The following is a 72,089-nucleotide window of genomic DNA, read 5'->3' on the forward strand; positions in this document are numbered from 1 at the left end:
CTCTGCGGGGAGCCTGCTTCTCCCTCTCCCACTCCCCCTGCTTGTGTTCCCTCTCTCGCTGTCTCTCTCTCTGTCAAAAAATAAATAAAATCTTTAAAAAAAAAAAAAAACAAATTCCAACTATTGTAAGCTCTCTCCCCAGTTATCCAAGCAAATTCTCAAGGTACCGATTATTATTTTTGTTAGTGTTCTGGATATACAGTTACACAGGTTTTGGGTGGTTTGTCCCAACTCCATTTTCTCCATAAGCCCTGTGATATTTGGTACACAGTTTTACAGAATACAGAGTCTTTCAAGAATCCAAGTATCATATTATAACAGAAACACCTGTCAATGTTACCATCTGCAGAGAAACTGAAAGGTATCAGACACTGGTGTTATTTGAATTACATAACTAAGTCTTCTTACTTTGATTTCCTTTGCTTGAAGCAACTTCTGATAATTACAGGTCAGTCGAATGCAAATATCCAATCCACTTGTTATCTTTCTCATGGGAAATTATAAATGTGCATTTTTATCACATATGTCAATCTTTTGTGAATTTGGTTAACATATATCAGCAAACAACAATTTAGTCAAGTTTTAGACACAAATGAGATTAAGTTTCTGAAGACCAGATTCTGAACTCAAAGAAACTAAAGAGAGATTAATACCACCCAGTTAGGTCTTGACCTAACTGTCATCTAGCCTCATTCAAGATTGATACGCCATTCAAGATTGATATTGCTGTGCAATCTTTTTAAATGTCTAATTTCTGTATTGCAACACAAGAGAGACTAATCTTTTTTTCAAGATTCTATTTATTTATTTGAGAAAAACAGAATGAGAGAGAGAGCATGAGGTGGGGAGGGCCAGAGGAAGAAGCAGACTCCCTGCTGAGCAGGGAGCCCGATGCGGGACTCGATCCTGGGACTCCAGGATCATGACCTGAGCCGAAGGCAGTCACTTAACCAACTGAGCCACCCAGGCACCCAAGAGGGACTAATCTTGTTTCAAACTCCCAACTCTAGATAAATCAGTTAACCTATCTAAGCCAAATTTTCTGCATTAAATTATATTTACATACCTATTGCATAGGGTTGCTGTGAATGTTTCATAAGCCTAGCACAGTGCTTGAAATATTGAAGTGCTTGATAAAGTATATGCATTATTGTTATAACTCATGGTAAGTAATACATCCCATTTGTGCTAGTCCTTTCCCACTGTTATGCTTCTAAGTTCAATTTTTACTTTAAAAAGCAAAAGGGGGAGAGAAGGGGAGAAGCAAAGAAGAATGCATTGGGATGCAGAAGTATGTGGTTTTGAGGTCTGGGACCTATCTAGTTCAGCTTTATATTTCCAACCCCTAGCATATAACACACACACACACACACACACACACACAAAGATATTTCTATAGTATTGCTTAAAAAGAAAGCAGTATAAATGTCTATGTGCATTGTAACTTCAGATAGATGCCGTTCTTAGGGGTTCCAAAGCACTTCCTGGGGCTATCTTATTGGTAGAAAGCTTTATAACTATCTCACCCAAAATTGCATTTTCAAGTCAATTAAAGGCCATACATGCTCTATTTTGGGGGTGGGTGGGAATCACTTTTCCTCAAGAATTTACTCTCAGGCTCATACACTTTAGCTAGGAAATTCTTCCTATGTCTTCTCCATATCTAATTTTCATTGCCTACTCAGAGAAAGCAAATCTGACCACATTCTAAAATTATGATGAAAAGCTTACTCATGTCCTAAAGAAAACTTAAGATGTATTTTAATCTTTATGCTCTTCTGACCCCAAAATCTACGATGTAGTATTTTAAAAAGGACTCTGAATTAGTGGAATAATCTTGACCTTACTGCTAATAAATTGTCTGAGTTGGAAAAACCATCAGACATCTCTGAGCCTATTTTCTCTGAGTAAAATGGGACTGATAATGTCAGTCATGCCTACTACTTCATGGTGTAGTAAAGAACCACTAAGGAAAATTTTATCAATTATGGTGGGTTAGATAAATGAAAGAGTGTTATCACTTACTAAAATTGCAAAGATTTTTTTTTTAAGATTTTCTTTATTTATTTGACAAAGAGAGAGAGAGGGAGAGCACAAGTAGGCAGAGAGGCAAGCAGAGGGTGAGGGAAAAGCAGGCTCCCCGCAGAGCAGGGAGCCTGACGCGGGGCTTGATCCCAGGACCCTGGGATCGTGCCCTGAGCCAAAGGCAGATGCTTAATGACTGAGCCACCCAGGCGCCCAAAATTGCAATGATTTTTAAATGGGAAATTCAATAAAAAATTCCAAGCTAATAAAAACAGTAGAAACAATTAACATGTAATTCAAATTGTCGGTATTAAATGAAGCATAAAATCTGTTTTCCTGTCATACTTTTAAAAGTTTAAATGTTTCAGGGAAATTGAGTTGTCTACTGAGGGCTCAAAATTAGAGGCAGAACAGGTCATCTAAACCATTCACTCACTAGTGCCACTTCCTGAATGCAATTGCAACCCTAAAGTTCATTCAATTAGCCATATCAGTCATTGTTTAATCCATAGTTGCTACATCCCTTTCTGCTATGCACTCACATTTTGCTCTGGTTGTCGGCTAAATGCAAGCACTGTATTACCATCTTTCTCTCCACTGGGATATTTCTTTAATTAAACACACTTAAGAAGAAAGTATTGTCTAAAGTTTCCCCATTCTCACTTCCTTACCATTCCTAGATATATGATGCTCAGACATGGTGATTTGTCAATTTTAATAGTTTGTAGCCTTTGAAGAACCTACAGGCTTAGGTATTATCCTTTCACTTCCTAATTTTTCAGTTTCTTCCCAGAAAGACTTCATTTCTGTAACATCTAGTGTTTATCTTTTTTTGTTTTAATTTTAAGAGAGAAAAGAGAAAGTACATGTAAATTAAGTACTATTATTTGATTTCTATAGCTATTCTTTGGTGCAATAACTAATCATACATATTATTATTTCAGTCCTATTTGGTGACAAAATAGTAACAATTAGATTGTTAGACTATGCTTTAGCAGAAAATTAGATTGGATTTTTAAATTTTTAATCTACAAATTCCTCTGTACGGTTTAGTGTGAAGGTGAAGATAATTTTCATTTGCATCCAGAGTTTGCTGCTACATAGCTTTCATACTGTCCCTTTGTGCTTCTTAACCTACTTGCCTTCTGATCTTCACTCCCTCTGGTACTGTGATGGAGTACCTTATATGAGCATTCAGTCTAAGTGTTCTTCAAACATCTTCCATCTTGCAGCAATCAAAGCACCAACTAAAAGGCTTTACTTACTACACTTTGAGTAGAAACTCCAGCTGTAAAATTATCTTGTACTTATCAGACAGTAATTAGTTCTGGAATCGTCTTATGAATATATACCTATATATTTTATATTATCAGGCATACATGGATTCCCTACTGGAAATCATGCACGATAATAATAAGCCTTTCAAAGCACTACATGGGCACTTTGTATCAGATACAATCAGAATGCCTAAAACCACAGAATATTTACAAAGACATAAGTGCACATACGAAAGGAAATAATTGAGTCTAGAAGTTTATCAACCTAATTTTGTTATGATGAGAAAATTGGTTGAATTGCAAAATGTAAGCTTATCGGAAAGAGAAAAATTGATGAGTGGTGATTTCAAGGGTTCCTCTTCCCAGCAATTAGAGATGCAGGAAAAGCATCCCTCACCTGACTATATCCTTTCCAAAAGGAACATTTGCTGTCCTTAAGTATACCATGAGTTTAATGCCTCTGAGAATGTACTTACTCTGTTCACTCGGTTAAGAATGACAATGCTCAATATTCTATCAAGATCCAGCTAAAATTACCTAATTTCTGTTACATTTTCTCTCCTTATACTCCAGATTCATCCACTCAACAGGATTATTTGCTTTCTTCCATATGGCCTCATGGCACTTGGTTTACACATGGTATGGCTAAGTAACTACTTATATATTTTGCATATATATGCCTGTCTTTCTGAATAGAGTGTCAACTCTTAGAAAGATGAAATTATTTTAGCCATTATTGAATCCCCAATGCTGGTAAGGTCTCATAAATTATCAACATCAACCATTTATCAATAAGTTAACTCAAATGCATTAATGGTATTTTTAGTTAGCTATCTAGCTAATTAATTAGTCATATTTATGGACCCTACTCTGAGGTCTAACCCAACATTTACAACAGCTTCTTGACATCTCCTTGTAGATCTCAGAAGTACCTCAAATTTAATATGTACAAAAACAAATTAATCGACTCCGAGAAGCTAACATGAACTCTAATATTTTCTGCCCCAGTGAATGTTACCATCCATCCACTTGTGCAAGCCAGAAACCTGGAAGTCACCCTTGACACCTCCTCCTTTTACTCTCTTTTCCCATTCCATTTCCATTCCTCTTGATTTTGCCTGCTACGCCCACTTTTTGCCATTTCAACCATTCCACCCTAATCCAAAACACCAGCACCAAAAGTGGGCTTAAGAGAAGTAAGCTAGCTAAAGGCAATAATTAAAAAGTATAATATGACTAGGTTTGTAGGGTTTGGCTGATGAAAAAAAAATTAAAAAATTAAAAAGATAAGATGTCAATCACAAGAATCCCCACGTATTAGAATTAATCTATAAAGATATGAGGCTGGCTTCCAAAAGTATATCCCTTATGATAGCCCTTCCCAAAGAATGTCTTTAGAAGGATAGCCATGGAATTGAGTTTACTTGACCTATCAACAAACACCAAACACTAACCGTGTACTGGACTGTTGTTTAGAAGGAAAGAAGGATTCTTATATGTATCATGGCAAAAGAGGTTTTGTGGAATCAAAAGGAAAACTGAGACTAGCATTTCTGAGTTTTTTTCTCTAAGTTTTCTTTGATATTATTAAATTCTCATATCTGTAGTTTAAACTGTAGCCACATTTTTCTTTGTTAGCTGGAGGTTCTAGGATGGGTAATCTCTGTCTTGTAGCTCACTATCCAACAGGGAAGAGAGAGATATAAAGTATTCACTAAAACACAGTATGATAGTCTTATGTATGGGCAATACTTAGAGCCCAAAAAGACCAAAAATAGTTAAAGACCAAAAAGATGGAAAAAAAAAAAAAAAAGCCTTCTCTCTCCCCTCCCATTTCCTATAAAGTCTATGCAAAACAAACATTTGAAGAATTGCAAAGGGCCATTCAAAATATCAGGGCTTTCCCTTGATATTAGTTAGGCTAGGTAAAATAAATAAGCTATCACCAGCACACTCAAAATTTCCAGAGGCAAATTTATATTTAATGTTGAATGTGTTCATTGGCCCAAAGAAGGTAGAGCTCTGGCAGGGGTTGCAAGGAAAAAAACAGAACGTTTGACTATTAGAAAGCAAATAGATAATTCCTAAGAAAAGAAGGCAAGGGTAGAGTATTAACAGCAAGAGAACAATATGGAAAAAGGCATGGGGTTTTAAAACAAATGATGTTTGAGGACCCAGTGGAAAGTGTGGTGTAGTTAGAACTAAAGACAATCAGAGGGGGAGATGAACCATGAAAGACTATAGACTCTGAGAAACAAACTGAGAGGTCTAAAGGCTAGGGTGGTGGGGGATGGGTGAGCCTGGTGATGGGTATTAAAGAGGGCACGTACTGAAAGGAGCACTGGGTGTTATACGCAAACAATGAATCATGGAACACTACATCAAAAATTAATGATGTAATGTATGGTGATTAACATAACAATAAAAAATTTAAAAAAAGAACTAAAGACAAATGGCTCTATGGATTGAAGTGAGTAATAAGAGATGTGATTGGACTAGCTCAGTAGGTCGGGACCAGATTGTAAAGATTTATATGGCATATAAGAAAGTCTTAATTTCATCTTGTAATCAAAGAGCTAAAAGAGGACTTTAAGAAGACTTGGTTTAGTAAGATTACCATGGTAGCACTGTAGAATTCAGACTGGAAGGGAAAGGACTAGTAACAGAAATTTTCCAAGAAAAATCCTGAAAAGGTGTTTTGTAAAACTGTATTGTGTTGGATTGAGTGATGGTAGATGTAAGAAAGAACTATGAAGTAAAATTGACAGAATTTGGTGACTGATATGAGAAATATAAAAGCTTAGTAACTGTGATTTGTAGCTTAATGGTGGATGGTGATGTCCTTAACTGGGATAAAGAATACAAGAACAGGAATAGACTTTAGAGGTGGTGGTAATGGGAAATCATGATGCTTCAATTTGGTACCTGTAGTATTTGAAGAAACTGAAGTATATTCAGAAGCAAATAGATGGAAAGCATATAAAGATCTCAAGGGGCGCCTGGGTGGCTCAGTCATTAAGCATCTGCCTTTGGCTCAGGTCATGATCCCAGGGTCCTGGGATCGAGCCCCACATCGGGCTCCTTGCTCCATGGGAAGCCTGCTTCTCCCTCTCCCACTCCCCTTGCTTGTGTTCCTTCTCTCACTGTGTCTCTCTCTGTCAAAAAATACATAAAATCTTAAAAAAAAAAAAATCTCAAGACTGAAAATATAAATTTGAGAGGCATCAACACATTGAAGGTAGGTGAAAGCACTGAATAAATGAGATTATCTTGACATATATTCATAGTTAGAAATGAAACATAAAGGACCAAAACCTATAGAACTTCAACAGGTAAGGAGAAGGCTCCATCAGGGAGAACACAGCAAAAATGGCTAGAGACCTAGGGAAAAAGTCATAAGGGAGAATTGTCTTAGAAACCAAGAGTGAAAAAAAATAGAGGATGGGCAAGTAAAAACTGTACATACAAATCGAATAGTGCTGAAGTCAAGTTTTCACAGTTGGTAATCATGAGTCTGTTAGAAACTTTAGTGTTTCCATAAAGCACCAGAGGCAGGTTAAGTAAAAAATGGATGTCAAGTAGGTCTGACAAGGAATGAGATATAGAGTGTCCTAACTTGAATAAGAAACATCCAAGGATAATAGTGTTTTAGATGAATTTTTTAATAAACTGGGTTAATCTCCATTTCCCAATTCCAAAATAGCGGAAGTAGCATCTGGATGATTTTCAGCAAATCCAGGAATGCATGAATCCTGCCTTGATCCAACCACTTATTTTTCCCATTGAATCCCCAAAGGAGATTTAGGTACCACAGCAGCAAAACAATTTAACATTTTTCTTATAAACTAAGATTTCTATCTCAGAATTTTAGAATTTTAGCATGCCAAAGGAACCCTATAGAGAACTTGCTCTGTATAATATCTGGTCTGCTGAAACAGCCTCATAATGAAGCAACCCATATGGTCAGCTCAGTCTTCCTTATTTCTCCCGTACTTCCAGCATTCAGAGTTTGATATACCGAATGATCACACATCACCACAACACAGCATATTCTGATTCAAAACATGACAGGAAAGAGCAACATCCATTAAAGGAGCAACCTAGAGGGGCGCCTGGGTGGCTCAGTTGTTAAGCATCTGCCTTCAGCTCAGGTCATGATCCCGGGGCCCTGGAATCAAGCTCCACATCAGGCTCTCTGCTTGGCAGGAAGCCTGCTTCTCCCTCTTCCACTCCCCCTGCTGTGTTCCTGCTCTCGTTATCTCTCTCTCCATCAAATAAATAAATAAAATCTTTAAAAAATAAAAAAAAAAGGAACAACCTAGAAAATGTCATACTTAGCTATCAAAGAGTACATGAAAATGTCACTTATTAGCAAAGTATCTAATAAGATATTTTAAATTTTGACTAATCCAGATCACCGCTCTTCCTCCTTTAGATGGAATAAAAAAAGGTGGGCTTCCTCATTGAGAAAGAGTCAATTATTATCTACTGACTAAACTTTAGAAACACCATTTTTTACCTATCACTTAGTTATCTTCATGTTAGGTGACCACATCTAGGTCATTTGAAGAAATTTAGGCATCTGCGTGTTTTAGTTTTATTTAAAAAAAAAATTATCCAAAAAAAACAATTATCCCAATCAATACCTTTCAATTTACAATATGCCTTTACCATACGGATAGAAAAATGAAAAACTATTGTCCCCATAAAATTTGGATATCTATCACAGCAAAGACAATCCTTTTACTACTAGACAAAGAAAGTTGAGTTTGAACGGTTTTGCTGACTCAAGCTCAAAACACCCTCTAAGAATGGAATATCTTATAATTTACAGTTCTGAATGAACCCTTTATAAATGCAAAATATTTCAAAATATATCAAGAACAAAGCATGTTTGTTAAAGAAATGGCACCTTTGATGTCTTGAATCTGGCTGACCTTTCCTTCTTTTGGTTTGTTCAAGATAAATGGCTGCAGAGAATGACTAAGTGTTGGGGAGAAAAAAGAAGCTAAGAACCTTCAGAATGCTGAGGCACTTACAATAGTAGATCATTTCCTTTCATTGCAGGAACCTCTGCCAACGTCTGATCATTCTGATGATTAGTTCAAACTAATCATGAATGATTCATTAAGTCAGTCTCTAGTTTATTATAAGGTCTAAGCTGCATACACCTGGAATATTAAGATAGGAAAGAAACCATTGTGTTTCATTTAAAATAATTATTTTGCCCCCCCGCCAAAAAAAAGGAAATGAATACCTCTCTGCCTTTGTGTATTCTTACCACATAAACTTCAGTAGAAAATAAGTTATAAATTCTCATAGAGCATTCACAATTACTAATTCAAAATTTATTCCCTTGTCTCATTTGATCTTCCAAAATATATGTTGTGGTGGTCGTTACAGATTTTTATCAGGTAAAACTGACTCTTATGCAACTTAGAATAGGAAAATTAAGGTGCTAAAAATCTATGCTAATTCAAATAGTTCCTGGCCTATCCTGGACTGTTACAGTAATATAAACCATGTTTTAAGATTTACTATATGCTAAAGTATCCCCATAGCATATACTGTCATTTAACCTAAAATAGAACCTACAAGTTAAATTGTCTATCGTCTTATTGGGCAAATAAAGAAACTGGAACACAGAACTTTTACCTAACTTGCCCAAGTTACAATAAGTGGCAGATGTGGAATTCATTTATTTATTCAATCAATAAATATTTATTTGAGTTACTTTTCTGAGCTTGGCCCTATTCTAAGTGACATAGCAATGAACAAACCAGACAAAGCCTTTGTTCTTACAGAGAGCACTCTAGTAGATGGAGGTTGTCAATTAAAGAGAAATACAATTAAATATTATCACCAACAATAGGGGGTGGAAGACGAGAAATCCATCTAGGTGAAGGGTAAAGGTTTCACCTGGTCTGCAATTTTATACACTGAGGTCAAATGTTAAATGTTAATGTTAAAATGACATTTGAACAGAAATGTAATGTAAGCAAGGGGTTGTGTTTCAAGACAAAAGAAGAGATAAAGGGGTTTGATGGTGAATCTTGTTGACGCATTCAAGGAACACCAAAAAGACCAGCATGCTTGGAGAGGATTGGAAAGTGACCAGAGATGATACAAGGAAAGTCACTGGGACAAGATCCCAAAGAATCCTAAATACAGTAAGCAGATTTTAGATAAAATTCTCAGTAAAACTGCAGTCATTGGAGATTTTCAACAGAGGAGTGACTTGATCCAAACTTTTATTCTAAAAAGATTACTCTTTCTACTTCATAGAGAATAGAGTATAAGAGGACTATGGGAGTTAAAAAATAGAAATGTGTGTTAATATAGATCTCTCTAGATGGATAGCAGTCAAAGTGTGAGAAAGGTTCTGATTTTGGAGATATTTTGAAAGTAGAGCCAACATCATAACTAAGAATATATAATTGAGTAAAGGAGTGCCACTTTTTTTTAATAATGAGGTTTTTTATTTTTTTTTTGAAGATTTTATTTTATTTATTTGACAGAGAGAGAGAGAGACAGCTAGAGAGGGAACACAAGCAGGGGGAGTGGGAGAGGGAGAAGCAGGCTCCTGACCGAGCAGGGAGCCCGATGCGGGGCTCGATCCCAGGACCCTGGGATCACGACCTGAGCCAAAGGCAGACGCTTAATGACTGAGCCACCCAGGCGCCCTATTATTATTATTTTTAAGTAAGCTCTACACCCAACAACATGGGGCTTGAACTCACAACCCTGAGATCAGGAGTCACATTTAAAGGGATAGCACCAAATGAAGTCCTAACATTACTGACTCACTTAACACCTTTTCAAATTGCTTCCATTGTTCAAGTTAAATTTCCTTGGCTCTGGGATTTTCACAAAAAAAAAAAAAAAGGTACATCTCCCTTACACTCACCACATTCACTAAATTCCCTCTCTCGAACACACATTTATTTTAAGAATCACATCCTCTCATCCCATTTTTCTTTTTCTTCTTTTTTGGAAGACTGCTGGATGCTCAAAATAACACCACCAAATGATTAAGTTGTATGCACTAGAAAACAAAAACCTTGGTAATTAAAAACAATGAATATGAATGTGACTGCCTAAGTTCAATTCCTAACCTTTATTAACTTTGGGAACATCGACGGTTACCTAACTTTTCTACCTTTTGGTTTCCTCATTTGTAAAACTGAGGTGATAGTATTTATGTCCCGGGATTGTTGTGAGAATCAAATAATTAATCTAAGCAGTTAAAATTGTGCCCCACACAATAGTATTATTTGTGCCAAGGACATCAGTTAATTTGTTTCCACATGACAGACATTTAACATATATCAGATTAAATTAGATTCTTGCTCACATTCATGCACGACTTTCCTCTTCTACCTTCCACAATACTTTGGCAATCTGCAAAGTTTGAGAACAGTGCTAAGGTACTAAATTGAGACTGGATGATGGTACCAGGAATACACTAGCCTCAGGCATTTTCTGAAAGAAGGTGAGTATCACCATAAATTTTTGGCAGGTTCCATTTTTAATAATTTCAGACTCTTGCCATGCTCCTGACTCAAACCTATCAATAGGAAGCATATTCCATTATAATCTATTCCATTATAATCACAATCAATATTTCCTTATGCTGTTTTTAAAAATTTGTTTGTTGTTGTGTTTACTGTTTTTGATTTTTAAATAATTTCATTGGTATAATATTGACATAAAATAATATATAAGTGTACAGTTTTACAAGTTGTATAAGTGCAGACATACGTATTCATATATAAAACTATCACCACAATCAAGATAAAGAATATATCATCTTGCAAAATGTCCTTGAGCTCCTTAGTAATTCCTTCTTCACATCCCTTCCCGACACTCCCTTGCAAAAACCACTGATCTGCTTCCTTTAACTATAGATTAGTTTGTATTTTCTAGAATCATATATAAATGGAATCATACCATATGTACTCTCTTGTTTGGCTTTTTTCACTCAGCATTATTATTCTTAGATTCATTCATGTTATGTGTATCAAGAGTTCATTCCTTCTTGTGGTACTCCAGTGTAAGGAGATACTACAATTTCTTTATCCACTCACCTTATTTTTTTTATTATGTTATGTTAGTTACCATACAGTACTTCATTAGTTTTTGAAGGAATATCCACTCACCTTTTGATGAACATTTGAGTTGTTTACAATTACTGGCGATTTGCAAACAAAGCAAATAAAAATTATGAACATCCACATACAAATCTTTGTATTGTACATATGTTTTCATTCCTGTTAAATAAACACCTAGAAGTGGAATGACTAGATAACATGGTATGTGAATGTTTTGTTTTTTTTTTTTCAAAGTGGTTTTGCCATTTTAGATTTTCACTAGCCGTGCATGAGAGTTTCAGTTCTTCCACATTCTTGCCAATAATTGGTATGGTCAACCTTTATAATTTTAGGCATCCTAATAGATGTATAGTAGTATCTTTTTATATTTACATTTCTCAATGACTTATGATACTGAGCATCTTCTCAGGCCTCTGATAGTTTCCTCACATGTATGTGTTAATCAAGATCTACCAAATACATGAAAATCACACTTTGCAAATCTATAGATATCTCTCTGTTCAACTCTCTCCTCTGTGGAACTCAGCCCTGTGAACTCTAGTCTTCCAAAATTCTCAGTTCCCTCTACTCAGCTCAAGGAGTCCACTGGACTTGTCCTAGGTTTCTGCTGCCCTGCAATCTGGAAATTCTTTCATAGCAATAAATAGGGGTGATTTTAGTCTTCATTCTGATTTTTTCCTATCTCTCTGGAATCATTATCCTTTGTTGCCTGGTATCCAATGTTGTTAAAAATCATTGCTGTACATATTTTATCCAATTTTACAATTTATCAGAAGGGAGAGTAAGTATGTTCTGTGTGACTCCAACTTTATTAGAATCGGAAGTCCCCTGTATGCTCATATGGTCCAATTACATACTATTAGATTCTATAGTACAATCAGACTTTCATTATTGTATGTATTTGTGTCTTTTCATTATGAGCAATGAATTCAGATAAAGGTATAATACCTGATAATCCATTTATGTAATCTTAGGCAAGTAACTTTACTTCTATGAATCACTACTTTTTAACTATAAAATTAAGATAATCACATTTAGTATTATATATGATCTATAATAACATTATGATGAGAGTCAGTTATGGTCAACTTTAAATTTGATAGTGCATATGTGTTTTGCATAGTGACTGGAACACAGTTAACAATCAATTATCATATATTCTAGTGCATGATGATCAATAGCATCTGCCCCAAGTACTTTTAATGGTATGTCAGGTTGTGTCAGAATGGGGAATAGAGAAGATGGGCAGATGTACATGTGGAATCAAATAAGGAGAGTTATATTCATTTACCTCTAGATTAGAAACAGTTTTCTCAATGGACCCCCTTCTCCTTTAAACAATGCTTGAACAGGTACTAAGTTTTTCTCTGATTCTTTTCTTTATCTCTTCTGACCACCTCCAGCACCTGCTCCTTTTAATTTCTTCATCTTTCTTTAGATTATTAATATAGTAAGTGACAGGCAATTCTTATAAAATTAAGAACCTTTATGTGTAAATTTCCATGTGTATGTTTTGATCCATGATAAACTGATACAATGTTTCATTCTCAGAGCTTATTTTTCTAGGTATTGGCAATAATTAAATATAATTCATGTTACGGGGTGCCTGGCTGGCTTAGTTGGTAGAACTCATGATCTTATGCTCAGGGCTGTGACTTCAAGGCCCACACTGGGTGTAGAGATTACTTAAAAATAAAATCTTAAAAGAAGAAATTAATGTATACATATAATTCATCTTCAAAAATGAAATATAAAATAGATGTAAGGACAGATTCTAAAACACTGACATATCAAAATCTAGCCATTGCTTTAATAATAAAATTAGTAGGGACATAACTTTTAATGAAATATTGTGTCAGGATTACTTTACCATAAATTATAAGGCAATACTGCAAGAAGCAAAGCTTTTATCTTAATCAGGAGATTAGGGTAGTAATATGATGTAAATAAATTTGATTTCTAGAGTTTTATGACTTTAACCTGATATAATGTCATTAAATATACCACTATGAAATAGCAGTGATTCTTCTTTGGCTATTCCTATGCAAATACATTTTGATGGATATTAGATATATAGCAAGAGATGTACAAATAGATGATATATAAATACAGATATAGATATGTGCATCTATATATTTTTTACTTAAGAAAATATTATAACTAAGACTGAAAGTATATTTGCAAATTGAGAATAAGAGAAAACAGTGTATCTACAGGGGTGACTGGGTGGCTCAGTTGTTAAGGTCTGCCTTCAGCTCAGGTCATGGTCCCAGGGTCCTGGGATCGAGTCCTACATCGGACTCCCTGCTCAGCGGGAAGCTTGCTTCTCCCTCTCCCACACCCCCTGCTTGTGCTCCTGCTCTCGCTATTTCTCTCTCTCTGTCAAATAAATAAATAAAATCTTAAAAAAAAAAACAGTGTATCTACAATATCAGCTTTCTGATACAGAACTGTTCAATGTTTTGAAAACTACAAGGAAATCATTTTTCTCTAACTCAGGGTCATTCCTTATGTTGAGTTTATATATTTCCTGAGGGCTAAGTAGTGTCAGTCAATGGTTAACCAGAGAAACAGAACCAATAGGAGGTATATAAGAGATTTATTACAAGTAATTCTCTTGTACACAATACACACAATACACAATACACAATAATGGCTGGTTAGGCAAGTCCAAAATCTGTAGGACCGGTTTTCAGAAAAAGCAGGCTGAAACTCACAGCATGGGCTGAAGCTGCTATTCACAGGTGGAATTTCTTCTCTAAGGTAAGCCTCAGCTCAATTTTCAGGTTTTTCAACTGGTTCATTCAGGCCCACTGGATTATCTGGAATAGCATCCCTTTTTATTTGTAGTCAATATTATGAACTATAATCACATCTACAAAATACTTTCACCTAGATTCATGTCTCCTTGAAAACTGGGGACTGCAGCCCAGCTGAGCTGACACATGCAAAAGACCATCATAATGCTCGTGTCCTGTTAGGGGACATGGGACTAGAAAGCTGAGGATTTTGTCAGTTCTGTATGTTTCTGAGCTCAGACATCCATAGATCATTTCCATCCTAAGGTGCTATAAGAGTCAGAGTTGTCAATAGTTGCTTGCAGCAGTCACTGTTATTAACCACAGAGGAAATTATGGTCTAACTGCTAAAAGACTAAAGGTCAGTCTTAATTATTTTTCTTCTGTTTTTCCAAGAACAAAGTGAGAATGGAAGTGTATATTCTTTTAGTGCAATGCTATTATTCAAAGATCCCTCTCCAGGAATTTATTCATTGACTGCTGGAAGAAAATAATTTAAGAGTCCTCATACTATACCACATGCATCAAAGACCGGTTTACCCTATGGCTACCAATTGTGACAGGGAATTGTCTAATAGTAATTGGAAAAATCATAGCAGGTCCATAAAATAATGAAACTGCAAATGACTGCTCCATATAGTGATCATGTGGACTACTGCAATAGGAGCAGAGAAAGATGAAAGATGTGACATGAGGATACATAGAAGGGAAACAAGAACTACATAGGAAACTCCTTGCCCCAGTATGAATATATAAATTACACTAGGAGGAAACACTTGGTAATATCGCCCTAGAACTCAAGATGTGAGACTTCAGTTGTAAAATTAAATCTCCTGACTTTCAGTGATTATGGGGGTAGGGGCAGGGATGGAAAAGATTTTAAATCTTTTTGTTGTTGCTTTGCTTTGCTTTTTCACATAAACTTTCCACTTATTAAAACGAATTGTTACAGCACCACAATAAATCACTGACTCAGCCTGGGTTTCTTATCCTGGGGTGTTTAGATATGTAAGGTATTCCTAAATACATTTCAGAATTGTTTCTGAAGGAATATTCCGATTTTGTATACAGGCATGTCTGTGTAGTTTCCTGAGAAGGGGACTTACCACTTTCTTTAGCTTCCCAAATAGTCTACTACCCTAAAATGATTAAGACTCACTCTGGGCATAAGCCCATACTCATAACTAGGCAGTTATAATTGGAATCCAAATACTTAAATTTAAAATTCTTGTGACCCTGGGTGATTTCGTCTTTCTTAACTTTGATTTCTTTATCTATAAAATTGGGGTGAAAACATTTTCTTGAAAGGCCTATTGTGAATTATAAATGAGATGATGAATATGAATGTGGTAAATTATGAAGTGCTTTACACACATAAGTTATTTTTATTGGTATCTTTTTAAGGGTAAGAGAGTATACTTCTGGTCTTCTACTCTGAGAGCTCTAACAGCTTGAAAATGTTACCCAGCTGCTTTGAAGAAGCAGCTTATATAAACGCCCTACTTTGAACCAAAGCTATACTTCAGTTTCAGCAAGTGTTAATTATGTTTTAATTTAGGTATTTCTTTACCCTTTCAGAGATTATAACTTCTGAAATATCATATACTTCAAAGTTTTTTAAATGTCCATGGGGGGGGGGTGCCTGGGTGGCTAGTTGGTTAAGCATCTGCCTTTGGCTCAGGTCATGATCCCAGCGTCCTGGGATCAAACCCCATGTTGGGCTCCCTGCTCAGTGGGGAGCCTGCTTCTCCCTCTCCCTCTGCCCCTCCTCCTCCACCCCCACTTGTGCTCTCACTCTCATGCTCTCTCTCTCAAATAAATAAATAAAATCTTAAAAAATAAATAGGATTTTAACTTTTTCATTGTTGCTGGTTTTTTCCTTCCTTTTATAACCTTGTAGAGGGGAAAAAATATCTTTTATCTCTACTTTTCTAAGTTCTAGACTGGAACCCCTGTAACAAAAGACAGGTTAACAAGAGAAAAGCCTACACATTGATTTAATACATGCTTTATGTTACATGGAAAGGAAATGAAGAGATTGAAAACTTCAAGAAACAGTTAAACCTGAGTGTTTTTCTGCTAGGGTCAATGAATAGTACAGAATCTTGAAAAGATGTGAGAGGACAAGGAGTGTGAGCTAAGTATAATAAACTGGGAGAAACTTAGCAAGGCCTGTTCCTTCAGATTCTTTTCTGGGTCCCTCCACCTTCGGAGATAAGGCTCCTTTCTTCTGGATATAGGGAGGGCACCTCTCACATGAGGGTTAATGACCTGCTTCAGGTGAAGGTCAGAAAGTCCTTCCTGCACTTTCCATTTCTCAAATTTATTCAGCTTAAAATATTCAATATTCCGTGATGCCATCTTGTGGGGCAGCATGCCCTGAATGCCGTCAATGCCATCATTAGGTCATAGCATAAATAAGTGGGGTACCGGTGGGGCGCCTGGGTGGCTCAGTCAGTTAAGCGACTGCCTTCAGCTCAGGTCATGATCCTGGAGTCCCTGGATCGAGTCCCGCATCAGGCTCCCTGCTCGGCAGGGAGTCTGCTTCTCCCTCTGACCCTCCCCCCTCTCATGTGCTCTCTCTCATTCTCTCTCAAATAAATAAATAAAATCTTTAAAAAAAAAAATAAGTGGGGTACCGGAGATAAGGTCACACTGGCCTCGCCAGCTCCATTCGTGGACCTGAATGAGGCCACATTCGTGAACTTGTTATTGTCAAACAATTTGACTACAATCTTTCAGCTCTACCTATAAAATTCTCTCCCCACTGGCATATTTCTAGGAGACTCAAGTGAGATTCTCACAGTCTGTGATTCAGTCTGTGGTCCATCTGGACAACCATCTGCCCCACCGCTCCCTGCTAAGCCATACAGCCACACCACCATTTGCTGCAACCATGCCGCGGCTTTTCACTCTCCCTACTATGACCCTATGCGTTGAGCTCTGCCTCAAACATCCATAGTCACCATTCCACCAGTAACTCTGCCCTTGCTGTGGCTGATCTCCACTGCAGAGACAGACTCCAGGCAAACCCATGGGACCTGGGCTTTCAACCTGCTGGGGCTTTCATCCTGCCTTCACAATTTTCTTTAACGTGAAATGGGAAAAGGCACACTTCCTTCTATTAAGATGGTCTCAAAGTAGTGCTCCTTGGGCCCCCCAATGTTGCAGGATTTAATGAGTCAACTCTTTGAGTTTGACCTATAGCCTATTGTTCTCCAGGGTACAAATGTGCCCACCGACACAGATTCAGAACAAACACTACACTGTATTGTAAGCACCGTTTTTTTTTTAAATTCACTTATTTATTTGGAGGGGGGGAGGAACAGAGGGAGAGGTAGAAAACCCCAAGCAGACTCCCTCCTGAGCACAGAGCCCCTGACATGGGGCTCAATCCCACGACCCTGAGATCATGACCTGAGCCTAAACCAAGAGTGGGACACTCAACCAACTGAGTCACCCAGGTGACCCTGTAACCATTTTTGATTGTTCATTTCCAAGGCTTGGATAGCTAGATGGATGTATTTAGATAGATATAAGGTAGATTAGATCTAGGTATGGATATGGCTATCGTTATATAGATACAGACATACATATACATATCTAGTGTTCAGTGATATTTGGGGAATGTCAAGGGATGTGTACCACCAAGAACATCTGCATTTGCCTCCATCATTACTGAGACTCACTATTGAACAAAAGTGACACATATATGGGTGAAAAAACTTTAAATCAAGACTCAGATTTTTTCAAAGCTCAAGGGAGGGAATGTGAGAAGGCCCTGAGTGCAGAGCTAAAAAATAATGTTCTTTTGAAAGACATATCAACATGCTATAAATCCTGAAGTTAGCACAGCTCTATCATAGTTCTGAAAAATGAGTAAAAGCTAAGAACAGAAGTAAACCCCAAAGTCCCACGTTTTGCTGTTGGTCTTTTATTGGCCCAGATCTTGCTGTTTTATGCTATTGTCTGAAAATGTCTTTCTACAACTTGTTTCTGAGCCTTAGGGAAAAGACATGTACTTGCCTATCACAAATACATTCAGAGCACTTCTACACTCCTTTCGACCCATATGAATTCCCGTACCCATGTGTATATGCTTATGAAGTTTAGATCAAATTAAGATGAAAATATAAAGTAGATTGTATACGTTCACTGATTCAGTCACCTGATTCTAATTTTACCATAATTTTTATAGATTATGGATTAGTACTCTTTTTATGACTGATTTAAGGATTAGATGAAAATTATATAACAGAAAAGATAATCACTATAGGGATGGAGGCTGTGATAACACCTGGTTATTATAAAGTTTGATCATCCAAAGTTTGATCATCCAAAATGCTCTAAAAGTAATTTAAGTGTAACCTCCCACCAATAACAAAACAAAACAAAACACAATAGCAACAACAAAAGACTTCAAACCTTGTTTGAAAACTGTCACCACAGGGAGGTTTCTTCTTGAGGAATACCATCTTTTCTTTTTTTCTTTTTTTGAAGACTTTTTTTTTAAGATTTTATTTATTTACTTGAGAGAGAGAGACAGAGAGATTGACAGAGACACTGAGAGAGAGAATGAACAGGGAGGAGAAGGAGAAGCAGGCTCCCCGCTGAGCAGGGAGCCTGATGTGGGGCTCCGATCTCACAACCCTGAGATCATGACCTGGGCCAAAATCAAGAGCTGGACCCTTAACCAACTGAGGCACCCCGAAGACTTTATTTTTTAAGAACAGCTTTAGGTTTACAGTAAAGTTGAAAGGAAGGTACAGAGATTTCCTATACTTCCCCCATTCCAAAAACATGCATAGCCTCCTCCATTATCAAAATCACTTACTACAGTGGTACACTTTTTACCAAGGATGACCCTACATTAACACAGCATAATCACTCAAAGTCCATAGTTTACCTTAAATTCACTCTTGGTATTGTATATTCCATGGGACTGAACAAATGTGCAATGACAGAGGTCCATCATTGTAATAAACAGAGTATTTTCACTGCCTTAAAAATCCTCTGTGCTCTGCCTATTTATCTCTTTATCTCTCTCCCACCCCAACACCATTTGACAATCATTGATTTTTTTTAGCCTCCATACTTTTCCCCATCTTTTCTTTTCTTTTTTTTTTTTTTTTAAGATTTTATTTATTTATTTGACAGAGAGAGACATAGCAAGAGCAGGAACACAAGCCAGGGGAGTGGGAGAGGGAGAACCTGATGGGGGGCTCGATCCCAGGATCCTGAGATCATGACCTGAGCCGAAGGCAGACGCTTAACGACTGAGCCACCCAGGCGCCCCCCCTCCATCTTTTCTTAATGGTCTAGTTGATATAAATATCTTTGCAATGATCCCAAGTCTGCTTCTCTTTAACTTTGCCTTCTGAAGTAACACACACTGAGTCCAACTCGTTTATCATAATAGCCTTTCAAATATTTAGAGACAGATATCCTGCACCTCGTGAATTTTATTTTCTCCCTCAACTATTCCAAAGAGCCTTACCAGCATCATTGCCTTCATGAAGATACACTCAAATTTGCAAATTAGGTTCTTAAAGAGTGTGATTTAGATTTATATCTACAATTGTAAGTCCTGGAGGGCATGGACTATGTATAATCATCTCTGCAAGTCCAACATGTCTTATCACTAAGGAGCAATGAACACATCTGTTGGATGAACAAATGAATAAGAGAAGCTACTTTCAAAACATACTTCTAATATAAATTACCATTAACTATTTACTTCCCTATATGATTTCTTCATCCAATTTTAGCTTTGAAAAATGTCTGTAAACTAACAAACAAACCAGCAAGTGAGTTAGTTTCTTGGGAATAAAAATTCTAGGAGACTTAGTAGATGAGCTGCCATCTTTCTCTTTACCTGGCTATAATACCGGATGATGTTTATGCTGGTCGTGAACTGGCTTAATTTTTAAAGACAGTTTTGGTTTTTTGTTTTTTCAAGGCATTGAAGGGATTTTACAAAATGAGGCCTACCTTGGCACTATAATGTATAAGAAATACTAAAATTAGGACTATACAATAAAACAAGGACAGAAAGAACCATCCCTCTTTCTAGTATCAGTCTCTCCACAAGGACTCCAGGTGGGTAGGAAATTTACCCTAGATAGAGAGAGACAAAGCATCTGGATTTATCCTGGCAAAGACACTGATTCTTAGATTGGGAGGATGATTTGGATGAATACTTGACAGAGACACTCCAATTCTCACCAGCCTTAGGGAAACGTGTTACAAATACCCTGAGAGATGCAGCTGTAAGAAACTGAGTGAGTCTAACAAGAGTTTCCTCTAATACGTTCCCGAGAGCAATATAAGAAACTGAGTGAATGGGAAAACTCAGCAGGGACCCCAATAACTTTTAACACAAGTGGGCCAAAGCCTCTCTTCCTCTTTAGCAAAAGCAGCATGTGCTGTGATGTGCATAACACTAAGGAAAGTTTGTGCTGATGATCTTGATGGGACTAGCAACAGCCAAGTTCCCACTCAGTGGCCAGGTAAAGGCTGAGTCACAAAGCCAGCCATCAGGAAATAGAGCAACGATAACCAAAATGAAAAGAGGTATATGAAATAGGTATATGAAAATGAGTATATGAAATTACAAATATGGAGTCCATGATCAGATTTACTAAGTTCAAATCATTAACCACTTACTAGCTGGGTAACAACTGGATAACATTTTAACCTCTCTGCTCTTCATTTTCTTTATGTGTAAACTGGGATAATAATAGCATCTATATCGTAGTTTTGTTGTGAGTACCAAATATATTCATTTAAAGTGTCTTGACTATAGTGAGCACTCCATAAATGTTACCTACTATTAGTATTATTATCATAATGTAAAAACAACCCAAATATTCTCTTAAAGGGGCAAGACTGTAAAAAATGGTAAAGCAATCCACTGTAATAATAAGCAGCCATTAAATTATACATGTAATAGAAAATGAGGAAATGTCCATTCTTCCATCCGTGAACCCATTTTTTATATTGAATAGCTGTTTATATCATCATTGCTTAAAATTTTCTGTCATAATCTTCCTTAAATAAAAGAAACTTGGATTTTTGCTCCAACTCTCCCACCTTCTTAGACCAGTATGGAATGAAAACAAAACAAAGAGGAAACCAACTGCTCTATACAGAAAGGTGGCATATATTTAAGAGCTGTCACCTGAACGCAAGTAGCATGAGAGAGAGGCTTGAGAAACTATGAGAAGTGACGGTTCTTGAGAGCAAGGCCCAAGAAGATAATAGTAATCTGAAACCAAAGAGCATGTAAAACAAATTCTCTCAGGAGAGGACATGGTTGATAGGAGTTTAGATAATAATAGCAAATTATTTAATATTCAGTTTTATTTTTTGTGTTCTGCAGAATGCACACTCCACAAACTTCATCTTTGCCTCTAATCAACACAGCTTTGTATTAGTGTTGCTTGGGGTAACTGAAGAAGATAGACTCTGTTCCATGCTTGGACCAATATGGCACAGAAAGGAGAATGTAATGATGGAGACAAAATATAAAGAGAGTCAGATTTGAGCAATAACAGAAAACTGGAGTGAACACTACATGCTGGATAATTTGCAGAACCTCTGAGAAGTTTTTGTAATTTCTACTCTGAGTAGTGCAATCAAGCCATTTTTATTAGGTAGGATTTTCCCACACAGCTGGAATAATAGAGAAAAAGGGCCAATCATAAGCATCCACCAAAGTGAGTTTGATGGACATTTTTGTAAGTTCTCATATGGAGGTGAGGATACAGAGGAAATATTCTTAACTTTGGAGGAGGTAGGGTGAGTCTCAGATAATATGCCCTAAGACACAATGACATTTGAAATATTTTGGGAGATACGTAGGAATTACTTTGGGAAAAAATAGGGTATTTATACCATGTAAATAACATGAACGAAGACTCAGAAACATGACAGCATAAAAGACTGTGAAGGTTATGCTTCACATAAACAGCTTATCCTAACACATGATTCCTATTCACTTTATGGGAAAATTAGAATATAGATATACTGTTATTAGAAATTTATAAATATAGATTACATATAGAAAAATATTTAGAAAACAATGTGCCTGGGGGCATTGGATTATGTTGTTTCTAAATTATTTCCATGCCTATTAAAAGGAAGTTTCTGGGGTGCCTGGGTGGCTCAGTCAGTTGAGCGTCTGACTCGTGGTTTGGGTTCAGGTCATGATCTCAGAGTCATGGGATGGAGCCCCATGCTGGGCTCCATGCTCAGCACAGAGCCTACTTGTCCCTCCCCCTCCCCTTCTGCTCCACTCCCCCATCCACTGCCCTTAGGCTCTCAAATAAATGAATAAACCTCAAAAAAAAAAAAAAAAAAGGAAAGGAATTTTTCTCTTATACTATGAGTAAAAGAGCCTTCAGATGATTCCATTCCACCTAGATCTTTGAGTCCTCTAGATGAGATCCCAAATATTATGAAACAAACAGTCCATCCTCCCAGTAACCTGTCTCAATGTCTGACCCACAGCAACCATGAAAGATGTATGATGTGATTGTCTTAAGCCATTAATTTCTAGGGTAACTTGTTATGTAATCAGAATAACCAGGACAATGTAATTAAATATTTACAATCAGGACTAATCAAGAAATCCAGGTGATCACCATATCTACAAACTATCATATGATTTTATTTATATAGCACTTACAGAAGTCACATCTGTTTTTTTCATTTCAAGGAATATAATATAGTTCCTACAAGTTCCAAATCTGGAGTCTGACTACCTAGGTTCTTGCTTGCCATACACAAGTTGTATGACTTTAAAAGAATTAATCAACCACTGTATGTCTATTTCTTCATCTATATAATTGGGATAAAAATCGTGCCAACCTCGAGGGTTTGGATGAAAATAGGGTAGGCACATGAAAAGCCCTTACAACTTGACTGGCATATGGTAAGCACTTATAAACTCACTGAATGTTAGCTGCTATTATTATATTCTTTGATTTGCTCAACAATACAGTGAAATTAAATGTGGATATTATTCCAACTTTATAGGTAAGAAATTGAAGCTCAAGAAGAATGCATGTTTTGTCCAGACATGTAGCTAATAGGTAGCAAAGCTGGAAATCAAATCTCAGTCTTGTGACTCCAGATCCTATTTTAAAATGCATACTCTTGGGTCTCACAACAGTCTTACTGAATCAAAAGGCAGGACTAGTCCACTAATCTAATTTTTAAAAATTTAAATTATTCTAGAAGGTTCTTATGCACTGGAAAGTCTGAAACCACCCCCCCATATATAGTCAATATACAAAATGTAAGATTTCCATTAAAGAAAATTTTAAAATCAGTTTTTCTTTTTGAAAGCTTTACAGCAGGAAAAAAGTCACTCTCTGCACTTTTCATTAAGTAAAATAATCCATGCCATGCAGATTTTGCCATGAGATCCCCAAGTACTTTAATACAATCATGCCCTGTAAAAAAACAACAGTTTCCTTAGTTGACTGCGTGAGAACAAGATGATGAGCTTATCCCCAAGTGATAGGTTGCCCTGTTGCTTTTTGGCAAGGATAAATTGCCATGTTTTTAAAATTTTTTTGATGTGAGTATAGTTGACATACAATGTTACAATAGTTTCAGGCGTACAACATAGTGATTCAACTTCTCTTTACTATGCTATGCTCGCAAGTGCCGTTAAGTATTTTGAATCTGTTTATATGGCTGCCCACAGATCTGCAGAAGTTTCTTGTGCCTACTTTCCCCAGTCAGGCCAAACTCGGGTACTCCCAGTAGTTTGACAGTTATTATTATGAGAGGATACTGATGAGCTCTCCACAAGCTACATTAGGGGCACAAGTCAAAACACCTGTGGCTTTTGGCGAGCGTGAGCAGCTTTTGATCTTTTCCCACTTCTCATTAAGAACCAGGCATCTGCCCGATATGGCTATGGGCACCTTTATCTCATTTTCTCTGCGAACTCTAACTTGGACTCTGTTGTGTATTCTATTTGCGACTGCTAGCACAGCAACATCACTGCATTGACAATGGAGGCAAGGGAAGGGATGCAAGGACAGAAGAACTCACCAAGGGATACTTTTCAAAACTGTGTGAGAGCAAAGGGAAAGGACAGAGAGAGAGGAGGAGCAGGGAGTAGATTTCTCCCCATTGGAAGGGTTGATTTTTATGACGGTCCTCTTAAGCAATAAGAAGGAAAAAAAAACCTCTTTTTTGGCCTTATGCATCTTTATTAGAGCCCAGTGCTTTAGTGTCAGACAAAAATGTGTATTTGGTGGAGGTCATGAAGAGCTTATTAATGAAATACAGAGACAGTTGATTTCATTTTTGCTGATCTAGTTTGTAGACAAAATCTCCTTGGAAGTAAGGTAAAACCAGAAGACCCCTGAAATATTTCTATATATTATTTAAAAGCCTACTTTGCATGGCAGTTATTTTATTTGGTAAGACTTACCATTAATCATAGAAAGTAATTCCAAAACAAATATCAATGCTTCTGAAATCCTCCGAGATACTGCAAAAGGCACATTCCTATTGACATAAATGATTCCTTTAGGGCCCATTGTTTTGGTAATCACTTTCAAACACAGAATTGATTGCTTTGTGTAAGAATGCAGAAAACCCAGCTCCTAGCTCAGTCATTTACTAACTATACACTCCTGAGATAATTATTTAAATGTCCTAAGATTTCATTTTCTCATCTGTAAAATAAGGATTTTAATAGCAGCCTCCTCTATGAAGAGATTCTGGATCTTCCTTTTGTGGAATTGATCACACTTTTCTTTAAAGCCTTGCTGTAACCTAAAATTCCTTTTCATCTGTAGTACCTATCATACTTTTGCTTCTACCCACACTATATACTGTACAGCTGTGCAACCAGGCAAAGAGTGGACACCTAGTACATACTTGTGTATGAATGAATGAATGAATGAATGAATGAATGAATGAATGGGAAAAATCTTGTACACACACTTACGAAGTACATTCCTATTATCACCATTTTACAGAAAATGAAGCTAAAGTTCCAAATGTTAAATCATCTGCCTAGGATCCAGAACTAAAAGATGGAAAAGCCAGGATTTAAACCTCAATCTTATATCTTCTCACTCTACCTTGCAGACTTCAGTATGATACAGTTTCCCTAAAGAAAGCTCACAGAGCATTTTATGCTTTGCCTGTGGTCACTGTCATATTCTTCCTTGCACTATGAGGTGACAGTACTTGCCTCATCCATTAACTAAATTCAAGATTCCTTAAGGACAAAACCACACATTACTGATCTTGTGTTTGAATTCATAATGCCTAACTTAACAAATATTTGTGGAATTGAGAAATTTAGCTTTCTAAAGAGATTCCAGCAATCCCTCTGGGTTGTTTTAACTGTGGCTCTAACTGGCAGAAAAAAAAAAAGGATTAAATGATTTTCAGCAGTAAGATTATTATGCCTCTTTTATAGCAAATTCAAGGTCCCTTCAATTCTCTTACATCCATTATTGAATTTTATGTGGTTTCTGTACAAATATGACTTTTTTCTCCTCCATCGTCAATATATTCTATTTTGCAGAATTATTAGAAGCTGTGAAATACTCTCTCATAAGTGTATCCTCTGCTGAAAGTCTTTTCTCCATGTACCTTATAATTTGTAAGCAATCTTGAAATATGATCTTAGAACATTTAGAACAAACCAAGTAAGAAAGCATTATTGGGATTATTTATTTTTCATAAGACCTGGGGAAAGTCTATTCTCTCTAACTTTCTGATAATTTTTTGACATTTCAGATGAATTTCAAATAAACTTCATGTATTTTTGTACGGCAGAAAGTTCGAACTGTACCATTATGACCTCTGCATGTAGAATTTTAAATTTGATTTTATAGAGCCTTAAATGGTTTCCAAAGTTATTTTTAATTCATGTGAATTACCTAAATTGGAGGTCCATTAACTTTCATTAGGCGGTCTCAGGAGCTGAATGCTGGCAAGGTGCCAGGCTCCTGGGGCTTGAGGGGTGGAGATAGATGAGGGCCTGCCAGAGTGGAGAGACCGGAAGTAAAGGTGAGCCTCCACTAAGAGCTCGGCCCACTTACTCATCTGCATTCCAATTAACAAGACTGCAACTCAACTAGTACTTCTGGCATTAAATAATCAGGTCCAGGAAAGCTTAGTGGAACGCCAAGAGGTGGGTTTCCCAAGATGCCTTGATGTTTGGACTATACTTTTGGTAGGGTGTGGTATTACTCCAACGCTTCCTGATTTTGCTCATCCAAATGTAGCAAAGAAACAAAAAAGATGATTACACTGGGAGCACTTACGACATTTTGCAGTGCCAGGATGATGGAATATCTGCTTAGTTAAGAAGTTTTACCTGCGCAGCGCTGCCACTAGGAATCCATCACTAATGAGTTCAGGCCCATCTATCATAGCTAGAAAGCGGGTGACAGTTTGAGTACAATCCAAGTCCTGGCGTTTCAGGACTGTACACTAATTTCCATCAGAATTTCTCAGGATATGCATGATCTTTATAAGAGAAGGGGCAGCTGGCAAGTGAAGACATAAGAGCAATAGATTATAATTAAAATGCAAAACAAAATAACAACAAAAGCACTCAAGCGTAGATCCAGATCTATTAGAATTTTAATCTCAGGTCAGTCATTTCCATACAGGTCTTGTGTGGGTAAATTTAATAACTCTGAGCCTCAATCTTAACATCTAAAAATGGATACAGTAATACCCACCTGTAGGTTTTTTTTTTTTTTTTTTTTTCAGAAAAACTAAATATGAAAATGACTATCGTGACAAGCATACAATAGGCCCTCAGAACAAGGTATTATGCTGCTACCTCCCATCGTTGCAGATATACCTAAACAAAGAGATACCCTTTATTATGCCGTTAGGGCCCTGTGCCAGAAGAAGACATCAGGAATGACTGTGAAATTCTCAGACTCAATGGATTTTTCTCCAGCCTTCGGTGTTAAAGAGTGGAAAAATGCTTATTCTAGTCTAACAATGCAACTGCTCCCATATGAGCTAAGATTTCATCTGGTCTCTAAAGACAGCCTCAAAATTAGTTGTGGCAGCTTTCTTTAATGTTTTCATTCACTTGTTCATCATTCATTCATTCCAAGATATTTACTAAATCTTTATTTATTAAGTGCCTTCTGTGAGACAGGTGAAACGCAAGAGTGAATAAGGTAGAAACAGGGCCTGCCTTTATGCAGTTTACACACTCTCACTCTCTCCTTACGTTGGCCTACTATTAATTTTTCAATGACATCTTTGTCTAATTACTGACGATATTTATATTCTCATAGGAAATTCAAAAGATAGAGCATAGAATGAAAACTTTATCATCTCATTCTCTGCAAAATGGATACCTTCAACAGTCTGGCATGTATTTTTCTACTTTTTCTAACCTCTCTATATATTTACATACCATTACTTTTTCAAAAACAGCATTATATTATACAATCTTTAATATTTAGCATAATGACCAAGTCATAGTAGTTACTCAGTTTATTTCCTTTTATTAAGTTTGCAGGCTCTGAATTAACTTAAATTTAAAACAAAGGGGGTTGGGAATAAGCATTCAGGTTTTAAAAAACCAAGTAGTCCTTGTAAAGTCATGAAAGGAAATTTTCCACAGAGCTGCCAGCTTTAACCTGATTGTCCTCTTACCAGATGGTCATTATTCCCAAAATCTTAAAACATGGACTGACTTTATCAGATAGGGCTTCTTAAAGAAAATTTCCTGTGATGTGATAAATCTTCCTCCATTTTGCCAAGAAATGTTTGAATGGATTATTTTTCAAAAAAGGATTTTTTAAAAACCCATTCTCGATTAATAGAAAGTTGCTTCCTTTCTGTTTCATTCAAAAAAATTTGAATAACAAGTCAAAATCATTTTAGAAAAAAATTGCCATTTTATATCAGACCATTTCAGGCAGTTTTTACCTCTTTTCTCACAATTCATCTCTAGGCCTTTGCAGCACAGGGTTACAGACGGCTGTCATTTTCAGTCCTTCTATCTATTTTTTAAAAAGCAAAAGTGGTTATATGTAAAAAAAGAAAGCCATCCTTCCTTTGAAATAAGCTAAATAATTTTTAAAAGAATTCAAGCTAAGTGTGGCTCTCAGAAGGTTTTCAATTCCAAGGAATGCTCTGGCCTTCACTTATCAATAGGCAATGCTAGAATTAAAAGGCTTCTTTTTAAAAATGCAATAAAAACAGTAAGCTTCTTTTAATCCAAAGTTGGAAAACTTTATTCAGCTCCTATTTTTTATGTTCTACCATATTTGAGAGACAACTGTCTACCATAGATGAAATGTAAACAGCTAATTTGAATGCCCATCTTTATAGATTTATAGACTCATAAAAACACCAGAAATGGTTGTGACTAATCCTCCTAAGTAAGTAAAGAAACTTAGGGAGGGGACCAGAGAAAAAACCAATTACCTCCAATGTGCCAGTTATTCTGCTAAGTGCTTTATCTATTTTACTTCATTTAAATCTGATAACCAACTTGAAATCAGAGTCATTAGGCCCAATTCAAGTCATGATGACTTGTCCAAAGTCACAAGGTGATTTAATTGCAGAACTGAGAGTTTTCCTGAAGACCTCTATCTTAAAAAAAAAAAAAAAAAAATTAGTGGGGAAGTGTGCAGAGGGAGAGGGAGAGAGAGAATCTTAACCAGGCTCTGCACCAAGCCTGGAGCCCAACATGAGGCTGATCTCACAACCCTGACCTCATGACCTGAGCCAAAATCAAGAGTTGAATGCTTAACCGACTGAGCCACCAGGCATCCCAATGGAGACTTCTATCTTAATACAGAGCTCTTTATGTTATACTAGTCTGCCTTGTACCATTGACTGATCAGAGGCTTACATGAATACTGTGACAGACTGAGTAGAAACAGTTTGGAGAACTGAATCATGCTATCAAAGAAAAGAGATTTAAGACTAAATACTATAAACATGATTTTGTCTGTGATATAGACTACCCTATTAGATATAGATTAGATATCATCCCTATTTTAGTACCATCTCTATTGCCATAGAGAGGTTTATGACCAAATAGTTCAATGTGTTTGAATATATGGCTTAATTGGCTTAAACTTATAGCTAGAAAATTCTAATATTTTTCTGTTCTAGTTCAATTAAACTAACCTAAGGCTTTAAATATTGAGCTATTTATTATGAGCAAGAATACAGCATATTCACTGCTCTATACTTTAAAATAATCACTCAGGTTCAAATCTAGACTTTGCCACTTCTTCAACTATCTTGCCTTACTTCTCTTCATCCTTGACACTTGGGTCAGAGTTATTCTCTTAAAGAATGTGATTAAATAATATATTCATCAAATACTTAACTAAGAATCCACCATAGGCTAAGCCAAGTGCTGGGTACTGAGAATATAACAGGAATTAAGATTTGTCAGAGTCCTCTAGGAGCTTATAGTTGAGTATAGAATACAGACATATGCAAATAATTACAAAACTCGGTAAGAAGGGTAGGGAGAAAGAAACAGTTGAAGCACGGGGAATTGTTAGAACAGTGAAAATACTTTATATAATACTGTAATAGTGGATGCATGTCATTATACACTTGTCCAAACCCATAAAATACATGCTAATGTAAACTATGGACTTCGGATGATAATGTCTCAATATAGGTTCATCAATTTTAACAAATATACCGCACGGGTGGGGGATGTTGATAACAGGGGAGGCTGTCTATGGGTGGGGAGAGGGGTATAGAGGAACTCCTTGTACCTTACTCTCAATTTTGCTGTGAACCTGAAACTGCTCTAAAATAATAAAGTCTTAACAAAATAAAAAACTAAAAGGCTAAAATAAAATTTAAAAAAACTTCTGTGGTAGGTACTACTATGGTAAGACTAAGTACAACATACTATGGAATATGAGAATACATGAGAAGTTACCTAATATAGAGGTGGAGAGTATAGTGGGGCTTCTTACAGAAACTGATACTTAGTTTTAAACACTCCTACTTTTTTTTTTATTTTATTTTATTATGGTATGTTAATCACCATAAATTATATAATTAGTTTTTGACGTAGTGTTCCATGATTCATTGTTTGCGTATAACACCCAGTGCTCCATTCAATACATGCCCTCCTTAATACCCATCACTGGGCTAACCAATCCCCCCACCCCCCTCCCCTCTAGAACCCTCAGTTTGTTTCTCAGAGTCCATAGTCTCTCATGGTTCATCTCCCCCTCTGATTCCCCCCCTTCATTTTTCCCTTCCTACTACCTTCTTCTTCTTCTTTTTTTTTTTTTTAAACATATAATGTATTATTTGTTTCAGAGGTACAGGTCTGTGATTCATCAGTCTTACACAATTCACAGTGCTCACCATAGCACATACCCTCCCCTATGTCCATCACCCAGCCACCCCATCCCTCCCACCTCCCACCACTCTAGCATCCCTCAGTTTGTTTCCTGAGATTAAGAATTCCTCATATCAGTGAGATCATATGATACTTATCTTTCTCTGATTGATTTATTTCGCTTAGCATAATACCCTCTAGTTCCATCCACATCGCTGCAAATGGTAAGATTTCGGGGGTTTTTTTGATGGCTGCATAATATTCCATTGTATATACATACACCATCTTCTTTATCCATTCATCTGTTGATGGACATCTTGGCTCCTTCCAGAGTTTGGCTATTGTGGACATTGCTGCTATAAACATTGGGGTGCACGTGCCCCTTCGGATCACTACATTTGTATCTTTGGGGTAAATACCCAGGAGTGCAATTGCTGAGTCATAGGGTAGCTCTACTTTCAACTTTTTGAGGAACCTCCATACTGTTTTCCAGAGTGGCTGCACTACCTTGCATTCCCACCAACAGTGTAGGAGGGTTCCCCTTTCTCTGCATCCTCACCAGCATCCCGTCATTTCCTGACTTATTAATTTTAGCCATTCTGACTGGTGTGAGGTGGTATCTCTTTGAGGTTTTGATTTGGATTTCCCTGATCCCGAGTGATGTTGAGCACTTTTTCACGTAAACACTCCTACTTAATATAGATTAATGCCCACCTGTTTCCTACAAGGTGAATATAATATTTAAGAAAAAAATAAAAACAAATATTTAGGTCCTTCACTACCTGCGTGCATGCCATCTATGTAACATTATCTTCCACCATTTCTTCTCCTGCACCCTGTCACCATATACCACTATTCACTCTTCCTCCTGAGCAGACCGTGCTCTTCAAAAACTTTGTCTTACTTCTTATCACCTGGTCTTACTTCTTATCACCTCCTTACTCAGCAGAAATGCATCTGTTCATCCACTAGAGCAAAAGCTGAATGTTTCATACTCCATTTCACATCTCTTCACTTCTTTCTGTCCTAAGATGTTTGTCCATTCTGCTGTGATCCCCCTGTATTCCGTATACATCTAGACTACAGTGATCTCACACTGCAGTACACAAATTTACTTCAAACTTCTTGCATATCTTACACATCTATGAATTCTCAGCTCCTGAATGCATTACTTGACCTATACCAGGAACTAAATAAATACTCACTGAATTTGGAATAATTAATTCCTGTTCTTAAAGGGCTTTGATCTGATTAGAGATACAACATTTATAGAACTGTAGCACTAGATTAAATAAATACAAGAGTTTAAAATAAACTTCCATAAAAATTGAAGAGCCCAAGAAGTAGCCTTTTGAGTGCAAGTAGAGCTACTTCATTTGATTCACCGTGAATGACAGTGCTACACAGAATTGTCAATATGTCAAATAAGGGTTAATGAGAAAAGCAAATATACTTTGCAAAGATATACTGTATCATACAAATGGAATCTGATACAATGCAGTTAATTTTCCAGATCTCAAACTGTAGTAACGATGTATTGAATGTGCATAACTCAGCTTAGATTCCTATTAAGCTCCATGTCACTCTTGCTTCATCATTTCTTTGTTACTACGAAATGGATGTGGAAACCAAAGTAATATACACTTGCTTTCTTATTTGTAGAAAGAAAGGCTATTAGAATTGTGAATTCCTCTTTGGTTTTGATAGCAGGTTTTTGCTTCCCTTTGTGTCTACTGAAAAGTCAACAAAGGTGATTTATAGCCACTACTGTGCAAAGACTTTACTATAAACATTTTGATAATCAATGCAAATTTGATAGATTCATGTCCTTTTATGTTTAAATTTAACAAAGCTGGTTGACTTTCTAAGTTAAATATGCTCAATAAAAACATTTTCATCAAAGACTGTGTTTTGCCTCTGGTTTTGTTTCTTAGGTAATGAAAATAATTTTCAGTTCCAAACCCTGGTTTACTCTACTTGGGACCATGCTTAGGCCTCACAGGTAGTGTTAACATTAAAGACATCAAGTGGATATTGAGGAGGGCACATTCTGCATGGAGCACTGGATGTTGTGCACAAACAATGAATCATGGAACACTTCATCTAAAACTAATGATGTAATGTATGGGGATTAACATAAGAATAAAAAATTTAAAAAAAAAAACGAAATCAGAAATAAATAAATAAATAAATAAAAATAAAAATGGAAAAAAAAAGACATCAAGTGGAAAATTTTGATTCCTAATAAATTAAACTCAACTGTTATTTTTCAAAATTTCTATTATTACAGTTTTATCTTTAAAGAAAAGGAAAAAACAAACTTGTAGATTTTTTAAATATGTACAAAAATGTTAGAGATAAAATATCATAGAGTACAACCACCAGATAACATAGTCCCAATATCACATTGAAAGGGAACCACTGTAACCATAGCTGATTCAGTGCTATATTTATGTACATAAACCGAATTAGAAACTCTAATTCAGAAAACTGAATTAGAAAAAGAAACTATCAAGAGAGTTATGAGTAGAGAAGATTCAGATAAGTAAAGACCTTTTAGAGTCTAGATCTTTCTGATTATTGACTCAATTTCTCTTTTTACTTTTGTGCATAACTAAAAATATATACATTTCATTTGTTAAAGAGAACTTTTCCCCCAAGCTTTGCTAATTACATAAACTTTAAAACAGATTTTACCCATGCTTTAATTACTCCACTCCTAGATGAAGCTAAGAATATATTTCAGACATCCCTATTTCCAGGTTGTTCAAATTCAGAAATGCTGAAGTGTTTTGAAATTCCACTGTAGAATTTAGTGTGAAAATAAAGTTAAAAATAAGTAATTTGATTGAGATTATATATACACAGATTTAAAAGGACATGGCCGCAGGAGAATTTTAAAATATTTATAAATCCTGCCAAATCTCCTTATACTATATTCAGAAGCAAATATTCAAAAGCAAAGGAAAAGCCACACAGGAAGGACCATATCCTTGTGTAAATTTTAAAATGAGCATTCACTGGGGCAATCAGGTTAAAGTCAGTCATTCTAGAGAAACATGCCTAAGAAATAAAGGGCACTGGTAGCTGCACAAGACTAACTGACATCCAGAAAATATGTGGACAGAAGCCTCTGAGTTTCATGGTTTAGCCAAGGGACCCTGTAGTCAGACTGCAGATTTTATAACTTTACTAGTTTGGGTCAGTTACTTTCAGAGCTGCAGTTTAATCATCTGTATGCTGGGAGAAAAGACAGCAAATAGTCACACGGTTTCTGTGAGGGCTAACTGAGTTATTGAGTGCCAGGTGCTTGGAACAGTGCCTCCCAGTTCATAAACGCTATATATGTTAGCTATTTTTTTTTATTTCATCTCACAAATTGCTCTTCACATTTCCGCAGGTCCTGATTCAAAAGAATGGTTTACGTATCCATAGGCACGTTTGCTATCTCTGAGAGAAAAACATCCCAGGAAACAACCCATTTTTAGAGACGGGTGGGGCTTTCCCTGTAAGAATTTTAATACCTCTTACTCTACAGAAGACAAATACAAGCGATCCCTGACAGATATTCACAGGGGAAAAAAATGGTTCTGAATGGCTCCAGGACTAGCCATAGAAAGGATGAAGAAATGAGGAGATAAAGTCAGCAGAATATCCTCATAAAAGAAAAGCCTAACCAGTCAGCTTGGACCTCAACCAGCCCTACTTAGCCAGAATCAGGGAGCTGCTGTTCTTGAAAGTCAACTCATCCCATTCCTCTTCAATTCTTAAAATAAGAAGGCAATCTGGGAACCATACATATGTTCTTCAAAGCATGGGCTAGAGTAAGATGAGCCTCAGTTTGAGTCCTAACTCTGCTATATAAGAGTCAACGTTTATTAAGCACCTACTAAGACTGAAGCACTTTACATATATTGACTCATTTAATCTTAATAAGAACTGTATAAAACAGATATAATTATGAGCATTAAAATAATGAGGCATAGAAGCATTAAGTAACTTTCCCCAGGAACACAACTGCTAAGAGGTAGAACCTGAATTCACACCCAGGGAATCCGACTGTGGAGATCACAGCTTCTTGTGCAGTACAATTTTAGGCAAGTTACTTACACTCTCAGAATGTCAGTTTCCTCATCAGTTCATACACACCTGTTGCAAAGATAAAATTAGATAATGTCTTTACTGCATCTGTCATGCTCAGCAAATTGCATTATTATTCCTTATGAAGGATTTACCCCACTGTTGCTGAAAGGTAGAACTCTAAGGCTTATTGAGTCATTGGTCCCAGACGGAAATGAGCCCAACTGCCCTCTGCTCCATGCCTCTCTGGGGATTCTAACATACTCTACCCCACAAGGGGCCAAGTGTGAGCCCCTTCTCAATGACACCAGTTGTAACCACACTTCCCTACTGTGGTTCCTCTCTCTCCAGCCCAGTGAAGCTCTACACTGGAAGGAGACAAAGACCCTTACAGCAGCCTCTGTTCTTCCAAATGTTTCCTTTGCACCTGGGATTTAGAGTCTGTATCTCAGAGTCGAGCATCTGACCCCTTTAGTCTCATTGTCCTATAGGAAAACTGCTCTGAATCAAGAGATCATCAGGCCCACCAGCCTTAACAGAAGTTTATTAGTTTCAATATTTTAACCTACTAAAAATATATTATCAATTATTTGATATTTTTTTAAAGATTTTATTTATTTATTTATTTGAGAGAGAGAATGAGATAGAGCATGAGAGGGGGGAGGGTCAGAAGGAGAAGCAGACTCCCTGCTGAGCAGGGAGCCCAATGCGGGGCTCTATCCTGGGACTCCAGGATCATGACCGGAGCCGAAGGCAGTCGCTTAACCAACTGAGCCACCCAGGTGCCCCCAATTATTTGATATTTTAATTATCATATCTCTAATTTAAGAGTTTATCAAACATTTTATAATTATGCATTATTACCAAATTTTATCTTGTATTTTTCACTCAACACTGAACATCTGTAAATGCTAAGTTTCATGCTGAGAACAAGAAAAGCAGTAAAAGCATTCCTATCTGGGCATGTGAAGAATTCTCAATGAGGACAAAAGAAAGTGAATAGCATGAACAGACTGATTAATAGAATATTATACAGATAATAGAAGTAATGAAAACACAAAGGAAGAACAAATTTTTGAGAAAAACAAAGAAATTGTAATGGTTTGGGATGTTTACATATACATATAAAACATACAATCAAAAAACAGGATCCACCTGGTTTCTGTCAGCAACAGCCTGACTGACAGTGAGGAAGAAACTGGTTATGGGTCTCTGTTATTTATATTACAGCACCATAAGCAACTCTAAGGTTGGCTGATGCAAGCACCCTGACAGGAGCAGAAATGCACTTACCCTCATACCTACATCACCTGGCAAGTGGACCCTGACTGAAAAAATACAAGCAAGTCACTAACTACCTACCAATGCCCAGACTGTAAATTCCTTTGGAATCAGCTCCTAAACACAGCAGGAAAAAAAAAAAAAAAATCTGTATGCTTGTTTTCGTTATTAGATTTTCTAAGTGGAAGAGTGGGGAGTAAACATTTTATTTCACATTAAGCTTTGGACTACATATATTAATCCACTTAATAAACATTCACTGAATGCCTTCACTGTGCCAGTTTATTCTTGAAACTGGAAATATAAAACAGATAGGGGCACCTGGGTGGCTCAGTTGGTTGAGCCTCCAACTCTTGGTTTCGGCTCAGGTCATGATCTAATGGGTTGTGGGACTGAGCCCCAAGATGGGGAGTCTGCTTGAAGATTATCTCCCTCTGCCCCTCGCCCCACTCACACACACTCTCTCTAAAATAAGTAAATAGGGGCGCCTGGGTGGCTCAGTCGTTAAGCGTCTGCCTTCGGCTCAGGTCATGATCCCAGGGTCCTGGGGTCGAGTCCCACATCGGGCTCCTGGCTCAGCGGGGAGTCTGCTCCTCCCTTTCCCTCTGCCCCCTTTCCCCCGCTGGTGCTCTCTCTCTCTCACACTCTATCAAATAAATATAAATCTTTTTTTTTTTTTTTTTAAAGATACAGAGGGGCGCCTGGGTGGCTCAGTCGTTAAGCGTCTGCCTTCGGCTCAGGTCATGATCCCGGGGTCGTGGGATCGAGCCCCGCATCGGGCTCCCTGCTCCGCGGGAAGCCTGCTTCCCCCTCTCCCACTCCCCCTGCTTGTGTTCCCTCTCTCGCTGTGTCTCTCTCTGTCAAATAAATAAAATCTTAAAAAAAATAATAAAATAAAAATAAAAAATAATGAAATAGGGGCACCTGGGTGGCTCAGTCGGTTAAGCATCTGCCTTCGGCTCAGGTCATGATCCCAGGGTCCTGGGATCGAGCCCCACATCGGGCTCCCTGCTCAGCGGGAAGCCTGTTCTCCCTCTCCCACTCCCCCTGCTTGTGTTCCCTCTCTCGCTGTGTCTCTCTCTGTCAAATAAATAAAATCTTAAAAAAAATAATAAAATAAAAATAAAAAATAATGAAATAGGGGCACCTGGGTGGCTCAGTCGGTTAAGCATCTGCCTTCGGCTCAGGTCATGATCCCAGGGTCCTGGGATCGAGCCCCACATCGGGCTCCCTGCTCAGCGGGAAGCCTGCTTCTCCCTCTCCCACTCCCCCTGCTTGTGTTCCCTCTCTCGCTGTGTCTCTCTCTGTCAAATAAATAAAATCTTTAAAAAAAAAAAAATAATAAAATAAAATAAGTAAATAAACCTCATGGAATCCATCTTCTATTGAGAGAGACAATAGAAAAAACAAGTAAGTGCAGAAGATGTATACTATACTGTGTTAATTACTATGAGGAAAACCGAAGCACAAAAGAACAGGAAATACTGAATTAATAGGGAAACATTACCATTTAAATAGGACTGCCAGCAAAGAGCTTATATTAAGAGTGACATTTGAGAAAGGATGGTGAGAGAATTGGAGAAGCAAGGAAGAATTCTAGTTGTCAAATGAAGAAAATAGTTCAAGGAAAAAAGAATGAACATCTGTGCCAAACATCCCTGAAAGAGCAGGTAAAGTGAGGCCTGAGATTACCTCTGCTTTAGCAATGTGGTGCTCACTGGGGCCAGACTAGAAAAGTTTCTGTGGAGTAGAGGGGAGAGAACATGACTGGCACTGGTTAAAAGCAGAATGGGAAGAAAAGAATCGGAGATAGTTCAGAAAACTCAAGGCATTTTACTTTTAAGAGGAACAGAGAAATGGGCTGGTAGAGTTGTATGTGGAGCCAAAAGATGTCTATAAAGATGTTTAAAGATTTATGATTAGATAATTACACATATTAAAATTTCTTTCAAACCTACTGATTCATCGTTTTACAATTCAACACAAGGAATTAAATAAAGACCAAATTAGGTTCCATTATCTGGTTGTGTTTGTCCTCTGATAATAAGACTGCAAATAAAATTAAGGTCAGTTAGCTGACATGTGACAGTGAATTGAAAATATATATGTAAGTCCATTAACTAAATCTATACATTATCAACAAATTTCCTTACTCCCTTTGCCTATTTAATTGAATATGTTAAACTTTGGGTCTTATCATCTTCTCTATTAATATTTAAATATTTTCTATATGAATAGATTAAGACAACCTAAACACTGAATTTGTGTCCATGTCTACATCTAAAATATAAGATATAGGTATTAATCTATTTAGCATATCACCATTTCTAGTAGGCAGACGTGATTAGATTCTAATCCCTAGAACCTGTGAATATGTTACCTCACATGGAAAAAGGGCCTTTGCAGATGTGATTAAGTTAAAAATTTTGAGATTATCCTAGATTATCCAGGTGGGCTGAACTTAATCACGAAGGTCTCTACAAACCAAAGGAATAAAGAAGAAGTCAGGAAACTCAGAGAAAATATAATGATAGAAGTAGAGACTGGAGTCATGTGATTTGAAGACAGAAGGGAGCTGCCATGAGTACAGGAATGCAGGGAGACTTCAGAAGGTAGAAAAGGCAGGGAAGCAGTTTCTTTCCTGGAAACTTGAGAAGGAACACAGCTCTGTTAACACCTTAACTTTAGCTCTGGGAGATCCATTTCAGACCACTGGCCTAGAAAACTGTAGGATACTAAATTTCTGTTGTCATAAGTCACTAAGTTTGTAGTAATTTGTTATACTAGCAATAGATAACTAAAGCACCATTAGGGATCTGTATTTGTCTATATCCCTCAGGAAACTGTGAACTCTTTGAAGTCATGCTCTGGTCTTGATTATCTCTTTATTTCTGATAGATCTCTATAATGCCTTGCCTACAGGAGGTATTCAATAAATGTTGAATTTCTTTGGAAAATTAATCAATATTTAAGTATTGTATCAAAACTAGACCAGTAATTATAAAAATGTCTGTGAAGAAGGAGTTCCCAAAGGAGAAAACAATAAAATGTGGTATTTATCTTTAATGTTTTTTCAAGGAAAAATGAATTTATCAACATAAATAAAAGACACCTTGAATGATTATAAATTATGTGACCTTTTCCTACTCAGGAGGATACTATTATAATTCCTAAACATTAGAATAAATACACTGTTTGATTTCCACAGATTTTTAATATAATTGCATGCCAGGATTTGTATGGTTTTTGTACATTTTTAATCAGAGAAGTAATAACATAATTCAATATTTCTTTAAAATTTCAGCAATGTTATTGTGATTTGTAAACTATGTTGATTGCTTTTATTTTTATTTTGGCATGATGCCCAAAAAATATGTGCAATAATAATTTATCTTTTTTAAAGAAGTGTTTTCTGAAAACAACTTTCCTATTATACAAAACAGTCTGTGACTATCTTTATAAACAACTCTGTATTCTATTTCAACCCCACACTGTCACAGCCCTGTCACTACAACAGATGATACTGCAATTTAGGCTTAGTATAAAAATCACTGAGATCTTAACTCTTGATTTAACTATGAAATATACTAACCTCTCAACACATATAAAATATTGTACTATCAAATCATACATAAACTTGAAAATAAAATAAATAAAATAAAAATAAAATTGTCTGAAAATAAAATTGTCTGGATGATTATATTTTATTTAACAAGTAATATAAGTCTATTTAACTGCTTTCCTGTTCGTGATTCCTTTAGAGACATATTACTCAATATTATATTGTTCGTGGCTCAGTGAAGCATTTTCCTCATACTAAACTTAAAATGTATTAAAGATTTCAATTGATCTTTTCCAGAACTCTGTAACGCCCCTGCCGTTGTAAAATCTGGTTTATGTGTTTGGTTTGTTCATGTGTCTCCTTTGCTACAGGTGTAGTTGGTACAGTCAGTATATAGGTATAATTAGTACATTCTCAGTAAATAAGGTAGGTATACTCAGTATATACCTTAATATCTGGCTCATAGTAGGTGCTTAATAATAAACGAATCACCCAGGTGTTTCAGTGATAAAAACCCCTCAACATTTAATGATTTATTTTTAAAAACATTCAGTCATATATGTCAGTTCAGATTAGAACCAATTCGTTACCTTCGATAGCTTTACAAAAATAATGTAAAATATAAATAAAAATAATTTCTCATAGGAATTGAAAGGTAACCATCATCAGCAAAAATTCCAATTACTCTTATTATTTTTAGGAAGGCAGGAATTTTAACTATCTATTTCAAAAATATTGTTAACAATCATGAAAACTGAAAATTCAGCCAGCCAGAATGCCAATTCCTTATATATATATTTATGTCTCTCTCCTATATTAACTCTCTTGAGAGTACCTCCAGAATTATAAAAAGAGAGGACCACTATAACTTATCTCAGAAGGACAGAGTGAGAATTAAATGAAGTAATATCTCAGGAGGAAGAGCTTGAACTTGGAAGTCAAACAGACCGAAATTGAAAACCTATTATGTCACCTTTCTCTGCGTTCTCACTTGGAAGAAGAGGATAGGAATATCTATCTTTGAAAGTTAGTTTGCACTCTTAAAGATAAGGTCTGTCAGGGGCACCTGGGTGGCTCAGGCGTTGGGCGGCTGCCTTCAGCTCAAGTCATGATCCCAGAGATCTGGGATCGAGCCCCACTTCAGGCTCCCTGCTCCACGGGAAGCCTGCTTCTCCCTCTCCCACTCCCCCTGCTTGTGTTCCCTCTCTCACTGTCTCTCTCTCTGTCAAATAAATAAATAAAATCTTTAAAAAACAAAAAAAAAAGATAAGGTCTGTCAAAGTATTGGATACAAAGTAAACATGCAATACACAGTAACTATTTTAGGAGGTCAGAGAACTGCCCAGAATAAATGTTTAATAAATATTTCTACTACTTTTAAAGTTAGAAATATTCTTAATCAATGAATCACAGTTCCATTTGTATGACTGCCTAGGTCAATTCAATCTTTATGACTCAGTTTCCCACAAATACAATGAGGATAATAATAACCAGTACTTTGTACCTCTCAGAGTTGCTGAAAGAATCAAATGAGGCAATACAAATGAAAAGCTCTTTGAAAACCACAAAGTGGTGTTATTAATAGCTGTGCTAATACTCATAATAATTTTAATAGCACAGATAAATCTGGCATTAACTCACAACAATGGGTTTGTCTTACTGAGAACATTACAATGATCTATTTTCAGGATAAAAGTTCCCAATGAATTGGCAAGTGTATAGAAATATACTTTTGAAAGGATGCCAAACCTGGAATATCCTCAACTCTATGCAGTTTCCAGCAATAGGATATGAAACCATTCTACCTTGCAAAGACGATTATTACTTTATTTTAACATACATCAATTTTTCCATGTTTTGAATATTTGCCAACTTATTTTCTAGGAAGGGTTTTGAGCTATTTCTAAGAGAGGAAAGTTATTGTATTTTTAGCTATATCCAATGATTATGATCATTAAGTAGAGAAAGAAAAGAGTATAGAAATAAGCAGGAATTTTAAGATAAATTGCTTCACTGTTTCGATGGTATACTTTCATCATTTACCCAAGATAACAGAACCCTCTTTATCAGTGCCTTTTACTTGTTTTAAAGATGCTTTCTTTTTTTTTCTTTGTACAGTTCAAATCCTAAGAGAATCACAATATAAAAATTATTCAAAGCAAATTCTCAAAAAAACTAAATTAAACTAAGAGATAATAATTCTAGCTAGTTAAATAAGGACACCAAATAAAGTTTTTAAGTATTTTATGTACCCTGATAGCATATTGGCCCAACTGTCAATAAAATACTGACATTCACTTACATTTATTGTCACTTAAAAATCAAATTGATTTTCTTTCATGCAACTTTGTGCTTGGTATTCTAATACATTCTATTAATTCATCAACAACATGTATAATAAAATGCACACAATATACCATGTACTATGAACCTGTAATGTTGGTATGTACCTAATTTCTGGAGCTCTTAAAACTATTAATGTTTGCTGATTTTACTTGAAATATATATATGCTTTAGCAGGCCAAGTGCATAATAAAACCATGATAAAAAACAAGTGTCCTCATTGAGTACATAGTGATGAATAATGCAAACATTACCCAGACTATCAAACACTTAAATTACTATTCCACAAAGAAATTTTCCAATCTCTTCTTTCTGTCAAATATATTTTCACATCTGAATTCCATGAGTATATGTGTATATACCTTCAATGCTTCTGCTTCAGACCATTTGGAAACACTCTTTTATTGTTTTGACCACTACCGTATATTAAAGCCTGGAAGGAGCCCCATGCAGGCTTTCACCCCTCAGCTCCATCTACGCAGCATTAAATCCTGTTGTTTGATCCCTGCTTCAGCAGATTCTCACCCCTGAGTGATTTCTGACATCACAGCATTATTAAAAGGGGTCTCTGTGGTGATACAGGTCGCTGGAACATTACTCCAAAGTAATGAGCTAACCCAATTCTATTGAAACAGTATTCTAAAAACTAGGATGTCAGGGATGAAGAACTGGATGGGTTAAATCCCAAATTTGTGACTCAGTCCAGTTGAACAATTACTGTGGGATACCAGACATTGCCATCCACCAAGCAATACTGAGACAGCAGTGTATTACCAAGTTGTATAGAAAACGGTCACTAACCTCAGTTATACATCTAGTATACTGGAAGAGACTGACATTTAAATTCAAAAATAATGCGGCAAATCCTAATAAAAATTGGGTACGGCAGCATGCTATGGAAGCAAGAGATGCAAAACCCGAATCAGACAAAAGCATCAAGAATGGCTTCATGATGGGCGCCTGGGTGGCTCAGTCGTTAAGCATCTGCCTTCGGCTCAGGTCATGATCCCAGGGTCCTGGGATCGAGTCCCACATCGGGCTCCCCGCTCTGCGGGAAGCCTGCTTCTCCCTCTCCCGCTCCCCCTGCTTGTGTTCCTGCTCTCTCTATGTCTCTCTCTGTCAAAGAAGAAAGAAAGAAAGAAAGAAAGAAAGAAAGAAAGAAAGAAAGAAAGAAAGAAAGAAAGAAAGAAAGAAAGAAAGAAAGAAAGAAAGAAAAAAGAGAGAGAGAATGGCTTCATGATGATGCATCAGTGAGGCCGACTTGCAGGATGAGTAAGGGCTGATAGACGTCAATTCACCATAATGTTCAATAAGCAATTGATTTAATTATTTATGTATGTCTCAATGTTTTATGAAAAGGAGATGATATAGGTAATGTACAGCCTACTTGAAAAATACTGACAAAAAATTAATTGAAATTCTTTATAAGGTTTTCAGTGTAAATATTTAGTTCTTTATATTTAATTTTCAGTTCTGTGCCTCAAGTATAGCATTAATTAACTCAATATACAGGGAATATATTTGGAGTTTCACAATGAGTCCTATGAGCAATGTCTAAATTTAGTAATGCTTTGCTCTTTCCTCGCCCTTTTTATATTTTTTCATTCAATTCATTTCTTTTCCTGAAGCATTTTAATCATTTTATTGTGGTGCTAAATTTTCAGATGATCTCCACTCCTAATGGTGATGGAAGTTATTGCTTTCTATTGCTACTTCATGGTTTTGCATATCAGTATTTTTGACAGTTGACTAGTGGGTATTTATTTTTTTTTTCCTGTAGGATTTTTAAGATTAAGGATTGAACTCTGGATGCCAATAACTACTACATGATCATTCTAACATCATCTTCTTCACCTGAGTGCCCTAAATGTCAATGTCAGTGAAACACAATGTCAGCTGTAAAGTGGCAATAGGGTCTTTCACAGTCTTTATCACAATCAGCAAAAAAACAAATAATGCCAGAACATTCCATTCAAAAGCTAAGATTACATAGAGTTCATGTCTTTTATTTCAGTCCAGGCTTTAAATATCTTCCATTGATTGATAATAGTAATACTCCTTTCCCAATAAGTGAAATTGTTCTTATAAATTTCTTGGCCTCTGGTCTGTTGAGGGAGTTTAAGTCCCAAATTATTTAACGCAGAATTAGTAACCTCAAACTTTGCTGATCCAGCTTCCTTTTAACCTTTCAATTAAAATGTCTGATGTGGAAAATCAATAGCTGCAGTTACATAATCTGCAGCTTTTCATGAGAGGGAAGATGGTGCAATTATGACTAAGCCAGATATATAATTATTTCTTTATATCCTAACTAAAGTTAGAAAGCTAAACTTGGAGCACTGCTTTAGAAATTGCTTTGCTCCTTAAACACTTTCAGGACTGTTCGCATCAGGAGGCTTTCCCACTAATTAATCTTCGGTTGGCATTATAGTGTGTTAGGAGGGAGAAAGTAGCACTTTTAAAGTAATCTCTGCTTTGAAATCTCATACTCCTTACAATTACTGGTAGGACCAACCTTAAAGACAATGAATGAGTGAAATCTGACCTTGTGGTTCCTTTACCTCTTTTGTGTCAGTTCCCTCCCTTTTTGTATCCTGATAATGGATTCCACTCTCTCAAAGCTATTGCTGTCAGCTGACTGACAACTAGCCTCTCAGAGTTTGATTTATAACTTTCCAAAAAGTACTTGCGTCTTAACATATCTTGAAGATCTGATAAATATTTAATGGAGGAAGTCGGGATTATCAAGGAAGGTAGCAGATGCAAGGTGATGGGTAGAATCTAGCATGTGGATTTTATTCAAATTATACCATATTGGAAGATACAAGACTTGGGGCGCCTGGGTGGCTCAGTCAGTTAAGCACCCAACCCTTGGTTTCAGCTCACGTCATGATCTCCAAGTCATGAGATCAAGCCCCATGTGGGGCTCCACGCTCTGTGTGGAGCCTGCTCGAGATTCTCTCCCCCTCCCTCCCCTTCTGTCCCTCCCCTCGTACTCGCGCGCTCCCCCTCTTTCTCTCTCCCCCTCTAAAATAAACAAATAAAATTTTAAAAAAGATACAAGGTTTGATGTGCCTTAATTATATGGTTTTCTCTCTTTCACTGTAGGCATCCTCATGGCTTTCTCCACCTCTGCCTTAAATCCCTATAGCCAACAGATGCAGTCATACTGTATTGCTTCACTGAATGAGTGTAGTCTGTGAAATCACATAGATATAAGTTCAAAACCCCAAGACCCCCACTAAGAAACTCTGACTTTGGGCATTTTGCTTTGCATCTCTAAACTTTGGTTTCCTCGTCTTTAAAGTACGGATAATAGTAAAACTCATTTCATAAGATTGTTGTAAAGATTAAATGGATGGCAGCCGGGGCTCAAACTTGCTGAAGACCCTCTGAAAAACCATGTTGAATGCACCTCAAACCGCTTACACAAAGGATGGATAGAAGAGTATTTATCCTTTGGGTGAGGTCTCCTATTGGTTAAGATTTGCAGTGTTAAACTCCTCGCACTTCCAAATTTGCACATATATGAGTTCAAATGTCTGAGTGGGTTCTGGCAGGCATTCCAAAAGATAGCAGCAGAGAAGCCCCAAAGCAGAGAAATCTGAAAAAAGTCATTTGATGCAGCCAAGAAATAGATGCTTTCAGTTCGCTGCCAGAGTAATAACTAGAATAAATATGTGGATCAAGAAAATGTCAGGCAGAACAAAGAGGTGTTTGATAAACCCTCTTTCCCTCCTGGCCGAGTGTCTGTCATGCCTCATTGCCAAAATTTCACTACTTGTGATATTTTTAATATTAATAACTGATGCATTCCATATGAAATTAACAATACAACTTGAACTTTTAAATAAAATGTTTTGAAATTATCCACTTAAGGTTAGAGATTCAAAATACAGGAGCGAGTTCAAAGAAGTCATTTGAAATCTTACAATTTTAAGTGTAAGACTCAAATAAATCTCTAGACTCAAGTTAAAATTCTCCTCCAGTAATTCACACCCTGGTGGTTTTGTGCTGGCTCCTTAATCTGACTTAGGATTTCCTCTTCCCTAAGAATTGGGCAGTTACTTTTTTTTTTTTTTTTGCATTAATTCCTTAACACATTAACTGTGTCTGCATAGCTCATTATTGTCTCTTTACAGTAAGTGCTCAATTAGTATTTGGTACCTACTTGACAACCTTGGAGGGCTGTTTTAAGGTTCAAATTGGGCAACAAGCAAAAAAATAAAAACCCATAGCCTATTAATTTTGCTTCTTCTCCTTCCACTGTATTATAGTTAAGTAGGTAGACATGTCATCAGAGTTCTTAGAGTAAATCCTTTTTTCTCTCTACCAAGAGCAAGTAAGACGTCCACATGATTCCAGACCTTTATCTGTTTTATCACAGGAGCCTCTGAATTTGCCATGAGGCCTCAACTCACAGTTCTGGATTTGAATGTTGGTCTTCTAGTATTGACTACCCTGTTTTCAATATTAATTTTCTTCGGTTAAATTAAAATGTCCCGTTCTAATACACTACCACCCTTTCCCCTTATCTTCTTTGCCACTCACCAAATATCACCTTATTTAAGTTTCAGGAGATTATGCCTCTGCCCTGGCAGATTTTGCTTCCATTTTATTCAAAGGATACCCACTGAGTTCCCTAGTAAATCATTAACTGTATTTATAATTCCTCTATTCACAGGGCAGCTATGCATGAAATAATAACGAGATTCATAAAATATTACCATTATGACTTGCTATGCCATTGTGTTGTTTTCCTTTCAAATATTTTAACATTACAATGCCAGTAAGTCTATAGAGTGAACATCTTTTCTGGATTGTGACTGAAAAAAACCTGCTCACTAGATCTCCAAGTTCCCCAAAGGCATCACTGAATCTTAGCTTTTACTAATTACTCCATTTCAGAAGCTTTAAATATAGCAGTTATGTAATTTGGAAATAGTGGTGATTTCTATCAGGGATTGAGGCATAATTTCATTCCTTCATCAAAAAGAATTTTAAAGTACTAATTCTGCATTGTGTTATTTCAAGGTTCCTACAAAGAGAATTATTTAAATATGGTCCCAAACCCCCAGGACTTCACAATCTAAGAAAATACTGGCCAAAAAAAAAAAAAAAACAAAACTTAAAAGGACACACAAATACTAACCAGAGAACAAAGCTAGGAAAGTGACACAGTTAACCATGATTTTAAGTCTAGTTCATGTATATATGTTTTGCAGTTCATGCTGTTGATAAATTTTTCAGGACAGAAGTCTGAACTTACACTTTTTATAGTCCATTCAGAATGTATTTTTACATGGTAGGCACACTTAATAAACATCTTGTGATGATGAAGAGGATTATTTAACTGTAGAGTTGAAGCTTCTTTAGAACAACAAATAAGAAAAAAAATCTTAACGTTATGCATGAAAATCATAAAACATGGTCTGGTCTTCCTCAAAAAGTACTATGCTTCTACGGTGCATAGAACCTTAGTGGATGACTCTATGTTTTACTTGGAATCAAATCTGCCTTTAAAGACATCTATCTAGCTCAGGGGATGATGACTCTATGTTTTACTTGGAATCAAATCTGCCTTTAAAGACATCCATCTAGCTCAGGGGATAGTAACATCTTCCCAACCAATATAAACCCTTTTATTAGAAACATTTTTAATGCCCCAAAACAATTCTTCGAAGAAAAAAAAAAAAACTATCAACCTACCCACAAGACAACATAACCTACTGGCACTCAATTTAAAAACTTAATATAATGACCTGCTTATAATATAACTGAGATATATAAGACAAGTAATAGTAATGGAACACTATGCCTTTGAACACTGAAAGACATAATTAGGTAACCAAATGCTTACACCCATATGTATAGAAATGTGAGGGTTACAAATGAAGATTAATCAAATGTGTGGTATGGAAAACTCACATATTGTTGCCAATGAAGCACATCGGATTAGTTAGTGGGAAATTTAAAAAATGGTAAAATAGTCTTGGTAGAATTCCAGACTAAACAAAATACATTCTTCCTTCAATTTACATGGTGAATATATTCCCAGAAAACTCAGTTTATAGTAGAAGCATGTCAAAATATTTTCCATTTATACAAAAAAAAAAAATTGTGTTATTTCCAGGATCAAACAATTACAAACAGGATTTTTGCCTCTGTTAGTGTCTATTCGAACATTTGAATGCCCTGAGGCATCCAGGAATTTTTTTTTTTTTTTTAATTTGGGAATGTCCTTCAGTCTGCAAGACATGTGGCCTGTCAGTTAGCCACTTAAAGCTGTCAGCGTTATGAGGGGATTCTCACAGATGTCCCACAAATGGCAGCAAAGAAGCCCGAGGACAAAGAGTGAGAGAGAGATTGTGTAGCTGAATGGAGACAGTAAATCTACAGGAAGAGCTGAAAAAAGAAGGTACAGGAAAAGTGGAAAGGGGACCCAAAAATGTCTGACACACTTCTATATTAGTTTTGGGGGGCTGCTATGACAAATTACCACAAACGTTGTGGCTTAAAATAACAGAAGTGCATTTTCTTATAGTTCTGGAAGGTAAAAGTCTGAAATCAAGGAATCAGTGGGGCCACAGGACCTTTGAAGCCTCTCGGGGAAACCATTCCTGGGCTCTTCCAGCTCCTGGTGCCACTACTCCAATCTCTGCTTCTGTGGTCACATTACCTCCTCCTCTTCTGTGTGTGTCTGTGTCCCTCCGTGTGTCTCTTACAAGGATGCTTGTCATCGGACTTCGGGTTCACCTGGATAATTTGCGATGACCTCATCGAAGAGCCTTACCTCAATTACATCTGCAAAGATCCTTTTTCCGAATAAGGTAGCATTGACAGGTTCCAGGGTTTAGAGCATGGACACACCTTTTTGGGAGCCACCATTCAACTCACCAAAACCTCCTTCCAGTCCAGTGCAGTTCTAGCATGCCTCATTGTGTCAACCAAAAACGCCTCTAAGGATATCCAGAAGAGATCCATGTGTGCAGTATTGTTGCCCTGAGAACCACCTGGGCCAGCTAGTTTTTCTGTCTGTATCTTCGTCCAACAAAAGGTATAAAGCTATTCAAGACCTCTGAGCACATATCACTTACCCTCTCCCACTATTTACTGATTTAGTCTGGACTGTTATTCACAATATCTGCCTCCACTGATTTAGTTCCAGATGTTTTTCTGGTGCCAACACATAGCACAGTCAAGAACATCAAGGCCACTGAGAAAAGATTTAGTTCTGCCTCGTGAGATGTTTACCACTTTTTGTGATCAAATCACTTAAAAACTAAGACTCATTTTTTGCACCTGTAACATGAGGTTAAAATATTTTCCCTCAAAGGCTTGTGTGATGATTAAATGAAGTTAGACAGATAAATCAAATTTTAATATCTAGAACACAATGGAAAAATAAATGGTATTTGAGTGTTAAATTTTGAATATCTCCATATTTAATGAGGAAAATATTTAATGAGGAAAATAAATTCTAAGTAGATTAATTTTGCAAATAATAAATATCTCCCTCTAACATTTCTTCACAGTCAATATATTTGGATGCTGCATACAGGTAAAGTAACAATATGTGAGTGGAGGCTGATGGGCGTGTAGAAAATTTCATTTGACATGGATCAAAATTTTAAGTAACTTAGTATTCCAAGGGTCTCTCTGAAGAGAAATGAAACTTTCTAAAGATCCCAAGGACCTTCTTCCTTTTGCAAAAAGAATCTTGTGAGCTCAAAATAGAGAACCAGAGTTGCCCCAGACTGATCGGGAACTTTTGCCCCTCTTCATTAGAAGTTAGCCTTAGAGAAGACAAGGGTACAAGTTCCAAAAAAGCTTTGACATTGCAGTAATGCCAATGACGCATGTTAAAAAAAAAAAAAAAAAAACTTTAAAATGAATATTTATAAACATGTTATTTGGAACCAACCTGGAGACCTCCCTCTGCTAGCCTTGCTAGGTGGGCTGGGTCCCTTCTGCAATTCTCCCAATTAAAACCTCATAAACAACTATCAAAGTCAGGGTAACCTGGGTTATTTTCTTTTACTGTCTGCACAGATAAGATCAAGTAAGGTCAAGCAGTCAGCAGGAGTAAGGCAAATTCTGAAACCACATTCCATTGTCTGCATTTAATACCACCTGAGCGGAGAATGGCATTGTCACTATGATGATTTTGCTTTTAAGATATACAGAAATAGTCCTAATAATTAAACCTAATAATTGACATGTGATTGGTATGTGTGTATATAGGCAGGTGTATTTTAACTATATTCTTTGCAGAGATGAAAATTTTTAAATTCCTTTGACCTTCCCCCTTTTACCATGTTTAAGTGACTGTTTAAATATCTCCATCAGCTTATGATTTTATCTGGATCCCATGGCAAAATTTTTGAAAAGTACAAAAAATATTGCTATTATAGTGGGAACCTAGTTCAAGATTACATGTCAAATAGTCACTTTTATCTTTTAGCTCAAGTGTAGTCCTTTTTTTTTTTTTTTGCCACAGAGAATGGCTGGAAAACTGAACGTTTTTATTTCTAAAATGAAGAGCTTAAAGCATGAAAAAATTTAAATGTGAATAAGAAAAATAATCACCGAGCACCCCAAAGACCTCTTCTAGTTTAGTTTGAAAACATATAGATGTATATGTATGCGTGACATTTGCATATGTGTATGCATATATGCATTCATATATATCATATTCTAAATGCATGTGTATATTTGGTCATGTATATGTGAGTATGTATATGTATGTCATATTCAAATCTGGTCACTGATGGTAGTGAAGATGACTGAAGGTCAGGTGAGTGAATCTAGCTGTCAGATTTCCAAATGATTGAAGTCGATTTCCATTTCTTCTGTCAAAAGCTTAGCTTTTGTCAAAAACACTGTGTAATCTCCATCTACAAGCTGCCATTGCTTAGGATACGAAATTCATTCTTGATCTAGTTTTGCGGGACCTGGAAAGTATGAGGTTTTTCCCTGATCTTATCATCGCGTTTTAAAATACGGCCGTCGGTCAGGGCGGTGCACCCCGGCTCGCCGCCCTGCCCGGCACCGCGGAGCGCGGCGATTCCGAACCCACCCCGGGCTGCAGCGGTCTGGGCGCGGGCGGCGCCCTCGGCGGCGGCGCCCACTCATGGCCCCCGGAGGACGCCTGGATGGGCTCCCACCCTAAGTATTTAGAAATGATGGAATTAGATATAGGAGATGCCAGCCAAGTTTACATAGCATTCTTGGTTTACCTGGACCTCATGGAGAGTAAAAGTTGGTATGAGGTAAATTGTGTTGGATTACCAGATCTCCAGCTCATCTGCCTAGTCGGTACCGAGATAGAAGGAGAAGGATTACAGACCGTGGTGCCTACACCCATCAGTGCTTCCCTCAGCCGTAACAGGATAAGGGAGGTCTTGAAGGCATCTCGAAAATTGCAAGGTGATCCAGATTTGCCAATGTCTTTTACTTTGGCCATAGTGGAGTCCGATTCCACAATAGTCTATTATAAACTTACTGAGGGATTTATGCTGCCAGACCCTCAGAATATTTCCCTTAGAAGATGACACCTACACTTGCTGATGCTTACTGTGAGAGTGGATTCGAGATCCGTCAGCCTGGGTCATCTTTTATCTCAGAGATAGAACTGTTACTTTTATCAGACCAGACTTAGCTGGTACTACTCCGTAAGTTTTTCTTTTTGAAGAATAATACTTTCCCAGATAGAAGAATTTTTTTTGTTCATAAGTATAGGGTAGTTGCTCTAGAACTTTCTTACCTGGAGACAGTTTAATTACAGTTATATACAAGTTGATGCTTAGGATGTGTTCAGAGGGGTGCAACACGTGTGTTTCTTCTGTCATCGGCCACTCATAGCTGCCTCATTGTTCATTACTGCCACTGCTAACACATTGTTGAGACCCCCCCCCTTTCTCTAATTCAACCCTCTCAGCGCCTTTTGGCCGCTACAGCTAGCCTGCAGTTGCGTTTCATGGACACCTGGACACTTGGAGAGTTGACTCAGTCTCCCTTTAAATCCCTAATAGAAAGTAACAGTTTTCTTTCTATTGGTTTTTATGTGGCACTTACGGTTGACTTTAAGTCAAAAGTAAAGATACACTCATCCAGAGTATAAAATTACATACATGTCTAGATTAATAGGGACCAGAGAAGTGCTACCGATTAGTTACTTCCTACCTGAGTAAAGGAAGTACTGGGCCTTCCTTTCCATTCTTATTACCACCACCCTTATTATATCATAGTTAGAATATTATGTGAGATAGTGAGAAACGGTGTCAGCTTTTTTTTTTTTTTAAGATTTTATTTATTTATTTGAGACAGAGAGAATGAGAGACAGAGAGCATGAGAGGGAGGAGGGTCAGAGGGAGAAGCAGACTCCCTGCCAAGCAGGGAGCCCGATGCGGGACTCGATCCCGGGACTCCAGGACCATGACCTGGGCCGAAGGCAGTGGCTTAACCAACTGAGCCACCCAGGCACCCGAAACGGTGTCAGCTTTAAAGACATCTTAATTAAGTAGACCCAGTTATTCCACTTTTGTTAATACCTCCCAATTATGTTGCCTTCAGTATAAAAAAATTATATGCACAAAGATTCCAAGTGACATTAATTATAATAGCCAAAATAATAATCACTTAAAAGTTTTAGGAAGGGGCCAGCAAACTTTTTCTGTAAAGGGCAGAAAAGAAATATTTTAGGCTTCGCAAACCATACGGTCTCTCTTAAAACTTCTCAAATGAGCCGTTTGTAGTACAAAAATAACCAAAGACAATATGTAAATAAATGGGCATGGCTGTGTTCTAATAAAACTTTATTTACAAATGCAGGGCCATAGTTTGCCAATCCCTGGTATAAGGAAATAGTTAATAAACAGATATAGATAGCCAATGAATGGTATATTATGTACTCATTAAAAATTAGTAATGAATAAATGAAAAACATGAGAAAATATTTAATTAAAAAAGCAAGATATGAAAGTGTGTGAATGGGTAAGATCATGGCTGTAAATAACACACCAAGCATATAATAAAAGGGTGACAAAATAAATTACTAACTGTTCTTATAATAGGGTGGCAGAGCAATAAATGGATGACTTTGTCTTTCTTTAGTATTTAGTATATTTTTCTTTATTTGTATTACTTTTATAATAATGTTTTAAAATTAAAAAATATCTTGAGATCTAAAAAAAATAAATAAAAAGTAAAATACGGCAGTCACATAATTATGGAAAGATTAGGCTAGAATCAACGGATCCTACATCCTGGACCCAGCTTTCCATTTACTATCTCATCACAGGAAACTATTTAACTTCATTGGACCCCAGTTTTCTTACATATGTAATGAGAGCATTAAAATAAATTACCTCTAAGATGATATACTTGGTAATATAAAACATACATGTGCATCTAGGCTATGCACAGTTGGAAATATTGAAATCTACGATTTGTATTCAGATACTTAAAATTATTTCACTATTGCTAGGCTTTGGGTTAAACTTAGGCCCATGTCATTTATAACTGTATATATGTTTTAATTCAGTAATTTAGCAGTGATATAAGAAATCAGGTGCATTTTATAAGTATATTTAACACCAAATCATTAAGAGGAACTATTGCTATAAGTCATCTCTCCAAGAGATTCTAGACCCTAGCTTCCGTGGAATTGTTTTACCAGTCAAGGAAACATCTCCAGTTTTACTGGGGGTGTGGGGAGGGTGTAGCTATTCCTCCCCTGGCTCCTCAGGGAGAAGGCATTCTAAATTCAGCTCTATTCCCACTCATTTTAGAAAATAAATGAGATGTGGAGGGAAGAGTTTTCCCCTGATCCTCACTGGTTACTAGTGATTTAACCAGAGACTAAAGGGGAAAAAAAGCCCTTATAAAGTTAATATGATGAGAACAGATCATTCCCTGCTTGCACTGCTAGAACTGTGGTCCTCTGCTCCAAGTCAGAGGCAGATTATTTCTGGTTCTGAATTATTCATTAAACCTTAAAGGCAGTTTTTAGCCAGTCGTTGAGTGTTCTCATAGATCCTAGCTGCTGCCAGTAACTCTGATTTGAAAACACTGACTGCAGCTGTGATTTTAAGCATTAATGGCCAATCCCAATTCTGAAAGCTAGTGATCACAATTTTTATAGTGCCTCCTCCTTGTGATGCAGTCAATCGTAAGTTTCGGCGGCTTTATTTACTCCCTGGAAACCAACTGTTAGCTTGATGATCACACCCCACTGAGAAATTTACTTTACAACTTTCTTAAATCAGCAGGGGAACTCTTAGAGAGCAAACTGCAGGCTTACCCCAAGAAGTAAACAGATCAAAAGTAAAATAACTCTTTTGGCAATCTAACACCCTGTGCGAGTTAACAGTTTCCCATATCCAGTCTGGATACTGAGTATTAAATTACATTTGGCCTGAGTCCATCAATGAGTGTATCGTAAGTGATATTCTTATTCAATGATTGGTTTTAATGAGATTTTGATGTTCCAGGAAGTTCAGTTGGAGTCAGTTGCAATCCAATGAATATCTGGTTGTCTTGAGATGACTTTCACTGTTTTAAAAACAGGGGGAGGCATTTTCCTCCATGGTTGCACTGAAGTGTTGCAATATGGAAGGAGAGGTGGCATAGAGAGTGGAGAATGTATGCTAGGATTAAGAGTAGCTGATTGAAAGCTTACTAGTGAAAAACAAAAACCCTGAAATATGCAAAATATTTGTGACACATGCACACCCATCAAACCCCTGTTGCCATAACATCCCTACCAAAACCTTGTCTTGGAAATCTTTGGAAAGTTTCCTTTTATCTTACCATAATAAAAAAATTTTTAACAAATACTTCCTCAGGCCTTCTCACTTTTTTTTTAACATTCTTTTGTGTCCAAAGACAACAAGTTATGTCTGTGTTCACCATGTGCTGACAGTAAGTTATTTAATATATCAGCTGGGTGCTGGTGGTGGTGGTCATTGGGGAGTTTGTGGGGAGTAGAGATAAACAGATGGGAAGACAATTGATGTCAGCAGTTTCATTTTTTCTGGATGGCTGATTTCCATAACTGTAAGTTATTTTCAGTGATAGAAAGTTATTTGCCTTGATTTGTTTACCATCCATTTTCACCTTCCAAGAAGAAAATCTCTTTGGAAAAGAGTCATCTGTCATTACTGAATTGTATTGCTGGCTACCAGCTTTTGGCAATTCTGTTCATATATAGTTTTCATATATGTATTAGCCATTTACTGAAGTGTTAAAACAGAATTAGCTTTCATCCACATATTAAAGAATAAACAATATATCCCAAGTTACTTAAAAATTAGAAATTGACGAATTCATTCTCGTTTACTCTTTTTATAGAACTGGAGACCATGTTTCAGTCTAGGACTTGCAGCCAGCAGCTGCATCTTCAGAAATGAAGAATGGAACATCCTTTCCTTCCCCCATCCTGCTAAATGTTACAAATAACTTCTGACTGGTTCCTAAAATAAAGTCAAGATTTTTTTCCTCCTACTTGACATGATTAGTTTTGAAGCTCTGCTCCAACTACCCTGACCATATCCTTTGCCATCTTCAGTCACTCAAGAATATTACTTCTCAAACTTCTTCCATTTATTTTTTGATGATACTAAATAGTTTCTTCAAGGAAACATATGATGGTGGACTATATAATATAAAGAACTATAACCTGGCAAACTATAATAATAACTGAATCAACAGAAAAAAATATTCCACAATTGTCCATATTCTCTAGTAAATAATAGTTGCTATAGTATATATATATATATGTATATATATATATACACACATATATAATATACAGTTATAGTAAATAACAGTAAGGTTGGCAAAAGCTTGGTTTTATGGAAATTGAAATGATACCTTGTTTTTGTATACAAGGCTGTCTGAACAACAACATAGGAATTTAAATCCAGAAAAGTAGAATGCAGTGTAGATATTTCCAGCAGCATATTAATAAATAAAACACAATCATGTTACTTTGCTGTAATCAGAGAATCATTTCAAAATAAACTAGAAATAATTTGTGACATGTAATGATTATTATTGTAAGAAAAACTTTTTATCTTTTTAAAAATATATTTTGTTTCAAAGAGTTTTTCAGATTTCAAATTCCCTTAAGAAAGGCATATATCCAAATACATAAAACGATAAGTTCACAATATCATTTCAAGAATTGTTTTTCTTTGACAGGACATGAGAGAATGCATAGATTTTAACAGTTCTTAATCATCACTAATCATAAAGTATAAAATAGCAAAATTAAGGAACTATATTGTGTCTAACCTATCTAAAGCCAATATTATCAATCTCACCAACTCAGTAATTAACATCATGCATTGACTACAATCCTCGCCTATCCTTGGTCTCACACTCTTTAACTCCATAACTGTAGCAACCCCATTTCCACTCTACTTCAGCCACATTAAACTTTGTTTTTTTCTCTCAGACAGAACTATGTCTAATTAACGTTCGTATACACAGGGCTTATCACAGTGGCCCCTATTTGGCACAAAATATTTTTGAAAGAATGAGACTTCTCTCTTAATACACTTGTTCATTCATGGGGCACCTGGGTGGCTCAGTCGTTAAGCATCTGCCTTCGGCTCGGTCCTGGGATCGAGCCCCTCATTGGGCTCCCTGCTCAGTGGGAAGCCTGCTTCTCCCTCTCCCACTCCCCCTGCTTGTGTTCCCTCTCTCTCTGTGTCTCTCTCTGTCAAATAAATAAATAAAATCTTTAAAAAAAAAATACACTTGTTCATTCGCTCATACCTATTCACTCTGTCCTTGTCCTTCGTGTTGAAGTCCAGAAGCTTGATTATTCCCTGTGCTTCCAACTATCTACTCTCTTTTGACCTCTCTTCTTTTACTCCCCAGATTGGATTCTAATGCCAGCCATTTCAAGTAAGTGTCAACTCTCATGTCAGCTTTTCTTCTCCTTTGTCCTTTTGCAATATTTATCCTGCAATTCCTGAAATTCTCTACTATCTTCTCTGTCTTAAGGCTGCCAAATTCTGCTGGAAGAAATCACAAAACCAGACTAAATACAATACATTTCGAGCCATGCTGTCTGAGTGAATTACCACAGCTGCTGAGAAATCCCTTGTATTCTCAAGTTCTCCATCCACCTACTGAGCATGGTGATCAAGGGTAAAGGCTTTGGAGCCAGAGAGTCTTGAGTTTGATTCGCAGTCCTATTTCTCACTGAGAGCCTTGAACAAGTTACCTTCACTAAAGATTCAGTTTCCTACATTTAAAATGAGAGTATTTACAGCACATACTGCACAGAGCTTTTGGAAAGATTAAATGAGTTAGTGCATGTAAACTACTGAGTATGGTTCCTGGCAAACAGTAACCCCTAAACAAATAGTAGATACTATTTTTTTACTGATTACTATAATTAGGACCAAACAACTGATGTTTCCTTTTTTTTTTTTTTAAGATTTTATTTATTTTTTGACAGAGAGAGAGAGACAAGAGAGGGAACACAAGCAAGGGGGAGTGGGAGAGGGAGAAGCAGGCTTCCTGCCGAGCAGGGAGCCCGATGCGGGGCTTGATTCCAGGACCCTGGGATCATAACCTGAGCCGAAGGCAGACGCTTAACGACTGAGCCACCCAGGCGCCCCCAACTGGTGTTTCCTTAACATAACAGTTATTTCTGGCATTTCCACTTCACTTTTTGTATAATCTGATGACTGTGATTTTCCTTCTTGCAACTATTTCTCTTTTAATCTGGACTCCTGACCTCTGTCTTTTCTAAACTTCCTAGTTCCTTTTAGTTTCATTTCCATCTTCAATCTTTTCCTCTATACTTCATAGCTCTTTCCGCTTTGGGTGACAAACATGATCATTTTTTTCATTTCATTTTTGTGATGCAAATATTTCAAGTTTCCACACCATCTGTCCCCTTTATTTTGCTGCCAAAACTATGGAACTAGAGCACATCTTGATACCTCCACTTACTCAAAATTCACTGACTCCTCAAATCAGGATTCAATGTGAACCTGTTGTACAGAATGGGTATATTGAATATTATATTGAAATTATTCTCTCCTAACTACTACTGACCTTCTAATCAACAATCCCTCCTTCTTGAAATCTCTCCTCATTTGTCTTTCAGGTTATAGAGTACCATCATCATTCACCTCTTCTTTCCAAACACTCCCTGGTTGTCTCTGATACTGGTTCCTCTTCCTCTTTCAATCTTCAACAGTAATCTCTCTTATCAAAGATGTGTTCTGTTTTTAGCCCTTTCTGCTCTCTACCAATTGACTTCATTCATTCTCAAGTTTTTTGACTCTCCTCTCTGTTGAAATGGTTCATGATTCTGAAACTCTAAGTATGGCCTTACTTCTCCATTCCCAATTGTGCACTGTACCCACTTTCATTTACCTGTAACATTTTAAATTAATCAGGCAAAATCAAACTCATTCTCCCTATTACTTCTCCATTGATTTTCCTATTTCTGTTAAAGGACCACCACCGTCTCTGTTCAAATCAAGGCGTTGTCTTTATTGTCCTGCTCTCCAGTTGCTCTCACAACTCAGTATTTATCAGGTCTATAGATCACCATATATTTCTCACTTATATACCTTCCTCCAGTCATAATTCCATTATGCTAGTTCAGGATTTTATTCTTCCTTTGTGGTTACAATAATCCTTTAGTTGGTTTTCCTGCTTCCAATCTGCTTCCTTATCCATATTACATTTTGCTGATCATACCACTAGCCATCCTGAAAACCATCAGAGACTCCATTAAGTCTAAACTCATTCCTGTAAGCCTCATCCTCTATCTACCTTACCTTTCCAGCTCTATGTCTCTATACCCCATATATAAAAGCATCCCATCTCCATACAGACTGCTCACTTTTTTCCATATGCCTGCCACACCTGATTATCTCCACTGCTTTCTCTCAGGTATTTGTCTCCTTCTGAAATTCCACTTCATCCTACGTGACTGATAAAATTCTATGCATTCTTCAAAATGTTGCTCAAATATAATTTTCCTATAGTCTTCCTTGATTCTCCCAACTGGTATGACGTCGGTTTATTTTGCATGTCCAAAATAATGTAAACGTTTTACAATGTTGTTTGCCTGTTTTAACTAGTATTAGTCTTAACCAGTTTATTAAAAGAAGAGATTTCATGGTATTTTTCTTTGTATCTCTCATACCATATAAAAGACTGAAGAATAGTAATAAATTGAATTGTTGACATGGACTTATGTATAGCAATATGGTAAAGATAAATAGAAGTAAAAGGACATAGAGAATCCAAAAATGTCATGAATACCCATTACATTTCACCTTATTTTTGAAATATGTTTAGCAATTTGTTTAAATATAGGCATCCACTTCTGAAAGAAATTTCTAAATTTTCATTAAATCTATAAAATTAATATTTTAGAACGACCTCAAAATAGATTCCATTAACTTTCAAATCCAACCTACTGTATCTACCCACATCCATGACCCACTCTGCCTTTTTCACCACAAATATGCTTCATGTTTCAATCATAATCTCCAAAATTAAACTCTCTTACCTGTTTTTGACCTCACTGAGCTTCTCAATCCACTGACTCTACAATTTTCTTCTACATTATGAGCCGCTTCTTGGCTTCACTTCCTTCACTATCTAGCTTTGACCGCATGATTTCCCCACTCCAAATACTTTCTTGCTGTAACATCCAATTTGCTTGCTTCCCCATCTTTATTTCCCACAGCCAAACTGCAACCCCCAAATGCTTTCTTCATGTCATCCAGATCGTGAACTTCTAGGCAAGATCAAATAAATATACAGACTGGCATGACTATGAATTCAGGATCTTCCCTTCCTTTAACTCCAGTTTGTTTTAGCTCAAGTATCATTTCCTATGGGAAGTTTCCTTATCAAATATGACAAGGGCTTGCAGGCTGGTTAGGTATTTTCTCCTATGTTCCAATCTGTGCATGCATTTCTTTTGTTTCTTGCGTAAATATTTCTTAAGTCTATGTCCATCTAGATGTTTGGTACACAGGAATAAACAAAGTAGATAAACTTCCTGCCATCCTGAAACTTACATTCTAATGAGGGAAATATTATACACATAAGTAAGTTCATGGATAATATAATATCAGACTATGATAAGCAATAGGAAAAAAATAAAGCGTAGTAAGGTAATATCCTATTTCAAATAAGGATTTTAAAATTTCTTGTGACAATTCAACTTCTATCATCCAACCTAAGATTCTAGGGCCATAATATGGTAGAGAAGTCCTCTCTCAGGAGCTAACATGAGAACAAAAACTGGAATGAAGTTTAGTAAATAAAACTGTATATATTAAGTGTTAAGTAAAATATATATAAATTTCCACATTTAAACAATTTATTTACATATTGAACACATATAAATGTATTGTTCAATCCATTTTGTATTTATTCAATCTATTTTTATTGAAAATTCCTTTTTTTTGCAATTAAAAATTATTTTTGGATAAGAGTGATTTCCTTTGGGGAGACTCCTATAGATTAAACTCATGAGATAAAAGGTAGGCTAATTTGTAAGACTCTTAATTCATATGCCAAATGTTAACCAGCAACTAACAAATATTGCTTGCTTTGGTAGGAAGTTTCTACATTGTCCCCAAAGATCCCTGCCTGTTATTATTGTAATCCTATGGGCCCTATCTAGTGACTCCCTTCTAATGAACAGAATATGCAAAAGTGATAAAATTACACTTTCATTTTGAGGTTACAAAGAGACTTCAATTGCAGTCTTGCTCCCCCAGCCTCTCTTTTTCACCTGTTCTTATTCTATCAACTTGTGAGCTGCCATAGAGATAGGTCTACATAGCAAGGAACTAAGGGCAGCCTCAGGCTCATAGTCAGTGAGGAAACGCACCATCAGTTCAACAACCTGTGAGGCTGTCCTGACAACAACAAAGTGAACTCAGAAGCAGATCTTCCCCCAATTGAGCCTTCAGATATGATCACAACTCCAACCTTGATTATGGCCTTGTGAGAGACCTTGAGGCAAGCATACAGTTGAACTGTACCCATATTCCTGACATAGAGAAACTGTAAGATAATAAATGTTTGCTCTTTAAAGCAAGTAAGTTTTGGGTTGCTTTGTTACACAGCAATAGATACCTAATATAACTGCCTTTTTCCATTGTACACTCTAGGGTATCCATATAAATGCTTGTGGAATGAATTAAATAAATGTTCAGGATTTTCTAATTGTATCATCCAATTCTTTTTTTTTTTCTTTTACTAGAAATTCATACTTTCTGATATAAAATAGTTCCCCAAATCACCCAGTATTCAATACAATCACTTAAACATCAAGAAGTCAGATTGAAACATCGTTTAGAATTACATTTAATCACCCATTGCAATTTCAAAATTTCTAATCACTTCACAAGTAAAAGTGTTGTTATTGTTAAGTGTTTAAAATCAGTAAAAAATCAGGGGCACCTGGGTGGCTCAGTCAGTTAAGCGGCTGCCTTTGGCTCAGGTCATGATCCCAGGGTCCTGGGATCAAGCCCCGCATCGGGCTCCCTGCTCAGTGGGGAGCCTGCTTCTGCCTCTCCCTCTGCCTGCCTCTCTGCCTACTTGTGCTTTCTCTCTCTCTGTCAAATAAATAAATAAAATATTTTAAAAAATAAAATAAAATAAAATAAAATAAAATAAAATAAAATCAGTAAAAAAGCAAACCCTGGATCTGCTACCTACTAGTTATATGACCTACGGTAAGTAGTTTAATCTTATTAAACTCCTTCAGTTTCCTAACCTATCAAAAAAGATTATATTACCCACCTTAGAAAGTTTTTATAAAGATTAAATTCAGTAATGTGTTTGACCAATAGTAAGCAAAAACGTAGCTGTCATAATTAGGCCCCAAACAAAATATCCTGGGAAAAAAAAAATCCTTTTTGCAAAACTTTGAAACCTAGACTGAATGTTTCAATCTATACTGCACTCTGAAGTGTATGTGACCCAGGTCATATTAATCTGTTAATCCATTATATGACCTAAGAATCTCTAACTTAGGCTAGAATTTAGAGGTTGAATTGTCATGAAATATTTTAAAATCATTTGTTTATGGTCCTTGAAGCTTTACTAAATGGAAAAACAGATTTGTTTTTGTCTAGCATGCATAAATACCAAAAGACACAGAATTGCCATTAATTTTCCCAACTGGAACGTCCTTATCCATCAAGTTCTTTAAGTTCTTTCCTTAAATATCATTTTGAAATTGTGATGCAATCTGAAAATGCCAAACAACTATACTTTAACTTTTCTGTTATTTTTTCCTATATCCTGTCATAGTCTGAAAACATATTACATAGTTAAGAAATGTTTTTCTCTTGGAATACAGTTATTTATTTTGAAATGATAAACCTAAGGGGAAAATCCTATTTGTGAAGTAAATATACTCTTTTCCAAGTAAAGTCACATCAAGGAAGAAATGCAATGTGATTCAATATTAAAATCTGTGACAATATGGAAATGAGATATTCTACCCAATGTTATCTCCTACACAATACTTGCTCAAAAATATTAATATTTTAAAATCATCCTCTATAAAACAATATGTGGAATGACCTTTCTAAAATATTTTTTAGTAAGCTATGGATATTTCCAATATGGGTAAACATTAGGGGAGGATGACTCAATTCCTTTGAAAATTCTTTCTATCCCAAAACTAACAAATAAGTGCCTAAAAGATAGATAAAAGAAAGCCATATATAAATATAATATACATATTGCTTTTAAACACAGTTTTTCAAGCTGAGTAGATACTTAATAGAAATGTATTAACTGTTAATATGATTTATCTCAAAAGATATTTCAGAAAGTTGCCTTAGAAACAGAGGGTTTTTTTCCTTTTATGATCTTACAAACTATATTCTTAATTATAATCTTAAAAGTTGTACTTACTTTAAAATAATGATTTTCCTGCTTGCATCAGATGGGTCACCTAAATTAGGTTAATCTATTATTGGCTGTACTAATTACAGAACTGATTAGTTAGTTACATATAGGTCAATTTTATGTTTTAAAGTAATCTTTACCTCCCTAAAGGTTGGTAAATGTATAACTATTTCTAATTTTATATTTAAACTCTTAGTGCAGGATTTCCTAGTGTATAATTCACTACCCACATGGACTCCTTTGAATGTAAATGGATTTTTTAAAATACACACTTTAGTTTCATACATTTTCCATTGTTTTTCATTTTCATATTCACTTGAGGACTACACTAGTTACTTGCTAAAAGAATTAATACAATTTAGGATTCACAAATTAAAACTGGGGCGTTTACTTAGTATTGTAATTTAGGGTTCTGCTATATAATACTTAAACATTGTATAAAGTTTAAAATGTACATATGCAAATACAAATTATTGGAATTCTACTAAGTCATAGAACATTTTGTTATCAGGAGGTCATAACTACTATCTTGTGCTGGTAATGGTATCTGTTCTTTTAAATATTTTTGTAGTGATTAATCTATTTTTAGGGAAACTGATAGTGCCATTTTTGAACTTATAAATTCATACATCGTTACCATTTTGTTTCTTTCAATATTTTTGCTATCACAGATATTTTTCTATAGGTAACTGAGATACATCACTCATAGACACACACATACACACACACACACACACCTGCAATAAAAAAAGTTGGAGGAATTCTCTAGGGCAAGTTTTCCCCATTGAGGTCTGTGAACTTGAGTCCATGAATATATTCTGAAAGATTCTAATGACAGGTTTTAAATTGTGTGTTCTTTCTTTCAAATATAAGCTAAAAAGGAGTTAAATCCAATCATGTTCTGGATTATTTATGAGCATCTTCTACCCTAGTTTTACAGTAGGATTTTATTGCTTGCATTTACCTTTGTTTTTGCTTTTTACTGCATTTGCACTTAGGGAGGGCCAAATGAGGTCAAGGAATGATATAAAACAAAGATTTTTTCAGTTCAAATAGAAAAAAATGATCAGAAAATGGGGATATATGTGTGCAGAGGGTATAAGCATGCTAAATCCAAAAAAAAAGAGAGACCTGCAGAACCGCAGTAAGTACCAAGTGCAAATTGTGAGTGTAAGAACTGCAGCCACTCTTCCTAGAACATACCAACTTACGGCAGTTCATTAGTAATCAGAGTCACAGTAAGTGGGCAGACTAACTACAATGACCAGGACAGTGATTCCAGGATGAAACAACATTCTTAAAATTAGAAGATAAAATCAATAGCAAATGAAAATTTTAAAATGCTAATATATCTTTATATTATTAAACACAGCCTGATCAGATTAAATTCAAGAAAGCAGTTGTGTATGCCACATTAATGTTATTAATTTAAACTTTATTATTTTAAAGTCTTACTTGCAATTGTTTAGTTTTTTAGTTATCTAAGAATGAAATGAATAATAAATTTATTCCTAACCTTTATACACATGGATGGCATATGTGTTTGTAAATATGTTATATTACAAAAGCCAATCTAGGCAAATAATGCTACCCACAATTTTATTATTATTATTATTATTATTATTATTATTATTACTATTATTATTACTGTCATCATCATCATCTACCTTTTAGATGGAGCCATTTGATGATTCTAACCTGAGAAACCTTGCTCTATGCTTTAAAGCTTCACAAACACAAAGCAGAATAAGTAATATACATACACAAGCAAGCACACATCATACTAAAAATTTCTCAGTTCCTACACCTATTCCATAAATGTAAAAATTATGAAATTAATCTGATATTCTTTTACATTTCAATTTCAAAAGGTATTCATGGCCTATTACATTAATGTAATGACATAATAGTGAAACCATACAATTTGTAAAGCACTCTTTCAGGGACCTTGCAAAACAGTTCAACATCCTCTCAGGAGGTGTCTGTGTGGATCAAAGGTCCAGAATTAGGTCCAAAAGGAGGGGACAGAGTTTTCTAGAAAGAAGAAAAAATCATTAAAAGTTCTCATTAATATATAACATTAGTATAAGACTCTTGGAAAATGATGAATGAAGCACGGAATTTAGGCCTATTTTAAGCACACACACACACACGAAAATCTCCTTGAGGCTTACCAAGATGGAGTAACACATGAGTCTAAGGTCAAAATCATGGCTTAATAAAAAGCACTTTGGAAAAAAAATAAATAAAAATAAAAAGCACTTTGGGCAGAGTGTAGTGATACACATAATTTATCTCTGGCGACTGAATTGGAGGCTTGGGGTTGTAGCAGAATCCACTGGAAACAAGACAACAGATTGCAAACGAATAAGCCAATAATAAAAGAATTTAGTCTAGGGTCATGGCAAAATTGATGAAGAAATCAATCCCATTAATTGAGGTTGGAAAAAAGCATGTGCAAGGACATAAAGACTCCTAGGAAAGGGTTTACAGATAACATGTTAAAACCCTGAACACATTCATCTTATTTAGTCACTCCACTCCTAGCTCACCTGAAAGCAAGCAGTGTTTACATCTATTGGTATTCATATTTATTCTCTCTGTAAAAGGTAAACAGCTCAATACTGGGGTCATAACTTCTATATCCTGAGAGTTCTGAATAAAATAAATCTCTCAGGTGCTTCTACATCATAAATGTATTTCCAGCTCCACTTGGGGAAAACATTTCCAAGTGGGCTAATGACACACTCAAAGAAGGCAACTGTCCTTTTAATGCATGTGATTTGTGTTAAAGATGCTTAAAGAACAAATAGTTTAAGTTGTTGAAATACAGTTACAATTTGTGTTATCGTTACATCCACTGCACTGAGAAACATATTTAAAATGAATTTTAAAAGGATAATTTAAATGTGACACAGAGGCAAATATTAAAATAGTCATTCTTATGCTATAAACTCTTTCTTTTTTAAAACAAAAAATATTAAGTGACACATTCTGAGAAAGTGCAATTCTCTTCTGAGTTTACACAGCATAAAATGAATAAAAGTCAATCTACCTGAAAAAATTATTCTAAGGGTTTAAATTATCTGGACTAAATCTCAACACTGATTTAATAATTAACCAGATAATTTATATACATTCCATTTTGTAGGTCTCAGTATATATATTGTTAATATCTCAAAAGAGATTGTTTTACAAAATATCAAATTATAATAATCATGTCCCTTCTGACATCTCACTAGTCTGCCACTTAGTTTATATTTCTGGTTCTCTAGACTATCTTCTATTAACTGACTGGAAACCAAATTTAAACCAATTGATGCACAAGTGAAGTTAGCTTTGTTGGCCGTGCTCATCCTTGTCAGTTTGACAGCTTTCTTAGTCACCACAAATTGGCTCACACAGATCTTTAAAGATCTTTTCACCTACAAGAGAGATCAAGCATGTAGAGATTGAGGTTCCTCAGTAGAATGAATGAATGAAAGAATGAAAGAATGAACGATCTACCATACAATCTACTTGGAAAAACTCAAGTCCTGTTTCTCTATTATTCTTCACCAAATATATTAAGGGTGAAAATAATAGTTAATTATGAACACAATTGTCTTTAATTTGTTAAATAATTAGAAGGTGAATAAGAAGGACAAATATTTGCTATAAACAGACTATCTTTGGTAGGGTTCTATCAGACTCTGATTTCTTTTTTTTTTTTTTTAAGATTTTATTTATTTATTTGAGAGAGAGAGAGACAGCGAGAGAGGGAACACAAACAGGGGGAGTGGGAGAGGGAGAAGTAGCCCCCCCGCTGAGCAGGGAGCCTGATGCGGGAATCGATCCCAGGACTCTGGGATCATGACCCGAGCCGAAGGCAGACGCTTAACGACTGAGCCACCCAGGTGCCCCCAGACTCTGTGATTTCTTTACTGAGGCGAGGATAATGGTGGAGAGCAACGCATGGGTGTTAGGCAAGTAGGTTTGGACATCAATGAAATAGCTACTACACTTTGCACATAATGTAATTTTTTTCACCATTTTAAAAAGATGAGAAGGCAAGATTATTTGGCCCACTTCAATAGTCTTGGACATTAAAATGAAGAGACACAGAGAGAGACAGAAGAGGGTAGGAAAAAGGAAGGGAAGAGGCACTGTAAACTAAATTTTTCCAAGTAAAAATTTTCAATTTTCTAGATTAAAAAGTGACCACTTTTTTCCTACAAAGGTTGTATTTTGAAAAAGAAATTCAGGAAAGGGTAAATGTCAGATAACTGTGCAACTTTTAATTTATTATTCAATGAATTATTGAATCTATTGTTCAACTGCTATTGTTCACAAGCTTCTGAGGATGAAACCTTTGAATAGAACAATAAATCTGACCAATTATCTGCTGCAGGTCTCTTATATTAACCAGCATGTTAGTAGAAGAGTTGGGGAGGCAGGGAATATAAAAACTTTTACCACCTCCCCAGACTTCTTCAGGCATTCTGGTGCAGAACTGAGGCCAGACTTAACGCCTCTCTGGCTTGGCACACCAATGTATTTTAGGCAGGAAAAATAAATTGCAGAGTCACTTATTACCAAAAATAAAGTTTCATTCAGGATACACTCTTATTCTTATCCAGTAGAGACATAGAAAATATAAAGTTTGAGCTAATAAGGACTGTGAGCTTTATATATTATTAAATTAGTCACTCATTAGAAAAAACAAAAAGTGTTGCCCTGAGTGTGCCTAATTTTACTATCCAGGGTGTATTGAAGGCAAATTTGAGAATTTGTGAGAAATAAAGATTATGTTAAACCATATAAAGTTGACCACATTCAACATTTTTATCTTTAAAAGATGACAGTTTCATATGATTCTATTACATAGTGAAGTATCACTACATCTCATGATTGTCACAGTAAATAATGTCCATGCCAAATCTGAAATGTTAAATCCTAGTCATGAACATTAAGTGTAGATAGCTTTGCATATGCTCATCAGAAATTTTGCCACTAACATCTGTTCTCTTTAATAGCTAAGCACCATACTTAGCTTTACAAAAATGTAACTGGCATTAATATAGATGATCTAATGCATATAAATACTGATCACTATTATTTATCACATCATGAAAGTATTAAAAGTACTTCTGAACGTAAGTGAAAAAAAAAGACAAATCCATTTAAAATGGGAATACCGTGTGAGAAACTGATCCAAATATAAAAAACTGTGCTTCCTATGAGTAATAGTGGTCAGTGGATCATCAATATTTTTGTTCGTTTCCTCTACTGCTTACATCTTATTTTTATTGCTTTTATTTTAATACATTCATCTAGCAATAATTAGCATGTTATTCATACTGTGTCTATCTTCCTTGTATGGAATACTTGACAAAGTATGTTATTATTTCTTTCAGAATTAATGACCATTTTAAAGTTTTCTCTTTGAATATCTGCAAAAGATTTAGATTGCCCTGCCTAACCCAAACAAGAAGGCACCATACATTTTACATACTAAGTTACTGATTCATGGGGTGGATTATGCACAAATTTAAAATCTCTAGCTAAATCCTTCTTAACTCTAAGAGCTGGGTAGAGGTAATATGCTCTCCCACCAAAACCTAACTGCAGGGTTCTGACATTAGTTCAACCAGAATCATTAGGAAGATAAATGTGCTACACCACTGTGAAAACTAATGTATTACTAATACTTATTGGACGAGAGGCTGGTTTATTAAATCAAATTCTCAGATTATCCAAATATTTGGTTAGATTACAATTATGCTGTGTATTAAATAAGGACTGAAAGATTCACACTATTGGCTATAAAGTGGAAATATTTGCCGCTTGAAGATTAATTTATTTCAATGGTAATAACCTATCCTGTTGTCTCAGATTTGCTGAGCCACAACCTCTCTTCATTAGTACAGAACTTCTATCTTTCCAAATTATTTCATGAATTATATTTTTATAATGACTTAAGCATGAACCAAGTGGTTCTTTCTTCACTGAGTTTTAGAATTCAGGATTTGCTCTATATTCAGCACACCGAAAACAAACGTTACTGGGTTTTGTCTGTGTGTTCAATTTTGTTTTCTGCGTAAGGACCATAGTGCATAAGCATGTGAAATAATTAACTCTTTTATACAGATATCAGGAACTTTACATTGATTGGAAGAATAATCAACTCCCATTTAAACAATTCACAAAATGTCTGATCATTCTGGTGTTTTCATGTTGGCTATATTTTCTTTTGAGAAATTAAAAAATCACTAGATGCTTTTATAAAAGCATTAAGATTATTACCTGTGTGCAGTGGTTGTTCTTGTTTTTCTACTTAATATATCATAACTGGGGCACCTGGGTGGCTCAGATGATTGAGAATCTGACTTGGTTTCAGCTCAGGTCATGATCTCAAGGTCCTGAGAGCCCAGAATTGGGCTTCACACTCAGCGGAGAGTCTGCTTGAGATTTTCTCCCTCCCTCTTCCTCTGCCCCTCCCCCTGCTCATGTGTACAAACACTCTCTCTCTCCCAAATAAATAAATAAATCTTTAAAATATATCATAACCATTTTCCCAGATCATTAAAAGCTTTTTGAAAGGCACAATTTTAATGCCCATGAATATCATACTTAGGACTACAATGTGATTTAATCAGTCCTCTTTGGATTTGGGGGATGTTCCCAATTTAGTAGTTATTTGAATATAGATGAAGATATTTGCTCTGTATTTTTTCCTGGATTTTCAATTATTTTCTTAGGATGACTTGTGAGAAGTAGAATTATTGGTTCAAATGATATTAAAAGATATTTAAAATTACAAAAATAATACATTTAAATGTTTCAAATATACAAAGAAAAAGGTAAGCATCTTTCTATTCCCTCAAATGTTACCCTTAGTTATTAATACTAACAATTTTATGTATATTTTTACATGTTTCCTCTGCTAGATCAGTATACACAAGTATTTATACAAATTTATTACATATGTATTTCTTCTTTATTTCTTTTTAACCAATAAAAATGAATTATGCCATAATTACCTTGCAATTTGATTTTACCTATTAAAAAAAAAACATAAGAATCTTTCCAAGTCAATAACTGTATATAAAACACATTCATGTTAATAGCTGCATACTGCCATACAATACAAATATATGATAATTTATGTAATTACTACCTTATTAATTGGTATTCATATTCCTTGACAGTAGTAAGCATGGTACGTATATCCTTATGTACTGATGATTTTCCTCTGTAATAGTTTGAACCATGGGATTAGTAGAATTTTAACAGACACCGCTGAATTTACAGGAGATTTTAGCAATTTACATGCCTTCCTGTCTCTACCCTTGCAAACCAAGCTGGGTAAGAGACTGCCAGTTTCCCACATTAAACTAACTTAAGAGATGTTTTAGATCTTATCATTTTAATAAGGTTAGAGGAATTTTTTTCAAAATTTCTTCTTCCTATTAGTAAATTTAAATACATTATGTACATTAAATGAATTAAATACATTATCATGTATTTCTTATTCCGTGAATTGCATTTCCATATCTGATGAGCACTGTGTAATATATGGAATTATTGAATCATTATATTATACACCTGAAACTAATATAACACTGTATGTTATCTACACTGGTATTAAAATAAAATAAATTTAAAAATACAATAGGAAATAAATAAGAATGGGAGTGTCTACTCTCCCACTGGCAGCTCCAACTTCAGATTCTGACAGATGTGATCAATGGGACATGTAAAGGGAGATGCATGATAGCAATGGGCCAGTACATAGGAAGAAATTTCTTTGTGCTAGTCATTTTTCTGGTCTCTTAACTTCTTGACTTTGTCCTGAGCAGCTATAGTTTCTGTGGCTATACACAGACTCTTGGTCCCCAGGAAATGCATGGGTTTGGTATATTTCAAGCTCTTGTCTAATTCACAGACAACTAGAATATCAATGGGTATTCTACATCCCCATGGTGTTTTCTACAAAGAGACACTACAGATATATGACAATTTCCTGAAGACCTTTGTCAGAGTCAGCAATCAGTGCCAGTTTCACCGTCTTGATCAGTAAACTACTTATTTATTCTAAAATGGTAAGACCAGGCATTAGTATTATTTAGACTCTCATTGAAGGGTGGTAGCTGGTCCTCAGTGTGATCTATATAAGAACGATTCTTACCGGAGTTGCTGTAGAAGGAGTGATTGGACTCCTTTACAGGAAGGTGGACTTTATAAAATCTCCAGATATTTTCCTGAACTTTACCATCCGTGGCAACTATTCCTTCTTTGTTGAGACTGATTAGACCTTCATAATTTGCTCACTACTGGCAACTGTAATTGATCAGTGACATCCAGAACTATCTAGAGAGTCTAGATTACTGGTTGTTGTTTTTTTTTATACAAAGATGTAGCAGATGTCAAACTCGTAGACAGAATCTCATACTTTACCTCCTCATGCCCTTCCAGGCTACACCAGTGTTGTTCCTGCAGCTAAAGTAGTTCTCCAGATTCCAAAAGCTCTGATGGTGCCAGAATGAGTACTATCTTGTAGGGAGCCACAACTGCAGGATTGGAAGGCTGCGCTGACTAGGGATAGCACAGACATAAAAAGGGGTTTGGTTTAAAGCTTGCCTGATATTTTTCAGGGTTACCCTAATCCACTATATATATGGATACTGAATATATGATTACGTAACAATATCAGAACCAGCAGGAAATATATATGTGTACTAATACTGAGTAGAAATAACATAGTGCTATTTTTGTTGAGTCTATTTTTCTTGATATAACATTTCTGAAAATTTGATTATTTCACAATCAATATTTATTTAATATAGTTTTCTTCAAAAACACTATTAATTTTTATGCTGCATCTTATACTCAATGGTATCTTAAAATCAATTATATGGGGTGCCTGGGTGGCTCAGTTGTTAAGCGTCTGCCTTCGGCTCGGGTCATGATCCCAGGGTCCTGGGATCGAGCCCCGCATCGGGCTCCCTGATCCGCGGGAAGCCTGCTTCTCCTTTTCCCACTCCCCCTGCTTGTGTTCCCTCTCTCGCTGTGTCTCTCTCTGTCAAATAAATAAATAAAATCTTAAAAAATCAATAAATAAAATAAAATCAATTATATATATATACTTCGTAGAACTAAATTTCCATGGACTGTATATAAAATAAAACTATTGAAACTATTAATTAGTGAAGAAATAGTTGATGATCTCAACATGTTTTCATAAGAAGGCTATATACAATATTGAAATATTTAGGCAAGAGTACAGAAAAACATGGGATTTCAGACAGAAAAGGGCTGAATGTTTGTTGTATCAACTGCTCTTTTTGTAATCCC

General features: G+C 36.1%; 1 protein-coding gene across 1 annotated transcript; it reads left to right on the forward strand.

Annotated features, from left to right (window-relative positions):
• The first annotated feature begins 50,607 nt into the window (after nt 1-50,607).
• Nucleotides 50,608-51,472, forward strand: LOC118020394 (tRNA-splicing endonuclease subunit Sen15-like). Its single transcript, XM_035020281.1, has 2 exons — nt 50,608-50,622; nt 50,843-51,472. The coding sequence occupies exons 1-2, from the start codon at nt 50,608-50,610 to the stop codon at nt 51,377-51,379; spliced, it is 552 nt and encodes a 183-aa protein (XP_034876172.1). The 3' UTR covers nt 51,380-51,472.
• Nucleotides 51,473-72,089: the final 20,617 nt, after the last annotated feature.

Source organism: Mirounga leonina, unplaced genomic scaffold (assembly GCF_011800145.1).
Source record: "Mirounga leonina isolate KUSES-001 unplaced genomic scaffold, KU_Mleo_1.0 Mir_173, whole genome shotgun sequence".
Taxonomy (NCBI): Eukaryota; Metazoa; Chordata; class Mammalia; order Carnivora; family Phocidae; genus Mirounga; species Mirounga leonina.